Genomic DNA, 72,089 nt, shown 5'->3' with positions numbered 1-72,089 from the left:
TCCTTGGACAGTTCATTTCCGAATGTTAGACAAGAGCCCACTTTCGTGCCCTGGAAGGGATCCCCCTTCCTGCAACAGTTAAACATAAGCATTGAATAAATATTTAGGGATTTAAAATTCAACAAAACTAATTGTTCTTTATGCAAAGGAAATGTGTGGGTATAGAGAAAAATAATTATGTTAATAATATGGAAGTCCTGTAGCTAATTGTCAAATTTGGAAAGAGCCCCCTAAAATATTGTGCTTAAATTCAGAATAATTCACATGCTTGATGTCTAGGGGTAAAATATTTGTAACATGGTTCACTTCAACTTTTTGTTTTTTATTGACTATTTTCACCAAATGCCATTTCTATTCTAGTCTAACCTACTTAAATATTGATATTAATTTTACATTTTAATGCACATCTGAATGCATAATAATTTTGAAGATTAAATGTACCTTTAATTTTCATAAATGAGAAAATTGCTACATTTAACATTATTTCTAATAATTTAGTATCTCATTTAATCATTCTTTCACTGGTTTTGGTTTTCTTAACCTATTTAAAATGAGGATCAATAGTTTCCCTTGTGATTACTCCTACGTTCATGATTCCCTGAAGATTATCTTTTTAAAATCATTTCAAAAACTAAGGCTTAACATATTTCAGACAATGCTGAATATGCATTGAAAAGCAGACATTTTATTTAAGAAATTATTTATAATGAGAAATATTAAGAATACCAAGAATATATAGTATGAATCTGCACTATAGTGAGAGGTCTAAGAACCAGGCTCACCTCGTTTATCAGCATTTTTCACCTCATTTTCTAGTTTTAAAAATTCTAATTGTTATCCTTAAAAGAATGTTGCATAGACTGGTGGAATGGGATGTACTTTTAAAAATATCCTTTTTAAGAATTCATTTTTAATAGAAAAAAAAAGTAGCAGCAGGAGATTAACAAGCTGTTTTAAATTACAATAGGTTATATTAGAAAAAGGCCACATGGGCTTAGTAAGATGCTCCTGAGCCAAACTCGAACAAATAATCTCTATTTGTAGTAACACGATTTAATTTTATAATAAAATGCAATTTAACATATATCTTTACTTAAAATGAGTAAAAATGTTTTCTGACTTGTCCTTTTATTGGTGGTAGGTAGGTAAGGAAAGTACTATTTTTAGACATGATCTTAAGGTCCACAATGTCTTATTCATAATTTGAAATTCTAAAAGTACTGAAAGCCTTTTTTTTTTAAGGGAGACTCATTTAATGGCAAACACTAATAATATGACCTGAATTGATTTGACAACAAAACCTAACCTGAAGTAACATAGCTAAGTCTAAATATTTAATATATGTTATTGCAAAATAGGGGATGATAATTTTGCAAAATATGGGATAATATGACAAACCTCTCTGGGATGTTTCCATAGTATACAGTAAAAATTTCATATACCATATTATTTTCTTTTAAAAGAGAGAGAAAGAGAAGGAAAGGAGTCTGAATTTTAGAATATACTTGGCTCCAAAGGTTTCTCTCTGATAAAGGATTATGGGCTTGTGTTCTGAATAACACTCTTAAACTAGTATTTTGAGTTGGTGGTGAACATTAAAATTTTACTGGTAAAACTAAAATTGAGAGACAATATCGTATGTAGTACTTTATTGTTAAATTCTATAGATAGAGCTTAATTACCAAATATGTAGGAAGACTGTGAAAAGTAGAAGAGCTCACTGATTACTTTGTAGATACCAACTGTAAATAAATGTTACTTAAAATTAGATACTGGAGGATTGAGATAGGAGGAAGAAGACACTAGCAATTTCAGTATTGCTTATAGTAGGGAGACAGTGGATAGTAGCCAAAAGAGAGGGAATTTAGGGTATTATATAAAAATATTATTAAAGTTACCTGTGGGATAGGGAGAGACTAGGTTAAAGTAGACAGGAAGAGTATATCTTTGAGTATATCTTTTCTTATGGTTTTGACTTTAGATTCATCTAAACATTTTGTAGACATATATAACAACATTAATTAAAAATATAGTGCCTAAAAGTCAAAAGTGAAATAAAAGTGTACTTCCAGTTAGTGATGTAATCACCCAAAGCAGACTGTTCTAAGTGACTTACGTACACTGTAATGTATAGGTATCTTGAGTTGGGTAATTCTGAGGGTAAAATAGAATTGCCCCTCAGAAAGATTTTTGTTTATTATATTGTTGGTGATGGTGTTGACATTTTAAATCTCGGCTATTGTGTGTATATTGTGAGATAAAATAAAAGAACAGTTATGAAGGCAGCTTTGAAAATAGGGTTTTGGCATGCGAGAAAGGAGAAACAGATGTACAGCTAATGAGATGTAAGTTAAAACTCTCTAAACCTGAGTTTGGATTATAATTCTCAGTATATACTCATGTATGTATGTGTATGTAGATACACATGTATATGACATTTTCTAGCTCTGTGTACTAAAAAGGCAGTCAGCACCCCTTAGCACCCAGATTGTGGTTTCTAAATACCATTTCCCACTGAAAGGAAGGGAATTAGGGCTCCTTTAAATAGATGGCTGATTACAGGTCTAAGACAAGAAAAAGATAAGATATGCCTAGAGTTAGGTATAACCCTAGAAAGCGAAGAAGCTCTCTGAGACAACTAGCGATGGTTACAAAGTCTTGGGAGCCAATTTGAATAAGCTTCCACTGTCCAAATATGGTACAATTTGAGTGTCAGTAGGGATAACTACAAATAATTGAAACCCATCAAATATGTCTAAATCTGTGAACACAATTGTTTTTAACTTGCTGATCATCTTTAGAGAAATGCTGGGATGTTAATTGTTTTGAAAATTAGTTGTTCAGTTGCTAAGTCATGTCTGATACTTTGCCACCCCATGGACTGCAGCACTCCTAGGCGCCCCTCTCCTTCACTGTCTCCCAGAGTTTGCTCAAATTCATGTCTGTCGAGTTGGTGATGCTGTCTAACCATCTCTGCTGCCCCCTTTTTCTTTTGCCTTCAGTCTTCCCCAGCATCAAGATCTTTTCCAGTGAGTTGACACTTCGTGTCAGGTGGCCGAAGTATGCTTCAGCAGTGGTCCTTCCAATGAATATTCAGGGTTGATTTCCTTTAGGATTGACGGGTTTGATCTCCTTGCTTTCCAAGGGACTCTGCAGAGTCTTCTCCAGCACCACATTTCAAAAGCATCAATTCTTTAGCGCTCAACCTTCTTTATGGTCCGACTCTCACATCTGTACATGACTACAGGACTTCCCTGGTGGCTCAGACGGTAAAGCGTCTGTCTACGATCAGGAGACCCAGGTTCAATCCCTGGGTTGGGAAGATCCCCTGGAGACGGAAATGGCAATCCACTCGAATACTGTTGCCTGGAAAATCCCATGGACAGAGGATCCTGCTAGGATATAGTCCATGGGGTCGCAAAGAGTCGGACACGACTGAGCGACTTCACTTTTACTGGAAAAACTATAACTTTGACTATGCAGACCTTTGTTGGAAAAGTGATATCTTTGCTTTTTAATTTGCTGTTTAGGTTTGTCATAGCTTTCCTTGAAAGAAGCAAGAGTCTTTGTATTTCATGGTTGCAGTCACTGTAGTGATTTTGAAGCTAAAGAAAATTAATAAATAAAGGTAAAGAATAATTTATTCTGACTTTTCTGTGCAAACAACGGAATTGTTGATGGATGAGTTTCTCTTACAAAAGTGTTTTAGCCAAAGAATAAAGAAGGAATGGTAGAATATTACCATGTTGCAACCCCTAGTGAATTAATAGTTCTAGTTCGTGATTATTGATAGTGAGAACTAGACATTTAATACCTGTGTTGGAAATATACATCACCACCTGTGAAGCAATCTTGACAAACTTTAAAAGTACCAAAATGACCCTATATCTGATTAAGTCACTAGATCTGTCAATTACTGTAATTACAAGGATTAGAAAAACATGTTAAGGTACACCATAGTGATACATTTGGCAAATTCAGACTGGGGAACAACCAGATAACCTGATTTCTTCAATGATAAAAAAAAAAACTGCAAGGGGGAAAGGGCTGGGGAGGGACCTTTTAAAGAAAATTTAAGAGACATAGTCATTCAGTCACAATGCATGGGCCTTATTTGGATCCTGATTCAAACAAACTAAGAAAAAATAAACCAGTGATGAAAATGTCAGCACTGTCCTAGGAAGTTTGTGCTAAGGAATTATTATTCATAATTTTAGATGTGATCATGGTACTATAGCCGCTCTCTGCTATCCTTTCTTTTAGAGATTCATGAGGAAGTATTTACAAATGAAATAATATGCTGTCTGGGATTTGCTTCTAAATAATCCAGAGAGATTAGACAGAAAGTGGGTTGGGATATAGTGATACAAGACTGCTGCTGCTGCTACTGCTAAGTCGCTTCAGTCGTGTCCGACTCTCTGCGACCCCATGGACTGCAGCCTACCAGGCTCCTCCGTCCTCGGGATTTTCCAGGCAAGAGTACTGGAGTAGGTTGCCATTGCCTTCTCCAAGACTGCTACAAATTGGTAATTGTTGAGCTTTGTCTTCCTAGTCTCTCTACTTTTGTTATGTTTTTCTTTCCTTTATTACAGAAACTACAAAAGTAACTGCTGCGCAGGAGGAAAAAACAAGTGATAGGAAGAAGTGAAAATAGAAAGCCATAGTTGTAATTGTCTTTGGTGTTTGCATGCTAAGGAGTTTGATATTTATGGAGTGGAATCTACAATCAGGAAACTTTTTTATTGTTCACCCACAATGCGAAGCACTAGAGATTAATTTAAGATCTGTCCTTTAACCGTAGTTGGGTGATAAAGTAGGAAGTTAAACAGTTTAAGAACCGTATCAAAATCAGCAGTGCAGTTAGATGTAAAGAAGCATAAGGAAGACACGGCTATTCCCGTCAGAAAGGTTGATACAGGACTGAGGACTTTTGAGATGCTTCCTTGTTGAGGGGAAAAACACTAGATTAGGGATCAGAATGACTGGTATCTAGTTTTGGCTTTGCCATTTTACTATATGGATAAAATTTTGGGGCCAACCCAATATTTTACTTTAGATAAGTCGCTTTGTGTTTCTACCTTAACTGCCTCATTCAGAGATGAGAGGATGAAACCTGTCCTCTCTACATTGAAGACTTGATATAAGAATAAAATGACTTCATGTGTGGAAAAGTGTTTTGTAAACTATTTATCCCTATTAGAAGATACTTCTGCTACAGTCATTAGAAGAATGTAAAAAGGGGGAACTCATGTCATTGCTTTCCTGTCTTAGTGGGTCTTTTTTCCATTTACTTTTCAAAAATTATGATTAAAGATACAGGTAACATGGCATTTACCGATTGAACCAGTTATGAGTGTACATTCACACTGCTGTGTAGGCACCGCCACCATCCATCTCCAGACCTTTTCGTTTTCGCCAGTGGCACCCCAGCCCCTGGCAACCCCCATTATTCTTTCTGTCTCTGTGACTTTAACTACTCTACGTGCCTCATATAAGTAGCATCACATAATATTAGTCCTTCTGTCGTTCTGAGACTCTTTGTTATCTTTTGCAAACATTGACAGGACATTTATAAATGATACCTTCCATCAGAAGTAGATGAATTACCATATTGAGATAATGCTGTATTATATGTTCAAGTGTTAAGCCTCTAGAGCAGTGAAAATATCATAGTCATCCCTCAGCATCCAAGGGGGGTGGATTACAGGATCCTCACACATACAAAAATCTGTGGATGCTTAAGTCCCGTACGTAAAGTAGCATAGGACTTGGATATAACATGTACATATCCCCCATATACTTGAGATCATCTCTGGATTACTTATAATAACTAATACAGTATAAATGCCATGTAAATAGTTGAGAACATGTGTACAATTCAAGTTTTGCATTTTGGAACCTTTTGGAATTTTTTTCTGAACAGTTTGTGTCTACAGTTGGGTCAGTCTGCAGATGCAGAACCTGTGGATACAGAAGGTCAACTATGTTAGGAAAGTCTTGTTTGTAGATTTCTCCTTTAATGTATTCTCTGTTTGCATTATGTCTTCCTTGGTGTGTCTTTCTGGCACCTTAAGCCCATTATCCTTATTACTCCCAGTTCACCCACAAATTGCTTGTCCTGTGTTTCTTCTTGGTTCACAGCATTGCCAACCACATTGCAAAGTCGACTTTATCGTCTTCCCACTTCTTCCTTTCCACCGCCTCCCTCACCAATTAGGTAAGCGTTTACTATGTGTTCTGTGATAAAGACTTCATCTGGGTCATCTTAGTGTTTTGTTATAGATGCCCTAAACAAATGCAAAATAGTGTTTTAAGATGTAGACTTGCATTACATAAACAGGACCTAGAATTTGTGTTCTGGTCTGATTTGTTTGGACTGTAATATTCTCGTCTAGCATTTCAGCTACAAGTAAGTGGCACAGGATAAGCAGTGGGGTTGAGGAAAGAAAGGAGAAAATATTTTATCATTTATCCAAGAAAGGCCTCATAAAATCCTTAGGAGGGGAAGAGTTTTGTCTGACTTTCTGCTTCTCACTTTACCTAAGAGGTGGTGTTGTCTCTGTAAGAGGGGTCTTTCATAATGGAGGTTTCTTAAAATTTGTTCATCCTCAGACCTACAGTGTGAGAAGTCCCTGCTTCTTTACCAGGACATGTCTGCAAGATTCTTTCTAACTGTGAACTTCAGGAGACTTTTAGGAGGAGAAATACCTCTTCATTTGACATCCTAACAAAGAGTCTGTGAGTATCAGAGGTATTCTGATGGGCAGAAGCCTGTCAGAATGAAATGAGTGACCATTATTAAGGTGAGGGCCATATTGTACTTCTTACTCTTGGCTGAAAATATAAACTAGTGGGTTTTCCCTTATATCTGTTCGGACTCTTTTACTCTGGGCGATGGGAGGAAAAATAGAATTTTAGTACAAAATTAACTCCAGCCCCTAAACCATTATTATCTTCCTATTTATGAGAACTTGAATAATTCCTAGGACCATTCACATGCTGATTCTCCTGACGATCAGAAGTTACAGTTGTCCTTATGGAGACTGCCCCGGATGAGGGGCCTTTGAAGGCTGCGTTCCTGTTTCTGTTTTGCTCTTGTTCTTTCCTTCTCCGTCTGCAACCATAGCGTCAGGCTCACTGTCAGCTTCACCAGGACGTTTCCTTTCTTCTCCAGGTTTTCTAGGGGAGCCCACAGAAACTCATCAACAAGAAATATGCCCTTGTATTTTGTTTTTTAACATTCACTGAGTTGGTGTCAGAAAATCTAAACTTTGTCTTTGAGTTAAGTTTATGAGAAATTCCATGTTTTTCCTTCAAATTCAGTTGCTTTGAACATGTTTTCTGATTTCAGCTATAGTTCTCTCTACTGATCCTCTGTAGGTTCCTATCTAGACTCAGATTTGTCATTGCCTTCTCCATATCATCCAGAGCTGCTTTTCTATACAGCACTAAGTGTTAGTTGCTCGGTCGTGTCCGATTTCGTGCGACCCCATGGACTGGAGCTGCCAGGCTCCTCTGTCCATGGGATTCTCCAGGCGAGAATACTGGAGTGGGTTGCCATTTCCTTCTCCAGGGGATCTTCCCAATCCAGGGATCGAACTCAGATCTCCTGCCTTGCAGGCAGATTCTTCACCGTCTGAGCCACCAGGAAAGCCCACTAAACCAGCAGTGAAAACGGTTGTCCCCAGTTAGAAAAGTGATTTCATTTATTCACTCAAGTAATGTGTGCCTGGCTCAAAACTAGTCTTCCTACTGTGAACACAAAAGTTCCAAACAGCACCGTTCACCGTAAAAGTTGATTGAGCTTGGAGGGCTTCATAATCATTTTCCACCCTCTGTTTGTACGCCCTTAGTACTACCTGCTAGCGAAAATTTATCCTGCTGCTTCTAGAGCTGCCTTAGTTAGGGGGAGTACAGTTTATTGCTAAGAAGAAGACAACAGAAGCTTTGGTGTTGGGGATAGCTGAGCCAAGCTGCTCTGATCCAGCTTGCCCCACTGGGTGTCACTTAACCTCTGCTAGAGACCCAGACAAGGGTCTAAACCCCCTTGCACTTTGATCTTATCTATTTAAAGATGCCTTCAAAAGGCAAAGGTCTTGCTGACTGCTTCTGACTTACTATTCACACTTTTTGCTTTGTTGTTCTTATGTGTCCGAGGATAGAACTGAAGGTTCTATCTGAGAGGTGTTTGGAGAATCAAGTGGGTTTAACACATAAAAAGGCTCTAAGCAGAGTTTGGTATATAAATGATAGCTATTATTTTGGGTAAAACATGCTTGGGAATGAAAATGGACATAGGGAATCATATTGTTTTAACTTTTAGGTTTGTTTTTTTTCTTTTTAAACTTTTTTTCTAGCTCTACAAATGTGAGATTTGACTATAGAAGCTATCATTCATCCTGCTTTGCCTCATTAGGCCTGGGTGGTACCCTTTTTCACTCTCATGTATCCTGATTTGAATGATGTAGTCCTCTTAGATTTGACAGAGATGAAATATTACTATAGTTTTGCATTTCTTTTTAATTATGAATTGTTTTTCATAGTCACATGTGTCCCACATTCCTGTTCTTCTATAATTATACCTAATAATCGGACTAAGTGGAAAACATACTTAAAATTTAAAATTCAGTTGCCCATTTTTTTCATTGAAACAATAACGTTTATTATAGAAATAACTCCCTTCCTCATCCTCATTTAACAAATCAGTAAGTCTTACACTTCAGTGAATTTTAGGAACCCTGTTTTGACTTATTTTATACATGTGGCCCATACATCTGAACTTTGGTTTATAAAAACTGAGATTCATAGAAGTTAAATGTACTTATCCCGTGTGAGTGATAAATTAGTTATGAGAGAGAACTATCTCAGATGCAGTAAAAGCACATTTGTAAGTCCAGTTTGTTCATTAAGTCCAACAAAGTTAACCTAGGTACCCAACTAACACAAACAGCTATATAGTACTGTACTGGAATATGGAATAGGTTTATAATACTTTTCACACAGATACTACACAGAAAACAAACACAAAAATAAAGCATTTTAAGTCTTAAAGTACAGTACCTTGAAAAGCACAATGGTACAGTACAACAGCTGGCATACAGAGGCTGGCATCAAGTGAACAGGCAAGAAGAGTCCTGACTGGTGGAGGGACAGGAGGCGGGAGATGGTAGAGCTGAAGGATAGATGGCAATAGGAAATGGAAGGCAAGGCGCAGTTTCACTCATGCCTAGTGGTGGTGGAACACACATTCGCATCTTTGAAAGTTCACAAACTTGAAGGCTTTCATGTATGGGACTTACTGTACCTGACACTCATTGTTCTGTCTGCAGCCTAAAAGGTAAAAACATTTTTATGCCAAAGGTCAGAGTTTTCCAGGTGTGTTATGCAAGTCTGTTTTACTGCTCTGTGGGGCAAAAGGACTCCTTTAGATTAAACTGAATACTTCCTTTTGGAGGTTCACAATGCACCTTAGCACGAAAGGTGCTAAAAAAAGTTCTGAAGTAAGGAAAAGTGTAGCTTTGTTTAATTCTGCATTTTCTAAAACATTCGGAAAACTCTTTGGAAATGCTGGCCCTCTCCAGGGATTTTGGGGGGAGGGGGGGTTTTAGGGGAGAGATTGATTTTCGTTCTCAATTCTTTTTCATTGGGTTGTAAATTTTCTGTTGCATTCAGCATGACTTTTTTTCTCCCATAGTTGGATATGCTACAATCACTGAAGCTTATTTTAAGCCAGTTGGATCCTCTGATTGAGATTGGTCATGTCAACTATTAGCAGGAGCTCTCCCAGAAAGGTGATTCCGGAAAAATGATTTATCAGCTTTCTAGGACCATTTGCATCCTGTGGGCCTCTCCCAGTCCCTGAGGCCCTCCCTTTCCCTTTCCTGTCTATCATCCAAAGGTTATATTTCATCCTGTTTTATGTAGGAGACAGTCAAAGCTGGCCCAGAATGAAAATATCCCTGAAGAGTTTTAAGACTATGATTAACTCTCACTTCTAGCGTCTAAAGGCAGCAGATTCAATTAAGAAATAAATAACAAGATTCTGTGTTCCGTTTGGCATGAGTTTTTGGTTACCTAAGAAATAAATTGCTTCCTGAGAATTTCGAGAAATATGGCTTTAGTAACTTTAGTGACTCCTAGGATTTGGGATTGGGGACACAGGAGGGATTTAAGGATTATATCTGATCCAGAAAGTCTCTCCCATCGAGTCTTTCCAAGGCCTAGGTACTTTAGTTTCAGAGCTCTAATAGGAGATATGAATGTCACCCAAAGCAGTTCATCTTCAAGGGGATTTCCATTGACTAGGAGCTGCCAGGAAGAGACACTGTCCCTAAGTCCTTTAGACTTTTTTGTCTCAAATCACTTCATCAGAGACCCCAGCTGTCCTTCTGGTGCTAATTATAGTGGCAAATGGCCAAGCATCAGTATCTCAGCTGTGACTTCTCTCGTGTTTGCTGGGTGTTCTTGTGTCTTCACTGGGGCTGGTGAGGTTTTCTAACCTTTCTTGGATACCTTATAGAGTATCTAATTGTGCTAATCATAAAATTGAGCTTTTTTTTTTTTTTATCATTTTTGGCCTGGTTTAAGTCTTAAACAGACCAGTGTAAAAATGTTTTCTGTCCCTGCAAACTTTGCAGAATTCTCTGATGAAGGTAATTCTCGTGTGTGTGCACACGTGTGTGCATGCACATGCACGCACAGATGAGAGGATAGCTAACTTCATCTTATTTATGTGATGGAATGAGAACAGGTTAACTTTGTCCATTTCTGTAGACACTCTGGCTTTTCTTCGTCTGGACGCAAGTCTCCGTTCTTGGTTTGCTTCCTCAGCATACTTTGTGCTGTGTTAGTGAACTTACTCTGCAGTCATTAGAAATCAAAAAGCAAAACTACAGAACGAAGCAACATGAAACTTCAAGAATGCGTAAAGAAGGGAGAAGAAGGCTACCATAGGAGTGACACTTTACCAGCACTTTCCATCGTCCACCATTACGTCCATATTCAGAGCTCGTCTTTTTAATCTTTTTTTTTCTCATTTTGATAAAGGCTTTTATTTTGCATATTTTTACCCTGGACTTTTTTCTTAGTATATTTCAGACTTCTTTGTTCGCATAGGATTGCTTATGCTGTTTCTATGTTTTAAATACAAATTTTTAGTGACTGAGAATAGGACTTGACTTGAAAATAAGACCACAAACCTGGCTTCCAGAATCTGTTTTTTCTTTCTTTTTTGTTGTAATATTTATAGTTGATTGACAGCATTGTGCTAGTTCCAGGTGCACACCTTCAGATTCCTTTCCATTATAGGTTACTACAAGATACTGAATATAGTTCCCTGTGCTATAGAATAAATCCTTGTTGTTTATCTATTTTGTATATAGTAGTGTGTATCTGTTAATCCTTTATCCCTCCCCTTCCCCTTTGATAACCATAATTTGTTTTCTATGTCTGTGAATCTTTGTTTTGTAAATAAGTTGATTTGTATTTTTTTTAAGAAAGCCTGTTTTCTCTTAAGGAACCAGTAAAAATGCAATAGAATCTTGAAGCTTTTAAGGAATTCAAAAACTAAGATTTATTAATTAGACTTTGGTAGTGGTGGTAGTTTAGTTGCTAAGTCGTTTCTGACTCTTGCGACCACATGGACTGTAGCCCACAAGGCTCCTTTCTCCATGGTATTTCCCAGGCAGAAATACTGGAGTGACTTGCCATTTCCTTCCCCAAGGGAACTTCCTGACCCAGCGATTGAAGCCTGGTCTTCTGCATTACAGGTGATCTCCTGCATTGCAGATGGATTCTTTACTGACTGAGCCATGAGGGAAGCCCGTTATTTAAACTTACTGTTTTTTGAAGTTTGAACTGAAATTAACACAAGCAGATTTAGTTTCTATTTTATAAAAATTGACAGCATTCAAAATGAATCACAAAAAATTGCCTTTTCTGCATTATATATATAATATATATATTACATATATACATGTATATTTCATATATATATATAATGTATATATACAAAAAGTGTAATGTGCTGTGTTCTATGGTAGGTAAATTTCAAATAGGAAATTAAATTTACTTATGAGCATATGATTTGATTGAAGTTACTGCTACTTTGCATAGTATCTAGTTAGCAGAGTTTCCCAGTCTCCTCTTGAACACTGTAGGCAGGTAATTCTATGCTTATTAGATAAACAAACTTACATATGATCATAGTGGGAAAAGATTGAAGGAAAGCACAGATGTTAAGTGATTTTCTTAAATTTGATTTCATAAGGTTACACTATGTGAGTGAGTGAGTGAGTGAGTGAGTGAAGTCACTGTCGTGTCCGACTCTTTGTGACCCCATGAACTGTAGCCTATCAGGCTCCTCCGTCCGTGGGATTTTCCAGGCAAGAGTGCTCGAGTGGATTGCCATTGCCTTCAAGAGATCTTCCCGACCTAGGGATCGAACCCGGGTCTCCCGCATTGCTGGCAGACGCTTTACCGTCTGAGCCACCAGGGAAGCCCCTACGCTGTGTAGCAGAAATGAAAATAAATGCCGAGAATCTTGACATAATTCTGTTTTCCAGCAGGGTTTTTGTGATGTGTGTGTTTAACTCTTAACTGTTAAACAATTTCATCCTTCATTATGAGGCCATATTAACTGCCTACTGACTGGTTTCCCAACAGTTCCAATAATAGATTTTAAATTGTGTTTTCTTTTAAACCATTATTGCTTTTGGTCAAATAAATTTTATATATCTGGATGGTATAAAGATTTAGAAGTATCCTATTAACACTCTTCTCTCTTATAATTTCTTCTCTTTGTGCTTGTATCTTCAGCTTGCAGCTCTGAGAGTTAAGGTTCTGTAATGTGGAATTCATTCTATAACTGTTAAAATTATCTCTTACTGGTACTGCCCTATCCTTCCTAAGCCATAATATCAGGTAAAAGAAAGTAGTGTTTTTATTTCAGGACTTTATGGGGAGGAAAGATGAAAGTTTTTGTTTTTCCTTGTGTCTCCTCACTGTATGTATTATAATTTCCTCAAAATTGTTACAGAACAAGTAGCCTAAAGATAATTTAGTTTGAACTATCTTTCCTTCCCCCTCTTTCAGCAAAATGCCTGAATAAATCTGATGTGGTACTTTTTGCTTTCTTAGAATGTATATAATTGGTACATTTTCTGGCGCAAAATTGCAGGTAGCACGGATTCATAAGTCAAATTTAGCTGTTTAATTACATTTTCTGAAATTTTTGCATGTGAATTTGACAGTATGTTATTACTTGCAAATAAAAGTCATTTTCAATAACTTTTTCTTTTTTAGCTGTGCAATTTGAGATACATTTGAAACAATAAAATTATTTTTGTTTCATATCAAGAAATGGATGAAAAGAGGCTACTGGATCCAGGGTTGAAAGTTCGTAAAGGCCTCTGGGATCATACTCTGAAGAACCAGCAGATGGAATGCCTGAGTGACTGAAGAAAATGGGTGCTAATGCATCTAGCTATCCTCATTCATGTTCCCCGAGGGTAGGGGGAAATTCTCAAGCCCAGCAGACTTTTATAGGTAACCATTTCAGTTTTTCTAGCCTCATTTTCTTTTGTGGATATAAATAGGATTGTGTTTTCAGTGGTCTTTTTGGATGAAAAGAGGGTTGAGCTGTGGAAAAAGTTAATATATATAATAATTCTGCAGCATCCATGTTTTTTTCCTACCAGGTGTAAATCTGGCTTATATGATTCTTATCCTAACCAAGCTGCTGTAGCACAGTTGATCTTTGATTGTTTCTTGTGTCTTGTTTCATTTGTTGTGCCCATAGAAATTTAGCATTTTTTTACAATGAATAATCTGCTCTGTTTTTCCTTATTCCTTATTTAATATAAAAATGAGTTATTTGAACTTTTTAATGTTCCTTTATAAAAACAAAAATCAGCTTTACTTGAATGGTTCAGAAATGTCTGTAAAAATTTTAGCACAATGTGTTAAACTGAATGTTGAAAATGACTGTTAAGAAAAAACAACTAAATTTTCACTTGTTTAATTTCCTTCTTAGGGACATCATCCTATTCTCAGCAAGGCTATGGTTGTGAATCAAAATTATATAGTCTTGACCATGGCCATGAGAAACCACAAGATAAAAAAAAGAGAACCTCTGGCCTTGCCACCCTCAAAAAGAAGTTCATCAAGCGTCGGAAATCTAATCGGTCTGCTGATCACGCCAAGCAGATGCGAGAACTCCTCTCTGGTTGGGATGTTCGAGATGTCAATGCGTTAGTGGAGGAATATGAGGGAACTTCAGCCTTAAAGGAGCTTTCTTTACAAGCCAGTGTGGCTCGACCAGAAGCCCGGACATTGCAGAAAGATATGGCCGATCTTTATGAGTACAAGTATTGTACTGATGTAGACTTAATATTTCAAGAAACTTGCTTTCCTGTTCATCGTGCCATTTTGGCGGCAAGATGTCCATTTTTTAAAACACTACTTTCTTCCTCACCTGAGTATGGGGCAGAGATCATCATGGACATCAATACAGCTGGTATAGATATGCCCATGTTTTCTGCTTTGCTCCACTACCTTTACACGGGAGAGTTTGGAATGGAGGACTCAAGGTTTCAAAATGTTGATATCCTCGTTCAGCTTAGGGAAGAATTTGGAACACCAAATTCCCTTGATGTAGATATGCGTGGACTCTTTGATTACATGTGCTATTATGATGTCGTCCTTAGTTTTTCTTCAGACTCTGAACTGGTTGAAGCTTTTGGTGGAAATCAGAACTGTTTAGATGAAGAGCTCAAAGCTCACAAGGCTATTATTTCAGCACGGTCCCCATTTTTTCGAAATTTATTACAAAGAAGGATACGGACTGGTGAAGAAATCACAGACCGAACTTTGAGGACTCCCACAAGAATTATATTAGATGAGTCCATTATACCAAAAAAATATGCAAAAGTGATATTACACTGTATGTATACTGACATGGTGGACCTGGCCGTTTTGCACTGCAGCCCCTCTGTGGGGAGTCTCAGTGAAGTTCAGGCTCTCGTCGCAGGGAAGCCAAACATGACCAGGGCGGAAGAAGCCATGGAGCTTTACCACATAGCACTGTTCTTGGAATTTAACATGCTTGCACAAGGTAACGAAATTCTGATTTTTAATTTTAATCTTGATCTCTGGAATTGCACATTTGTCTGCCAGATTGAAAGCACAACTATCATGTTCCATGATTTCAGTGTTTGGGATGTGACAGTCAGTTTTTTCAAATCTATAGTTACGACATCTGAGACAGAGTGAGGGTTAGTGTTAATGTGGCTCTTCATTTGGTATTAAAACCAAGCATTCAAAACTAATGATTAAGAATAGATGAGACTTGAGGCTCTTTCTTCCCTAATGTAAGATGATAGGTGTGAAAATATGTAATTACCCAGCTACTGCCCTGTCTGCTCTTGAGCTTTGAGCTAGTCCTGTTTCCCAGATTTCAAGGTTATTCTTGGTCTGAGACTCCTTGGGTAATTTAGATTCTCGTATATATACTCAGTGCCTTATTGATACTTAAATATTTAGAATATGAATGAAAGTTCATTACAAAAATGAAGATAGTCTCATTTAGATACAGATGTATTTGAATCAAAAAGTTGGGTAAGGTTTCTGACTTATTTTTTTAAAATATTCTCTATCTTTTCAAGTTCAGCTGTGCATCAAGCAACAGCTTATGGAGTATAAAGCAGTTTGTTCTTAAACTCATGTGCCTTCTTCATTTAATTTAAAGTAAATTTACTAAGTTGGAATGACACATTTTTTGTGTTATAGGCAAATAATTGCACTACAGCTACACTAGAAGAATATATCTTTTAGTGTATATCTGTGGTAAACATTAGAATCATAACATTTCAGAGCTGGAAAGAGACCTGTGGGAGAGAAAGGGAATTTGCTGTCTTGACAGAATGTACTCTTAGCTTTCTATGATTGTATATTAAAAGAAAACAAGCTATATGACATGAAGGTACTTCAGAAATGTAGCTGATGCATGTTTGCTGAAAAAACACTAGAAGTTTCAAATTAGCAGAGAATGTTAATGATTTGGGTAAAAGATATATATTTAAATAAGGAAAACTAAGCACATTTTTTAGTTTGGAAAAAAATCTGTATTGTGTGGCTAAATCAACAAGTCAGTAGAACTTCGAAAAAAATAAAAGCCCCAGTTAAATAACAGTGTCAGTAATAAAATGGGAGAGATTATTGAAAGACATAGATAAGCACAAATGAAAAAAGTTGAGATTTCTATTACATAAAGAATCTTTTAAAAAATCTTATTTTACCATTTCCTGTGTAGTAATAGTACTAGTTTTGTTTTATTGCCAAATCAAAGTGTCATTAAAATATTTTCTTGCTATGAGTAACAGTAGACCATTAGATATCAGACTATAGGAAAATATGTTATCAAAAATAACCTAGCAGCTGGCCCTACCATTCTTTCATTCTGTAAAACCAAATTTGTCAGAAAATGCCTCTACAGAAAAACAGTTTGCAGCACTACCATAAAGGTGTAGTAATCTCTCTTTTCTCAAAATGGTTTTATTTTTGAGACATTGAAATAATAAGAAACCAAAGTGTATTGTGTATACTGTTTTTAAAACTGGGACAGCGTCCCTTGGTATAGTTTTTTTGTTTTGTTGTTAAGTTTTTAACAGAAAATAAAATGGTGAACTGGCTCTTGGGATCTTGGATAATATTTGATCTAGAGTGGTTTTTTCTTTTTTATGTTGAGTTAAATTTTTATATGTATAATTTATCAGTAGCTAGAAATTTTATTTTTTGGAGCACATTTAGAGCTATAAAACCACTCCTTGCAGAACTTTAATTTTGGTTACTTAAAACAAGCAAGCAAATATTCCCTTAAATTTGAGTATACATGACTCCCTATTATTCAAATTCAAATTTTTCATTATTGAAACTACAGAGTTTGAGTTACTTGATGTTTTGTTTTTTTTGCACACTGTGTAGGCATTACCTTTCTCCCATACTCATTAGACTGTTCATGCTAGGGTTTATATATAGCCAATCATAACCAGCACAGTTTTACCTCATTCCCATGGGAAGGAGACTATTTAGTCACTTGAAGAGGGATTTTATACCATAAAGCTTAAGATCTCAGACTCTGAAACCAGACAAACTGGATTTGAATTCTTTACTATCATGTTTTAACTTGTTTAACCTTAAAGTAAGTCATCTCTAAGCCCCTGTTTTCCCATTTGTGAAATAAGAATAGTAACACTATGAGGTAGGATTATGAGGATTAAAGGAAGTAATACATATCAGGCGATCTGAACAGTCCTCAGGACACAGTAAGCATTCAATAAATGTTAACCGCTAAATGAAAATCATCACAGCATGTATTATTCACTACCACAGTCTCTTCTAAAACTAACTTTTTAAGTTTTAAAAAATAACTTTTTAAATTATATTGACTAAACCCCGTATTGAGACTAGTTTGCAAAATTTTTTAAAGTAATTATTGTTTTTAAGACTTGACTGTAATTTTATCCCTAGCAAACTGGTGCATACCATTTATCAGACTGTTGTATCTGGCCATTTGTCACTCAAGTTTCAGCTAGAGTTCTGCAAGCATGCTGAACCTATAATGCTCTGAGGCATCTGTTATGTGTAGGGAATTAGCATCTCTCCACTGCATTTAGTGTGGTACTAGTTACATACCATTGTGGAGAGAATTAAGAAAATAGTCCCCAAAATAATTTTCTGTCTTCTATGATTCATTTGAAGACTCCTGGTTAAGAAAGCCTGTGAGACTAGCCTGGCAGCTTGAGTATAGGATCATATTGTTCTCATCCTTGTATCCCCAGTGCCTGGGGCATAATAGGCAGTGAGTAAATGTTTATGAACTAATGACTGTTAACCTTCTTATTCCAAATTAGGTTTGACTTTAAAAATTAAAGCCCAGTTTTAAAAGGAGGCAAATTCTATCAAGGGAAGCTAGGACCTCGAGAGAACATATGCTCTTCAAGGTGGAGAGGTGATTTAATAGTTTTAAGAACATCATAAAAAGAGGCAGTATAGGCAGACAGCCAGAGTAATTTGGCAAGTAGATAAAAGGGAGGATTCTTGGCTTACATTGAGCATGTGTTTTATTCAGAGAAGTAGGCAATCACTGTTAGGGAGGTGAATTAACAGGTAATGAGGCTTCAGCTTACTCATGTGTGCTACCCTTTATTAAGCTCCCACGAATACACGGTTTAGCACTTTTTCATTGTACTTCAGTGATCCACCTGTCTGTTCTTGCATTGACGTCGTTTGCAGCTAGGTGGCAAATCCTGACCTGCCTCCTCAATTCCCTTCTAAACACAAGAGTCCTGAGGTTTATTTTCAAAGAAAGGAAAATAGATTTCGCATCTGGAAATAGCTATAAAGAAGGGTGGGGATAAGACACAGGATTGAGATCTGGAATTATGTGAAAGCCTACACACTCTACCTTTCCCTGCTCTGGTCCAAACTGGACAGATACCAGACGATAAACTGGTGCCCCAGAAGTGGTCTATATGAAGAGCATATAGACCTGCTTTGGGGCTTCACGATGAAATGATGCTCAGTAGTTATACAATGAAAAAGCCGGTTTGCCTTCCAGATGTCCTACAGGGAAGACAGCAGTCAGCAAGCCTCCTTGTGCAACAGACCTTCCAAATAGCTGTTAAACTGCCTTTAGTCTTCCATATAAAAACCCATCCAGGGTGTACTGGATGTTTGAGAAAAGCTTGCAGATTGAGACAGAAATAAGGACCCATGCTAGAGGAAACACACAATGAAGGGAGAGAAGAAAATGTCAATAGAATCAAAACATCCTTACATAAAAGAATAGATTATTGAATAACGAGACATACGTAAGACACTATAAAAGTGAAAAGAGGAGCCTTTAGAAATGAAAATTATAGGAGGATTGGAAGGGAAAGTTGAAGGACTCTGGAAAGTAGAACAGATTAGCAAAGAGCTGGACAACAGTAAGAAACGAGTGTTCATCCAGAAACTGTAGCATCATAAATAACGGCTGTAGAATATATACTAGGGAAAAGGGAAGAGAAGACAGTATCTAAGGAGTAATGTAATAAATACTGCCAAAGCTAAAGGGATTTCTATATTTCAAAAATTTCATCCCTGTCACTACAAGATACCAGAGAAAAAGAGAAGATTCTAAACTCACTGGGAGGTGAAAGGGTGAGTTCCATACAAGAAATAGGAAACAATGATAGTGAACTTTCCAGTAGCAACAACTGAATGTACCTTTAAAAAGATGATGGAAAATTGTTTTAAACACAAAGCCAAACAGTCAATCAAATGTCAGGCTAAATAAATGCATTTTCCAGTCATGCCTCAAAAAATTTTAACCCTACTCAGGAAGCTACTAAGGATGTATTCCAGTAAATGATGAAGTAAACGAAGAACCAGAAAGCATGGGATCCAAAAAACGGGGTCTAACACCAGAAAGAAGAAAAGGAAATCCTAGATACTAGCTGTGTATTAGATGTAGTGGGTATCTAGTCTAGACTGGTTGAGGAGGAGGAGAGTCTCCAAGAAGTAGATATCTTGGAAGAGACCAATTGCCTGAATGTTTGAAAATTAAGTGACAAGTGACATTGAAAGAAGTATTACAGATCTTTTGGTACACTTGTGAAAAATTAGCTGTTGCTAATTTATTAAAAGTGAAGCAAGTGAGAAAAGAGGAAATTAATAATAATTTCCAAGAAAAATTTAAAGTTAAGTATGGAAGAAAATATAATTCTAGTACACAGCTTGGTTCAGCAGTAAATAGTATTTAAGTAGTCACTATGATTTGAACACTGAGTATTGGTTTAATAAAATTTATAAAATTATAAAGAGATAATATCAGAAGATAGATACTAAAGAGCATAGTTGCCTCTGGGAAGCAAGACTGAGTGAAGGAGAGATAAGGGCAGAAGGTTTTGCTTTTAGGGTACACTTTTTATTGCTACTAAGTATAAGACTTTCTAAATTATGAGCCTATATTGCTTTGATTACAAATTTAATTTTTTATAATAGAGATGTGACATCAGTACCCAGAAGAACCAGCAAGATCTGGATTGGCCATGGTCCTAAAGAACTAGGGAATTTATCATACCTATCAGGGCTGTTAACTAATGAGATCATGCTTATAATTTTGGTCTACATGGAGCCTTTACTTTCCTCTCATTTGGTTATCTTGACAACCTATGAGTATGGTACAGCTCAGAAATTAATAACTAGCATTTTCCCAGTCTTGTAAGTGATGAAGCTGTGAGTCACACCAGCTCTTCCAACCTGAAGCCCAGGAATCTGGGCATGGTGAGACAGGGGAGCAGTGTGAAAAACAATTTCTCATGATGGTGAGAGGCCACTGTGGCCTAGTTGTAGGAGCCAACCAAACTGGTGTAGGAACAACTCAGAGCCATCTCAGCTGTGAGCATGTTGGGACTGAACTGCTTGGGGGTGGGGTAAGCACGTATGTGGGGCATTGTGGGCTAGCTGGGTAGGTCACCACTCAGCTTCCGAGCACTTAGCCAGAGAACAGAGGGCTTTGTGCTGAGCAGGCCATTCTTTCCTGGATAGACAAGTATTCCCAGGTCAGTTATTTGACTTTTTCAGCAGCCCCGAGTGAGGAACTCCTCCTTTGTGTTGGGCAATTCTTGCCACGTAGGTCTTGATAGAAGACCGAGCCCACCTCCCAGTGTTTTCTCAGTCTTCTCTGTGGTCAGGGCTCCCCCACTTGACCTAGACTTTCTGAATCTAGAGTGTTGCTGGCACCGAGATTTGGGGACTGTGGAGAATTCCTTCTGGAAGCACGGTGGGAACAGCAACACCTAGTGGAAAAGCAGAGAAATCAGTGTCAGTGGTGCCAGTGATGGCATTCACTGTCCGGGAGCAGCCTTGGCCCGGGCCCCGAGGCCACACAAGGTCCTCACTGGGCTGCTCTGTGCTGCAGTACTCAACTCGCAGTCTTCCTTTGTTGATTGTACTCTGAGCCTGCTCTCCAACTTTCCCAGCAACTCTGGGCTCACAGTCTCCTTTCAGATAAATTCCTTTTCTGTTTAAGCCAACTGAAGTTGTTTTCTGTGGTTGCAGCTTAGAAGCCTAGTTCATAACAGTAACTATATTGAAAGACCAGTGTATAAAATTCCAAAATAAATGACTAGATTGGAAGAGCTTCAGATGAAGGACCAGGTGTTTAATCACTGACTTTATACAATGACCTTAGAATACACTGCATAAACAGCTCTGAAAATGTGAGAACAGTGAGAATATATTATTTATTGATTTGTAATTCTTTTAGTAAATACCGACTCTTTAGAGGAACTATAGATTTTCTCATGAACTTTTTAACAACCCACAGGCCGATAGAACTTCTGTTTCCTTTTCATAAATACTGTTGAGTTAGCACCAGTATCTGCATGTATATTCCAGTCAGGGACATCTTACAGTTGTGCGCTCTAAAATACAGATTTGTTTTTTTCATATTGATCAAAAATGTATTTTTCAATCTTTGGAATATGAAATTTATTTATAGCTTTAGTTCCAAAATAGCTTCCGAAATACATTGCCCCTGTTTTTAGTTGTAATGCATGTGATTATACTTTATTGAATTAAAACTCTTAACAGAGAAACAACTGAAAGCAATGACCTAATTTTTTCTCTTAGCAACTTGGTCCGATTCCAGGAGTATGTGACTTGAAACAAATACAGAATAACAAAAACTGCCCCCACTCTGATCCATTCCTCCCTCTTCCCGTCCTCTCCATTGTCCCCAGGTTAACACGCTCCCTTCTGTCTCCGTTTGGTTGCTCTGATAGTTCATTTTGCTTCTCCCTCTAATTGTTTGCTCTTCGGCAGCTTAGTCTGGATATACTTGCTAGAGAACAGTGGAGCTAAGTTAAATACCATCATCAGTAAATCAAAGTAGTAAATACAGGTTTCAGTTAAACATGGGATATGGTTGAAGAGTCGGACACCACTGAGCAACTGAACTGAACTGAACTGATGGTTGAAGAATTAATCTGTTTCAGGAATGGCAGTTCAAATGACTCAAGTTACACATCTTTCATCATAATGAAATTTAGCACTTAACTCAAAATTGTGAATAAGGTTCCAATGTGTAATATTTAAAATATTTAATTCCACATTTTATTTTATAACTTAAACTTTTTCATATAGACTGTAAACTCTTTACCTCTGACCCTCTGCGCACACTGTTCTTTGGTTTTGTAATATCATTGACTTTGTTCACTAAATGTCCAAATTCTACCCTTGCCTTTAAGACCAAACTCATATGCGACTTCCCATGTTTTGTCTTAGGCATTTCAAATTAAGTGTTCCTGCTTCTTGCAAACTTCAAAAACACTTCTTTTATCATTCTTTTAGGTTTTTACATCTTCTGACTTGTTTTGAAATTAACCTGTGTAACTTTGCTGTACCAACTTGTATCAACTATATTCTCTAAAGACAAGTTCCAAATCTGAGTCATCTTTGAATCACCCAAAGAACCTAACACAGGCCTTTGCTTTTGATAGACTCTCAGTTATATATTTTGAATTATCTTTAGTACCCATGCAGACTGCATAACTTTTTCTTTTAAAAAAGGGGAGAGTGTAATCAATGTTTACCCCTAGTTGTAAAAAAAAGAGAACAGTGAGCCTAAATCGAGGGGATAAATATGAAGTATTATTATAAAAATAAATTTAGATGTGGTCTAAGTGATGTATAATTCTATACTGTTAAACTCAATTTTAAGTTGAATTTCTAATAAAATTGCCTCATCAGCTCTTTACTTTCTTGGTCCATGCTGCTGCTGCTGCTGCTGCTGCTAAGTCGCAGCAGTCGTGTCCGACCCTGTGCGAGCTTTCCAGGGACTGAAGAGCAATCCCAAAGGTCGATGCCGAAGAACATTAGAACTACCACACAACTGTACTTATTTCACATTCAGTTCAGTCAGTCCCTGGAAAGCCTTTAATCAAATCCCTCTGGCTCTGAAGGCCAGATTCCTTTGGGATTCCCAATCCCTTTCTTGGATCCTCAGGGTGGGAATCCTAACTTGGGGTTCAGAAAGTAACCTTCAGCAATAGTGTGACAACTTCCTTGGTATTATTGTTCTCTAGTCTGTAGGTCACCCACCTGGTGAGTATGGGATTTGATTTTATCATGATTGCCCCTCTCCTACCATCTCACTGCAGCTCCTCCTTTGTCTTTGGATGTGGGGTATCTTTATTAGTGGGTTCCAGCATCCTGTGGATGGTTGTCCAACAGCTAGTTGCAATTTTGGTGCTCTTGCAAGAGGAGATAAGCATAGGTCCTTGAGCTCCACCATCTTGAACTGCAAGGATATGCTGTTTAATGTCATTTTTACAGCAGCCCCATGAAGCTTGCAGAATGGGTCTTCCATTTGCCCGGAGAGATTCAGAGATACATAACAATGCCCAAATTTAATGTTATTAATATTTTATAAATATGAAGTCTGGAGTTAGATCTGTGTTCTCATACTGCTTCTGCCACATACTAACCATATAAATTCTGTCTAGGTTCCTCAGCCTGAGCTCGTTTATTCCTCTTAATAGAAGTGCAGGCACCAAACACTGTGCCTGGCTCACAGTTGGGCTTTAACATATGGTTTTTAAATTTATTTACATTAACTGTTAGTAGACAATTTCTGAAGATAAGCATTGAGTTATTTTCCTTACACATCAATTGACAGCACAGTTTCAAGTTTCCAAAGTCTAAAAAGTTTACCAGATTAATTAAGACTTTTAAAAACACAGTGATACAGTTGCAAGAAATATCCGATGTTAGATGGCAAAACAGAGCCATTAAAAAAAACGGCTCATACAGTGCTCCCGGTGGGGGCTTTTTGGCGTAAGCTCCCATTTTGCTTTGATTCAGTTATAGTCCCTTTTTCTCTTAGAAACACTGAGAAAATGGCCTGAATGGGCCATTTCCTAAAGCCCCAAGTTATTTTTATTTTTCTAACTCTGCCATTGTCAGATTTTTACTACTCCTCTTATGCCTTCTGTTGCCAAGAAGTGCAGAAACTAATGCTGTCTACGATGCATCTTAGACTGATACATGGAAAACAGGATTTGGAGAGGGTATTAGTGAGTGAGGAAGGAAAATGACAGAAGGAAAAACCTCTGTATTGAACAAGTCTCCTGCCTTTTCAAACTCAGTTTTGAAATACAGAGTTGCCATTTCTGCCTTAAAACCAAATATTGCACTTAACTCCTAAAAAATCCCAAGTAGAAGAACTCTGACCAGATACAACCATTCTGCCCAGTTCTGGTTTTGGAAGTGGCTGGAGAAAACTGTTCTAGAAATTCAGATAGATTAGCATATTTAGCTGTTACTCTGTCCAAAACATTGGGCTAAGCTTGTTATGTGTAAGACCTCCCTTAAGCTTTACAGTAGCTTGTGTGGTAACTGCTATCATCCTGCTTGTTTTAGGGATGAGGAAAGTAACTTGCTACTTCTCGAAGGCCGCGTCTACTGATCAAAAAATGGACTGCAAAACAAACATTTACTGAGCACCAACTCTGTGTGAAGTAGTGAAGCTTCTATTATATATATATTTTTTTGGTGGGGGGCGTGGAGGACGGGATCTTAGTTCCACAACCAGGGATCAGATCTGTGCTGCCTGCAGTGGAAAGACAAGAGTCCTAACCACTGGAGCACCGGGGAAGTCCCTTTACTTTACACTTTAAGAAACTTTAGACAGTGTGTTCAGTAACTCATCGATAAACCGTATTTTCATCTACTACCACTCCTTTCCCCAAATGCGTATTGATGACAGACTTTGAACAGTTTTGAGTGTTCTTACAAACCTCTGATGTTTGAATGTGTGTGTATATTTCAGTGCATCTCTTGTTCTGTTGCAACCAGTCCATTCTGAAGGAGATCAGCCCTGGGATTTCTTTGGAAGGAATGATGCTAAAGCTGAAACTCCAGTACTTTGGCCACCTCATGTGAAGAGTTGACTCATTGCAAAAGACCCTGATGCTGGGAGGGATTGGGGACAGGAGGAAAGGGGGATGGCAGAGGGTGAGATGGCTGGATGGCATCACCAACTCAATGGACGTGAGTCTGAGTGAACTCCAGGAGTTGGTGATGGACAGGGAGGCCTGGCGTGCTGCAATTCATGGGGTTGCAAAGAGTCAGACACGACTGAGCGACTGAACTGAACTGAATACATGTTATCCTGTGTCTTGCTTTTTACATACTTAATAAACTTTGGGAAAATGAAGTCAGTAAAGAATAGCTACCTGGGCTTCCCTAGTGGCTCAGAGGGTAAAGAATCTGCCTGCAGTGTGGGAGACCCAGGTTCAATCCCTGAGTTGGGAAGATAACTTGGAGAAGGAGATGGCAATCCACTCCAGTACTCTTGCATGGAGAATTCCATGGAGAGAGGAGCCTGGTGGGCTGTCGTCTATGGGGTCGCAAAGAGTTGGACACGATTGAGTGACTAACACTTTATTTTAATAACTATATTTTTGTTTCTAAAAATAAAAAGGATGCCCTGATTGGATATTCAGATAATTCAAATAATAAAAAAGTGGTTTTAAAAACCCTTTAGTCTCACTCCCCAGTGAAAAACACTGTTGACGAATAGTACCTTTTTATAAATATCTCATGAAGACTGAATCTTAGAGTGTTAATTTATGGACCTGCTAAAATATTCAGTGAATATAAGCTGACTAGAAAGTTCTTGCCGCAAAACTATTTTTTCTCATATTTAGATGAAAAGGAGTATCAATTTCTATTATAAGTTAACATGAGCTGGCCTCACTAAATATGTCTCCAGGAAGGGGGTAGCTTTGATATATTACAAGGCTTTGAGCTCTGTTTTTGTTCTTGTCACTAAAACATTTTTATGTTTCATGCTTAGCGTGGACATGTCCATAAGATTTCCAGTAAATGTTTTTACATGTCAAGGCACTTGAAGGTGAAACATCCACACATCTGAAAGTTGTGCCAGAAAACTGAAAACACTGTTTGCACACTTACATGTCTTTGTTTTTAACCAAGTTCCTCTTCAACCGTAATAGGCCCCTGAAGTGGGTTTATTTTAATACTGTTTTCACTGTCAGAGTTACGTCCTATTAAAGTTTCCATTGAAGAACAATGCTGGTACTTCCACGGCAGTCCAGTGGTTAAGACTCTGTGATTCCACTGCACGGTGGAGCTGGTTCTTTCCCTGATCAAGATCCCACATGCCACATGGCTCAGCCCCCAAAAAAAGACGGTACTGAATTTTGGAACCTGATTCACTGAACTATTGTAGAAAATATGTGGGCCTCATATTGGTTTTCTAAACCTTGATATCTTTCTGAGCTTATATCTAATGAGCTTGTATCTAATTGTGAAAGGTTCAGAAATGTATGATTAATTGCTTTTTTTTATGCCTCATCTCAAATTCTGGATTGATAGTTTTTGTTTGTAAGTGTAAGTAAAAGTATTAAATATCTGAAGTCTTCAGTGGTGTGAACCCCCTCTTAACCTACGTTTTAATTATCAAATTTTTAGAAGTACTAAGTGAAATAGAAGTAGATAGAATGTTGTAAACCTGGTCATTACAATAGGTCTGTAAACCCAAGAGAATAATAGCAGCCTGAGTTTTCAAAGGTAAAAATCGAACATTGTGGAGGGAGAGAGGAATATAACCTTTAGATTCCAGTGGATCTTTCTATAGAATTAGCACTGTGATTCCTAGACTTATCTATTTAGCAAACACTGAGCTCTTACTGTGTGCCAGTCTCTGAGAGTAAAAGTAATGAATGAGATAGTCTAGTGGTGGGTGCCCATAGGCAGTTCCAGTGTGTAAATGCCCTAATAGAGTAAAGCCCTGAACGGTAGGGAGCACATAGGAAGAGAGAAGCCCTAACTTCAATATATGGAGTTAGGGAAGGAGGGACGGTATCTAGAAGAACTTTACAGAGAAGCTGTGACCTGGAGAATGAATAGGAGTTAAGTAAATAAAGAAGCCCATATCAGGCAGAAGGAACTTCAGGTGGCAAGGTCTAGAGATAAGTGAGAGCAGGGCACTTCTGGTTTTGTGGGGGAGGTTGTAGGGGTTGCAGAGATGAGAGAGAGGTATGATGTAGCAAGAAATGAGGCTGTAGCAACCAGCACAGCTAGGTAATAAAGAACTTGGTATACCACGCTAAGACGTTTGATTTTATCCTGAGCATGTGACCTGATTAAATTTACATTTTCTGAAAGATGTCTTCGGTTGCAGCATGCAGGTGGAGACCATAAGAACTGTTCCAGAAATAGTGTTTTTATTTTAAATGTATACTTTCTTTAAGCAGATAAAATCTGTGTAAATTACACATCAAAAATTACTATTCTTTTTAAAAGTTCCATACTGTATTTATGTGTTTATTCAGTAGAAGTTTTTTGAACACCTATTTTTTTTTGCCAGGTATTGTGTATGCTTTCAGTTCACGATGTCCTCTGTGGTAGGTATTATCTCTATTTTACAGATAAACTGAGGCTTGAAAATACTGTCACTGGAGGTTACAACTAGAAAGTGTTAAGGCCAAGATTTGAATCCTGGGTTTTCAACTCTAGACCTACTCTTTTCTATTTGAAGGGGAAAGGGAATAAGATTTCTGTAAGTGGAAGTCATCTGTGAGGTGCATTGTTGCAAATGGAGCATACGATTATACTGAGGAGATAACTAAACCAGTAGATATCAAAAACTTTTCTGAAAATCGTTTATTACATGGCTCTCCCTCAAATGCTTTGGATCTTTCCCTTACTATGATGATGGAATTAAAGATACTAACTTAATATTTTGTTACTAGTGGGAAAATGGTCTAAGAATAATAAACAAGTTCAGTTCATTCCTTCAGCCCTGTCCGATTCTTTGCAACCCCGTGGACTGCAGCACGCCAGGCTTCCCTTTTCATTACCAGCTCCCAGAGCTTACGCAAACTCATGTCCATCGAGTCGGTGATGCCATCCAAACATCTTATCCTCTGTCGTCCCCTTCTCCTGCCTTCAATCTTACCCTGCATCAGGATCTTTTCCAAGGAGTCAGTTCTTCGCATCAGGTGGCCAAAGTATGGGAGTTTCAGCTTCGGCATGAGTCCTTCCAGTGAATATTCAGGACTGATTTCCTTTAGGATGGACTGGCTGGATCTCCTTGCTGTCCAAGGGACTCTCGAGTCTTCTCCAATACTAGTTCTTCAGTGCTCAGCTTTCTTTATAGTCCCAACTCTCGCATCCGTACATGACTACTGGAAAAACCGTAGCTTTGACTAGATGGACCTTTGTTGGTAAAATAATGTCTCTGCTTTTTAATATGCTGTCTGTTGGTCATAGCTTTTCTCGCAAGGAATAAGCATCTTTTAATTTCATGGCTGCAGTCACCATCTGCAGTGATTTTGGAGCCCACTGTTTCCATCGTTTCCCCATCCATTTGCTGTTAAATGATGGGTAATAAACAAGGTATGGGTATAAAGGGGTAATTTTTGTTTTTAGATAAAAAGGCATGAACCTCTGAGTTTTTCACATACTGAGTACTAGGGTTGATTTTATGTAGCATTTTAACAAGTGATCTGTAAGAGACACCAATACATTTAGGTTGTCACTGGCCATTTCTGTTCCCTTTATGATCTTTGCTTTGCTCTCTTAAGATTGTGCTCATTTCCTACCCTCTCTCACCCCTACCCCTACAGATCCCTGTACTTGCTTTTGAATTAGAATACCCCAGTACAGTGAATGCCCTCTTCAAGAAAACCTAATTACAGTAACTGTTGGTCAGTTGTTAAGTCGTGTCCAACTCTTTGCGAACCATGGACTGCAACACACCAGTTACAGTAATAGCTGGTACTTATTTAATGTTTATCATAAGTTAATGCGCTGAGTGCTCTGTGTATATTATTTAATCCTCAGAATAACCTGATGAGGTAGGATTAGGAAACATTTTTTCAGATGAGGAAACAGGCAGAATTTCACACATCACACAGCTATAGGGAGTTGGGATTGGGTCTCAGATCATGGTGTTGGGTCTCGGATCAGTCTGACTCTAGTGGTGTATCTTGACATCTCTCTTCCAGATAGATGCCTGAACAAAAGAGCATGTGTCAATTTCGAGGAATTCAGGCATCCTGTAGATCCCAGAATTAGATCTCCTTGCATTTTAATTTAGCAGAGGCTTATATAAAGTATCTGTGTCCAGAGAATGGACATCCCCATGACTGCTTTCCCTTTCAATATGCTATTTTCACCCCCCAAAATACTAAAGAATAAATAATTTAAAATGTCATATTAGAATTAATAGCATAAACATTAGAGAAATACCAATCTGTGTTTAACTACATATCTTAGAGATTTTGTTTGTTTCCTTTCATGGTAAAAAGAGAACCCTTCAGTCTTTTATCACTTGTTGTCTGTGTGCTTTAGCCTCCTCCTCTAGTTACCAAAGTTGTTGTGTAGATATTTTCAGCTTCTTTCACATCTTTGTCTGTTTTTCCCTCTCACATGGCTTGGCAGAGCTGTAAGAGTGAAGAGTACCAGCACTATTTGTATATTTTCACACACAAGCGACATGAATCTCAGTGATTTGTGTCTTCCATATCAAAAGGGAGTCATGTTCTCAGAGCAGAGAACCTTCTGATTTCCCTCCCACTATCTGCTTGCATTTTGTGGACAGTGATTGATCTTATGTTGAGCACTGAGGGAAGGAACTCCTGGCACCTTCCCTAGCCTGGTGGTGTGTTTTTTTTTTGTTTTTTTTTTTTTTGAATAGATGATACATTCAAATGGAGCAGAATTCAAAAGGGGACTCATCAGAAGGTCTCCTGCCCTCTCAACTTTCTGTTCCCCAGAGACTAGAGACTTTTTATCCTGCCAGCTTTGAAGAAGTCAGCTTTTGTGTTACATGATGGCCTGTTGAGTGGACCGCATGGAAAGAACTGCAGGCAGCCTCTTGGAGGAGATTGTGAACCCTCAGCTAATAGCCAGCAAGAAGCTGGCCTTTAGTTATACAGCGGCAAGGAAATGATTTTTGCCAGCAACCTGAATGAACTTGGAAGCAAATTATTCCCTAATTGAGAATGTGAACCTAGTTGACACCTTGACTGCATCCTTAGGAAACCCTGAGGACCCAGGTGACCTCTGCCCAGACTCCTGACCCACAGAAAATATGAGGTTTGATTTAACCCACTATGTTTGTGATCATTTGTTGTATAGCAACAGAAAACAAATACATTATTTAATCTTCTGACTTTCATAGGGTAGAATGGTTTAATATCAACAATTTCATGTGATTTAACTTAATTAGAGGAGAGCAGTAATTTAAATCCAATTTACCACAGAGTCTTCAAGGTGCTAACCAGCAGCACTTCTATAAAAGACTCAGTTCAGGAAAGATGATACAATTAGCCACAACCCCAGCTGCTGCAGTTGGGTGGAGGCTTTAATTGATAATTCTCGTCATAACTGTATCACTTGGGTTTCAGCCAGGGAAGCTGAGCAACACTGACTTTAGGGGTAAGAGAATCATTTTAGGAATTGGTCCTGATACAGTTGTGGGAGAAGCCGGGAAAGTGAAAGTCTGCTGTGGTGGAGGGGGTTGAACCCAAAGGAGTTAACAACCAGTCAACCTGGGAAGCCAAGGATGTCGAGGCAGTTGGGTGGGGCTCCACAGGGGAAAGTGGCCTGTCTGTGGGTGCAGCCAAGCATCTGGTGGTGGCCTGGGGCCAGTGGTGTCACCAGAGCTGCAGCTGGGAGGGAGAGCTGGATGCGGAGTGCAGAGAGCAGGGAACAGCTAGGATCCAGGGCCATCTCCGGGTCTGCCCTTCACCACATCTAGCTTCAGGGATTTTTAGAGAGTGATGGCTGCTGCTGCTTCCTTTCACATCATGCATTTCTGTTTTGGCCAACTTTGGGGATGATTGTGGAAAAGAGTTTTAGCTTAGAGAAGTTTAAACAGTACAGATCAGCACAGTCTCCGTCTTTCATCACTGCACCTAGATTTTCTTCCTGCTTTGCCAGCATTTCAGCAGGTCTAGATAGCCTACCAGGTGAGAGGACCCAGACCTTCATCCCAGAAGTATCTGCAATTGCCCAGGTTCCGTTATCACTGAGCAGAGAAGCACCAAAAGATGCTGCAGTTGAGTCCCTTGGATTCTGGAAGAGCACCTTCCTGCTCCTGTGGTCCTGTCCCACACCTCGCACCCTGGCCCAGGACTCTCAGTAACCACTCCCACAGTATTTACATCCAGGTCATGCAGTTCTTTGGGTGTATATGCTCTTTCTTCCCAGAACAGGGACTGTACTTTCTCCCTCAGACTGTGATTATGCTCGAACAGATCCTGATTATTGGTTTGGAGCTAGTGAGAGGAGGCCAGGGCAGATACTGAAGAGGGCAGCATTGTCTTTTCAGGCACCTTCAGGGTCTTCTGGCAAGAGAAGGGTGCTGTCCTCTAGCAGGGAGTTGGGAGCAGGGTGCTGCTTCTCCCAGCCTGGAAAGTTCAAGTGAATCTTGGGGCTTAGCATTCCTCATCCACCAAATAGCCCCTTTCAAGGTTTCTGTGTCCAGCTCTTCCTCTCAGGATCCACATTTTGTCATAGATTTGTCAGGATTTTGTTCAGATCTTCTTCATAGATCTGATACAATTAAATCTTGAGCCTAAGTTTTAGCAGTCTTTTCTGCAGCTCTAGGAAATAAGGGTATCTTTGAACACCAATCTAGAAGTTCCCTTGTTTTGACAGAATTCTTAGGCTTAAAGAGTGACTGTCATTTTCTTTTTTCATGACTTCTAAGCCAGCCAGCCAGCACCAGGTCCTTAGAATCAATCATGTTTCCATTCAAGTGCAGCCACAACCACTACTACTAAACTAACACTTCCCTTAGTGAAAAATCTTAGTATTGTCACACTGCAACAGGCAGGGGTTGCCACCATCTCACTTGCCATTAGGAGTGGGGTCCTCTGTGCCATTTTACCAGGGAATGATCTAGTTCCAGAATTGTTCTCAAGAATCTTATTTTCTGGAGCCACTTGTCTTACTATCATAGTGTGGGTGTCCCCTCCCATTCCCCCATAGCCTGTGCTGAAACAGCCTAAAACAAAGGCTTGTTTGCAGGAAGTTAATTTGGTAAGGAATCCCGTGAACAGGGGAGAACTGGGGGGAATGAAACCAGGGAGGAGGAAAAGCAGCAGAAGAGTGGCCCATAGTGTTGGTTACCAGTGGAGGTTATGGGGCTTCAAGCCTGCCAGGAGCCTTGAGGAATTTTGTACAGTCTTCTTTAGAATGGTCCTCCTGAAAGATGGCATAGAGGAACATTTATCTAACCAGCTGTCAGGTGTTGCAGAGTCCTGGGACTAGCAGTGAAAAGCACTAAGGCATAGATCGACTTGTCTTCTCACCCACATGTCTGATGCTCATTTCTGCCTTGGATCTGGAATTCTGGTTGCCTTTTTAAAACAGATGTACAGGGATGATGTGTTGATAATGGTGTCTTAGAAAGCAAACCTTTCAACGGTGTGATCATTGTGGATTAGAATACTGAAGGCATGGAGACAGTCGGAAGCTTTTCTATAATTAAGGTGTGAAGTACGGAGTATTTGAACCAAGGTGGTGTCGAGAGAAAACAAAACGAATCAAATTGTGTTTTTGAAGGAAGAATCAGAAACGTTCGTTAACTAGTTCGTTTCATGTGTGTATATGAGGGAGAGAGAGAAAGGAGGGTGAATTGGCCCAGCGGATTGAAGATTTCTTGCCTAGGAGAAGCAGAGTGCTCATGGACAGGTTGAAAGTGAAAGTGTTGGTTCCTCAGAGTCATGCTAGACTGTTTGCAACCCCACAGACTGTAGCCCACTAGGCTTCTCTGTCCATGAAATTCTCCAGGAAAGAATGCTGGAGTGGGTTGCCATTTCCTACTCCAGGGGATCTTCCCAACCCAAGGATTGAACCCAGGTCTCCTGCATTGCAGGCAGATTCTTTATTGACTGAGCCACCAGGGAAGCCCCATGAACAAATGGGCTCCTGAGTACTTTTAACATGATCCTCAGAACTCTGATGGCATTATTTCATCCTGGGTGTAAGGAAATGAGGCTAACAGAGCGTGGGGTGCTTTGATCCAGGACTTATCACTGGATGGTAAGTGAGAGCCAAGAGTGAGTGATATAATTACTTGAATTCAGAACCTTCAGTGCTCTATCTACTACTTCATGCTTCTGTCACTTATCACTTGTTTCATAATTCCTTCCCTTAGGATTTGGAATCAGTCCCGTACAGTTTAGCAGGAAAGAATTGAAGCAGCTTTTTTCTTGAGCCTGTTTGCTCTTGAAGTCTTAATTCTAACTAAGGTGCCACTGAAGAGTTGCCACTGAAGTGCCTGCTCTAAGGCCAGCCTTCCTCTAACCTTACCCTATTGCTTTATGCTGTGGGGCAAGCCATAATCTCCACCATAATTCCTCTTCTTTCTTCCCCCTTGTCTATTTCTTTCTTCCCCTTTCCAGCTCAAACCCAATATGAAATTCTAAATCTGGAAGCCACTTGTATATTTTCTGATGGCTATAAGCCAATGAAAAGGCTTCCCACTGATACTGGAGAAACATAAATGACGATGTACCTGGGAGTAATGAAGAGTATGAGAGCAGCAGTAGAGACAGATCCTGACAGCGTATTCCGAAAATCTGTCAACGTCAAAGTATATTTTGGTTATCAGAGGTACATGGAGAGGAGAAAAACAAAAATTTTCGTAATAAAAACAGAAAATGGCCCTATTTAACATTCAGAGTAGCACTCATTGGTATCACTAAATGTCTAATTTGTTTTACTTCTTTGTATTTCTGCCTTGATCATTCATGTTATGTAGGTCAAATTTTTGAAAAGAAGCATTTCTATCATCATTAAGGATTAGAAAGAAAATATTCTGGCGAAAGAGAGTAGAAGAAAAGGATTAAAAAAGTAGGAGATGGATCTGTAAAATGGAGTTATCACAGAAGCACGAAAGAACTGTAAAGTGTTTACTTCATACTCTCTGCCAGCCTCACAGCAACATCATTGACGATCTCCTACCTGAGCAGAATACATGGGCATCGTTGAGATGTTAAATGTCTAGGCTCCAGATGAGTTTTTCCGTTATGAGGAAATCGTTAAAAGCTTTTGATTCATCCAAAAAGTTCTCTGGTTTGTTAGTCAGCCATTGCTATATAACAACAACCAGAGAATTTCAGTGGCATTTAACAAAAAACATGTTTCTCACAAATTTCCAGGTGAGCTTAAACCCGAGCTTTAGGTTTGCAGCAGCTGGGGCCACTCTGACGGCCCCCGTGGTTGGGTAGGACTGGCAGTTCTGTTCCCGCTGCTGCTCACTTTCCTCCTGGGACCAACAGACTAGCTCTGTGTGTTCTTACCATGGCAGTGGCAGAGGCAAGTGGGCAAGCCCAGTTCCCAGAAGTACTTTTGAAGCCTTTGGTCATATCACATTCACTAACATTTAATTGGGCTTCCATGATAGCTCAGTTGGTAAAGAATCTGCCTGCAACGCAGGAGACCCTGGTTCAATTCCTGGGTCAGAAAGATCCGCTGGGGAAGGGACAGGCTATACTAGAGTACGCCAGTATTCTTGGGCTTCCCCTGTGGCTCAACTGGTAAAGAATCCGCCTGCAGTGTGGGAGACCAGGGTTTGATCCCTGGGTTGGGAAGATTTCCCTGGAGAAAGGAAAGGCTGCCCACCCCAGTATTCTGGCCTGGAGAATTCTAAATATTTAATTGGTCAAAGCAGATCTCACAGCCAATTGCAAAGTCTTGTTGCAGGGAAGTAACACTGCCCATTGAGGGGTGGTGGGGATCAGAAGGCTAGTAGTAGGGACTATGTCTAAACAGTAATCTAGCATATGTGGACAGTAGTCTCATAAGCTCTAAACTTCTAGTTTAAAAAGATGAAGTAGTCATTCTGTGTTATTTAGTTTTATTTAAAGAAATATGTGTAATATTTTGTCTGTAGTGAGGAAATGTAGTCGGTGAGTTTTATAGGGAAGAAGAGCGAACATGCCCTCTGGAAGTTAATTAGGACCAAATGGGAGGAAACAGTCTGACTTCCATATATCCTGAAACTGACAGAGGGGAAAGGATTTTAGATAGAATGGTGCTACTCACTGTTCAGCACTGTTCTAAGTGGTGTGTGGCTCACAACAAACTGGAAAACTCTTCAAGAGATGGGAATACTAGACTACCTGACCTGCCTCTTGAGAAATCTGTATGCAGGTCAAGAAGCAACAGTTAGAACCGGACATGGAACCATGGACTGGTTCCAAATTGGGAAAGGAGCATGTCAAGGCTGTATAAGTTATTTAACTTATATAAAGAATACATCATATGAAGTGCCAGACTGTATGAAGCACAAGCTGGAATCAGGATTGCTGGGAGAAGTATCAATAACCTCAGATATGAAGATGACACCAAGAACTAAAGAGCCTCTTGATGAAGGTGAAAGAGGAGAGTGAAAAAGCTGGCTTAAAACTCAACATTCAGAAAACTAAGATCATGGCATTCAATCCCATCACTTCATGGGAAATAGATGGGGAAACAGTGAGAGACTTTTTTTGGTGGGGGAAAGGGGGCTCCAAAATCACTGCAGATGGTGACTGCAGTTCAAAGACGCTTCCTCCTTGGAAGAAAAACTATGACCAACCTAGACAGCATATTGAAAAGCAGAGACATTGCTTTGCCAACAAAGGTCCATCTAGTCAAAGCTCGGAGAAGGCAATGGCACCCCACTCCAGTACTCTTGCCTGGAAAATCCCATGGACAGAGGAGCCTGGCAGGCTACAGTTCATGGGGTTGTGAAGAGTCAGACACGACTGAGGAACTTCACTTTCACTTTTCACTTTCATTCATTGGAGAAGGAAATGGCAACCCACTCCAGTGTTCTTGCCTGGAGAATCCCAGGGACAGAGGAGCCTGGTGGGCTGCCGTCTATGGGGTCACACAGAGTCGGACACGACTGAAGTGACTTAGCAGCAGCAGCAGTCAAAGCTGTGGTTTTTCCAGTAATCATGTATGGATGTGAGAGTTGGACTGTAAAGAAAGCTGAGCATCGAAAAATTGATGCTTTTGAACTGTGGTGCTGGAGAATAGTCTTGAGTGTCCCTTGGACTGCAAGGAGATCCAACCAGTCTATCCTAAAGGAAATCAGTCCTGAATATTCATTGGAAGAACAGATGCTAAAGCTGAAACTCCAATACTTTGGCCACCTAATGCGAAGAACTGACTCATTGGAAAAGACCCCAATGCTGGGAAAGATTGAAGGCGGGAGGAGAAGGGGACGGCAGAGGATGAGATGTTTGTTTGGATGGCATCACCGACTCTATGGACTTGAGTTTGAGCAAGCTCCTGGAGTTGATGATGGACAGGCAGACCTGGCGTGCTGCAGTCCATGGGGTTGCAAAGAGTCGGACACAACTAAGCAACTGAACTGATTCAAAGTGGATCTACAATGAGAGCAGATTGGTGAGAGTATGCATTTTAAAACTTTTGTAGCAATTTGACATTGCCACAGTATTCAAGCAGTGTTTCTACTGAATTTTACTAACATATTGGTTCATGTTAGGTTGGAAACTTAAAAAGAACCAAACTTAAAAATCTGTTCCTTGATGCAAGATAGTTTGAGAAGAGCTCAGATAGACTTTCCACTGACTGGAAATGAATACTTCCACTGCACATAAATGGACCTTCTGATTTATCCATTAGTCTTTGGGATTTGGGTTATCAACACTTCATCACCAAGAATCTGACCATCTTTGAGTGTGCAGTAGTGTTTTACAAGACTGGTCCAGATTTTTCCAAGGAAATTTCTTTGTATGAAGCCTCTTTGTATCTCATTTCCTAGCCTTTCCCTGCCAGCATCCATTTGACCTTGCTGCTGTAGTATTTACATTTTCATTCCATTATTGACAAACTTGGTGAAAGATAAGTTACCACTAACTGAAATTGTTTATTATAACATGAAAATACTAATTTTGACAATACTAGATAAATCTCTTTAAAATGTCCCTTCCACCTTTTTTTAAATTTTAGCCCAATTTTCTTTTACATTTCTGAGTTAACATCACCATGTTTGGTGAATTTATAAGGTGCTTTTCTGTTCATGAGAGAGGCAGTTCTAAGTGAAGAAGTTATTGTGAGCGTTATTAGAAGACCTAAGTTAAGAAGCATGACAAGGAAAGAGATTTTTAGGAGGGAAGGAAAGGATGTTTCATTAAGTATGACTTTCTTCCTGGCTGTATGACCTTGGGCAAGTTAATTCGTCTTTGTGAGTCTTAAGTTTTCTCATCTGTAAAGTGGGAATTATAATATTACCTTCTTCAAGAATATTATCAAAATTAAGCACGGAAGTGTTAGCATTATGTTTTGTTTTTAATTATCTACCAGATGTCAGGTGCTATAGCATCAGAGATAAAGGGGGGTCACTACCCCAGAAGAGTGCTCAGTCTGACAGAGGAGTCAGACAAATATGTCAGAAATGTAAACTAAACTAGTATGAGAATTTAATGCTATTACAGAGAGAAACACAGGACATTGTGGAAGATTTTAGGTAGGAGGAACACCTAACTTTTGACTTAGGCTTTGGGGAATGGGCTCAAGGTAGGCTTTTGAAAGAGGCAATATCTCAGCTGGCTCTAAAAGAATGTGGAGGAGTTATGAAGGAAAAATTAAGAGACTCAGGGTGGTTGAGTGGTTTGCCCAAAGTGACTTTTCTGCTTAATGCCCAAGTTGGGGTTTCAAGCCGATCTGATTTCAAAGTCCGTTTTTCATATCATGTCTTACTTCTTTGTAAACCTGAAAAGTTTAAACATATGATGTTATCTTTCTCTTTCTTTCCTCTGCCAATATCCTGGTTTTAGTAGGACTGTGACACATTCTTTTAAATAACCACTTTTTCTCTTTTAATTTGCCCTGTTTTGCCCCCAAGCACATCTACCAGATTGCCTTCGCCGTCATGGTGATTCATACTGCTCAACTCTACTCTGCTGCCTGCTTTAAAACGGCAGAAGTCCTCCATTGGCTGCTGGGCGAGGCCTGTCCTCCTCAGCTTGGCATTCAAGACTTACTGTAAAACCATGAGGACTGTCCAGGACTTCCATATTTCCCACTTTTCATGAGCACATATTCATGCCTCTGGTGTCATTTACATGCGGATATCACTTTATAAGGATGCCCTTTTAAGGTTTAGATTAAATAAATTAATCTTCAGTCTTTAGATTTAATTACTCTCTTAAAACTGAGTGCTCATGCGTGCACACACACACTTACTCTGTTATTTCTAAAAATCATTTTATCATTATGACCAAAAGAGCTTGGATGTCATCCTTCTTTAGTTCCATACCCAGCATAACGGTTCTTGGTTATTGCTGTTGTTTAGCTGCTAAGTTATGTCTGACTCTTTTCTGACCCCATGAACTGTTGCCCACCAGGCTCCTCTGTCCATAAGATTTCCCAAGCAAGAACACTGGAATAGGTTGCCATTTCCTTCTCCAGGGGATCTTCCTGACCCAGGGATCAAACCTGTGTCTCCTGCATTGGCAGGTAGAGTCTTTGCCACTGAGCCACCAGGGAAGTCCAAGGGTTCTTGGTACTCTACCCATAATGTGAGGAGCTAAGCTCTGCTCCTACATTTTTCTGGAGGGATCTTTCTTCTAGAGGGATCCTTTTTTTGAGGAGAGGTAAGGAGAACAGTTCTGATTGTTAGCTACTACTACTACGTCGCTTCAGTCGTGTCCGACTCTGTGCGACCCCATAGACGGCAGCCCACCAGGCTCCCTGATCCCTGGGATTCTCCAGGCAAGAACACTGGAGTGGGTTGCCATTTCCTTCTCCAAAGCAGAAAAGTGAAAAGTGAAAGTGAAGTTGCTCAGTTGTGTCCGACTCTTCAAGATCCCATGGACTACAGCCTACCAGGCTCCTCTGTCCACGGGATTTTCTAGGCAAGAGTACTGGAGTGGGTCGCCATTGCCTTCTCCTCTGATTGTTAGAAATTTCTTTTTAATAATGAGTCAGAATCTCCTCTTTTACCATCCATTTGTTTCCCAGGACTTGACCTTGGAACCATAGATAATTGGTCTTTTTTTTTTTTCTGACTCATGAGGTTCCATCAGACATTGAAAGATAGCTCTTACATCTCTCCTTGGGTTTCTCTTACATAAATCATTAATAATATTGTTTGTTCAGAGCTTTTTTCATTAACAGGCCTCAAACTCTTCACTGTACTTTTGCCCTCCTCTGAGAATTCTAGGGTTTTGTCATTGCTGGTCTAAAACCACAGGGCTTAGAACAGAACACAGCATCCAGTAGGACAGCAATGCAACATTATTCCTTTGATTATGACTCTATGCTTGTATCTTAAAAGCCTGTGATTGTTTTAGCTTTATAATAATCATTTCACCTTTGGCATTCATTCAGTTAATATACCCAGATACTATCTTTACATAATGGTTGTAGTTAAGCTAGCTCTTCTTGTCATCTACTCTGCAGTTGACTCTCTTTAAATACAGAACTTAAGATTTTTTAAGTTAGATTCCACCTTCATTTTGATCCATCTTTTTAGCTAATTTTGACCATTTTATCCAGTGTATTTTTAACTGTGTTTCCCAGCTTGAGGTTATCTCAAGACTTTGAAGCCTACTTTCCAACTTGATGAACATCAGAAAAGTAGAGACTCTCCACTCCATCTCAGGAGTTGACCAGTGCTTCTTACACATGATTCTGTTAGCCAGTGTTCTGTCACCCCTCCACATCTTTTTGTCTTACCTTCAAAGATCTCATTTGTACATTCAGCAAATTTTTATTCAGTGCCTACCATGTGGAAGAAGATACCAGTGATATAGTGAAGACAGCGGTCCCCATCTTCTCAGCTAACAATCTAGAGAAATCATGAAGTGTTCTGTTAAATGCTTTACAGAAATTAGGTTACACAGTTCTCTATGATATTCAGTTTCTCTGTTGTCATATCAAAAGGGGAAGATGCATTACTTTTTACAAACTCTATATTGGCTCCTAATGATCATACATCACCTGAAAATGGGAATCGTTATCATTCTCTTTTCATGGGTTCACAAGAACTTTGAGCTTGGAAAGTCTCCAGAGTTTATTCCTGACCTTTCTACCTTTTATTGTATCTTTTAAACCTCCAAGCTCATTAGAGAGCAGCCTGTTTAGCTACATTTGAGGCGGTGGCAGTGGCATCTAATCCCCCCATTATTGGGATTCGTTTTGTATTTTATGATAAACTTAGTTGTGAAGAATGTCTGTCCAACTTTAGCCATTTTCCCTTACACAGTCTTTGTCACTCCAATTCTATTTGTGTTTTATCTTTGTATTTTGAAATTATTTTTCCTAAGGAAAATAGCTGACTATCCTCAGATGTTTTTCTTCTCTTCTTAAAGCACTTAAAGTGTCATAGTCACTTTCTCCAGGATCCTGGTCCTTTTCACTTAAACCTTGTATTTCTTTTTAGTTCAACCAATGAACAAAAAAACTGCAGTACTCTAAGGGATGAAACTATCAACAATGGAAAGTGTTGGTTTTTTACTAGAATAATACCAAAAACAGATATCCTCGTAGTTCCTAGAAGATAGCCCACCCATATCCCTAAGTGTGGGTTCACTTACCTGTCAGGTGTCATCCAAACCTCAACTTGCCAGTTCCCACAGCTGTGACATTCCTACCTGTTCTTCCTTCTTTCCCCATTGGTCTGGTGCTCTCTGCTCTGTCTTGTACAGATTTTCAGTTGCACATAGATGTTTATTTTCTTAAACAATTATGAGAATTCCCGCCTTTTTCTGTAGATCTTTGTGGAACAGCAGATTCCCTGTAGTTGTCAAAATCTGTTATGGTTACCAGTTGCTACCCCATCCCATCAAGTCTTGGTGACTTCCATGAGATATTATTATCTCTGTGTTCTTTTTTCCTATTGCTACTTTTACGATTGGTGTCTAACACACTAATGTTCAAAATATTTATGATTAATCTCAAGAAGTATTTGCCTTCTCTTTTAGGCTGTGAGGATATCATTGCTGAAAGCATCTCATTAGATACCTTAATTGCCATCCTCAAGTGGAGCTCTCATCCATATGGCTCTAAGTGGGTGCACCGACAAGCTTTACATTTCCTCTGTGAGGAATTTTCCCAGGTCATGACTTCGGATGTTTTTTATGAACTCAGCAAAGACCATCTGCTTACTGCTGTCCAGTCTGACTACCTACAGGTAATCATTTATACACCTCTCAAATTCATTGTCATTCATCTGTGCACCAGGAAGCCCATCTGTACCCAGTTATTCTCCCACCCGGGAGATCAGCCCACCCAGGAATGCCCTCTTCATGTTGGTGCAGCCGAAGGTTTCTAGGTCTCTGGCCCTTTGCAGTGTGAAGCAGCCCAGGTCCTAACCAGCGATTCCCCAAAGGGGTTCTGGCAGTAGGCAAGGTCGGAAGCATATCCCAGTGGTGATTCTCTTGGCTTCTGTTAATAGTAGATTCACTATAACAGCTTCTTTTATTTTTGGTAAAGTATCAGAAGATACTTAGACTTAAGCAGCACAAAGCAAAAATAACATTCAATTTCAGACCTATTTGGACATTTCTTAAAATTCAGTGTATGAGTCCTGCTGAAGTATAATAATGTTTTCAACTACTTATTTTTAGTCAGAAGTACATTTAAACAAATTCTTGTATTCTTATATATCATTTATAATTAAGTAATTTAAACTAACAGTATATTTTTTTTAAAGTTAAATACTTTGAGGTAGAGTTTATTCAAGGTTTTTTTTTTTCTTTTTTGCATTCGCTGTATGACTTTTATGCTGGTAACTGTACAGCAGTTTTAACGTTATGAAGTTATAAACTCATTAAGCCATATCCTATTTCTTCGTATTTGTACCAGAAAAATTATGAAATGCTTTCACTCAGTCAGCAGTGCAGTGAAGAGTTAAATAATCCACTTAGCATCTGTATTTTTCCTTTATACACTGCTTTGATTGTAGTACATATGTTGTCATAATTGGTTTTGATCTGTTTAGGATCTGTTTTCATTAACCTTATTGTTTCACTGTCCTGATGCAGACATTATAGGAGTTAGGATTTGTCAGTTCAGTTTCCCCCTCAGTCTGCCTCTGCCATCACAAAGCTTCCATAAGCCTCTTATCCTTATCCATCAGAGGGCAGACAGAATGAAAACCACAATCACAGAAAACTAACCAATCTGATCACATGGACCACAGGCTTGTCTAACTCAGTGAAACTGATCCATGCCGTGTAAGGCCACCCAAGATGGGCAGGTCATGGTGGAGAGTTCTGACAAAACATGGTCCCCTAGAGAAGGGAATGGCAAACCACTTCAGTATTCTTGCCTTGAGAACCCCATGAACAGTATGAAAAGGCAAAGATAGGATACTGAAAGATGAACTCTCCTGCTTGGTAGATACCCAATATGCTACTGGAGATCAGTGGAGAAATAACACAGAGAGAATGAAGAGATGGAGCCAAAGAGAAAACAACATCCAGTTGTGGATATGACGGGCAATAGAAGTAAAGTCCAATGCTGTAAAGAGCAATATTGCATAGGAACCTGGAATGTTAGGTCCATCAATCAAGGCAAATTGGAAGTGGTCAAACAGGAGATGGCAAGAGTGAACATCAACATTTTAGGAATCAGCGAACTAAGATGGACTGGAATGGGTGAACTTAACTCAGAATACCATTGTATCTACTGCTGTGGGCAAGAATCCCTTAGAAGAAATGGAGTAGCCATCATAGTCAACAAAAGAGTCTGAAATGCAGTGTTTCAGTGCAGTCTCAAAAATGACAGAATGATCTCTGTTCGTTTTCAAGGCAAACCATTCAATATCATAGTAATCCAAGTCTATGCCCCAACCAGTAATGCTGAAGAAGCTGAAGTTGAATGGTTCTATGAAGACCTACAAGACCTTCTAGAACTAACACCCAAAAAAGATGTCCTTTTCAGGAAGTCAAAAAACACCTGGAGTAACAGGCAAATTTGGCCTTGGAGTACAAAACGAAGCAGGTCAAAGGCTAACAGTTTTGCTGAGAGAATGCACTGGTCATAGAAAACACCTTCTTCCGGCAACACAAGAAAAGACTGTACACATGGACATCACCAGATGGTCAACACCAAAATCAGATTGATTATATTCTTTGTAGCCAAAGATAGAGAAGCTCTATACAGTCAGCAAAAACAAGACCAGGAGCTGACTGTGGCTCAGATCATGAACTGCTTATTGCCAAATTCAGACTTAAATTGAAGACAGTAGGGAAAACCACTAGACCATTCAGGTATGACCTAAATCAAATCCCTTACAATTATATGGTGGAAGTAACAAATAGATTCAAGGGATTAGACCTGATAGAGTGCCTGAAGAAGTATGGATGGAGATTCATGACGTTGTACAGGAGGCAGTGATCAAGACCATCCCCAAGAAATGCAAAAAGGCAAAGTGGTTGTCTGAGGAGGCCTTACAAATAGCTGAGAAAAGAAAAGATACAAAAGGCAAAGGAGAAAAGGAAAGATACAAGCATCTGAATGCAGAGTTCCAAAGAATAGCAAGGAGAGATAAGAAAGCCTTCTTCAGTGATCAGTGCAAAGAAATAGAGGAAAACAATAGAATGGGAAAGACCAGAGATCTCTTCAAAAAAATTAGAAATACCAAGGGAATATTTCATGCAAAGATGGGCACAATAAAGGACAGAAAAGGTATGGACCTAACAGAGGCAGAGGATACTAAGAAGAGGTGACAAGAATACACAGAAGAACTACACAAAAAAGATCTTCATGACCCAGATAACCATGATGGTGTAATCACTCACCTTGAGCCAGACATCCTGGAATGCGAAGTCAAGGGGGCCTTAGGAAGCATCACTAGTGGAGGTGATGGAATTCCAGTTGAGCTATTTTAAATCCTAAAAGATGATGCTGTGAAAGTGCTTCACTCAATATGCCAGCAAATTTGGAAAAGTCAGCAGTGGCCACAGGACTGGAAAAGGTCTGTTTTATTCCAATCCCAAAGAAATGCAGTGCCAAAGAATGCTCAAACTACCACACAATTGCACTCATCTCACACGCTAGCAAGTAATGCTCAAAATTCTCCAAGCCAGGCTTCAACAGTATGTGAACTGTGAACTTCCAGATGTTCAAGCTGGATTTAGAAAAGGCAGAGGAACCAGGGATCAGATTGCCAACATCTGCTGGATCATCAGAAAAGTAAGAGTTCCAGAAAAGATCTATTTCTTCTTTATTGACTATGCCAAAGCTTTTGACTATGTGGATCACAACAAACTGTGGAAAATTCTTCAAGAGATGGGGATACCAGACCACCTTACCTGCCTCCTGAGAAATCTGTATGCAGGTCAAGAAGCAACGGTTACAACTGGACATGGAACAACGGACTGATCCCAAATTGGGTAAGGAGTACGTCAAGGCTGTATGTTGTCATTCTGCTTATTTAACTTGTATGCAGAGTACATCATGAGAAATGTCGGGCTGGATGAAGCACAAGCTGGAATCAAGACTGCCGGGAGAAATATCAGTAACCTCAGATATGCAGATAATACCACCCTTATGGCAGAAAGCAAAGAAAAACTAAAGAGCTTTTTGATTAAGCTGAAAGACAAGAATGAAAAAGCTGGCTTAAAACTCAACATTCAGAAAACTAAGATCATGGCATCCAGGCCCATCACTTTATGGCAAATAGATCGGGAAACAGTGAGAGACTTTATTTTTTGGGGGGAAGGGGGCTCCAAAATCACTGCAGATGGTGACTGCAGCCATGAAATTAAAAGACGCTTGCTCCTTGGAAGAGAAGTTATGACCAACCTAGACAGCATATTAATAAGCAGAGACATTACTTTGCCAACAAAGGTCCATCTAGTCAAAGCTATGGTTTTTCCATTAGTCATGTATGGATGTGAGAGTTGGACTATGAAGAAAGCTTAGTGCCAAAGAATTGATGCTTTTGAACTGTGGTGGTGGGGAGTAGACTCTTGAGAGTCCTTTGGACTGCAAGGAGATCCAGCCAGTCCATCCTAAAGGAAATCAGTCCTGAATATTTGTTGGAGGGACTGATGCTGAAGCTGGGAGATATTGAAGGTGGAAAAAGGGGACAACAAAGGATGAGATGGCCCATGGGGTCACAAAGAGTCAGACACGACTGAGGGACTGAACTGAACTGAACTTGATGATTGTTTAGAATCTTTGCATTTCTTCTTGGAATGTAAAAAACTTGGAGAGCAACCTGGATTATGCCCGAAGATTTTAAATGCAGTACAAAGAAATGAGAAGCACATTGCCATTTCACAGACTGTTCCTGAGGGGTCCTTCACCAATCAGTGGCATACTTCGTGGAGATCATAGTGTCTTCTGCCAAGACAAGTTGCCATACTTGTTTTTTCCTGCTCTTGAAGGAGACAGCAGTCACACAGTGTCTTTACGCTTTTACTTTCATGTATTTATCTCCATCTTGTCCACAAAAGAATTTAAGGCAGCTGTATAGAAACCATATAGTAAGATAAATTTAAAACAGGGAAAGAAAACAGTTTAAAAAACAAAGATGGAAATAAGAGTAAAAATTTAATTTGAGCCAAGAGCGAGGTTACTGGACCAAATGTATATAATTGGGTCTGTGTATTTGCTTCCTGGTATACCACAGGTTTAGGTCAGACATTTGAAACTGCCAGAGTAATGAGTGAAACGTGGCATGTTGCCCATTGTATGTACTTTATGACATAAGAAGAGTCTTTAATGAGATTAATGTCTATCTGTTTGCACTAAAATAAATATAAACTTTTTTTATTATAGGCAAGTGAACAAGATATCCTTAAATATCTGATTAAATGGGGTGAGCATCAGTTAATGAAGAGAATAGCAGACAGAGGTAAGCTCAGAAAACTAGCTTACAACTGTAAGTTTTTCCCAAAAGTTACTAAAGTGTATGCTGCACATTAGTCTTGACAGTTACCGCTGTTGCCTGGTGAAAATAGAAATATTTACAATCAGTAAAATCCTTTAGCGGACAGGGTATGCTTGGTTAGAAATAAATATCAGAAAGTTTACTTTTGCACTTTAAACTGTAACTCTTAATATTCTCTTTCTATGTGTTTAATAATGTATGTTGAATGATTTATAAAAGTATTAGAGTGTAATTTTTCAATTAATGAGTAAATTGTTACAAAGGCATGTTGTTGATGAAAATATTTTAGAATTAGATGGTAGTGATAAGTGCATAGCATTCTAAATGTACTGAAAGCCACAACATTGTATACTCTCAAATGGTTAAAATGGTAAATTTTACATTATGTGAATGTTGCTCGAGGAAAAATATATATATATGGCTACCAAAGGGAAGCATGTTTGTTGTTTATTTGAAGTTTTTGTGAAAGGTAAAGGAGAAATGATACTTTTGCATGGCCTCCAACCAGGGGACACTGCAGAGGAGACGCAAGCACCACCTGTCGCTCATGATCTTAACTGTGGGAGCTTGTGCTTACGTAGCAGTCTTACATCTATATCTAGGGTGAGCCCACCCACCTATGTGACTTCCTTCATATAATGTTGTGTTTGTCTATATAGTGAACCCAAATAAAAATATTTTAATTTGAAAAATTAAATGCAGGTTTCCCTTTCCTTTCACTTTTGACAGCTTTATACAGATAAATTTGCATACCATAAAGTTTATGTTTGAAGTGTTCAAGTCAGTGTTTTTTAGTATACTTAGAGTTGTTCTTCTCACATTTTAAAATATTTTTAAAAAGTAAAGCTGAACCTGCCTTCAAATCATTTCATAGTGTTCCTTTAATATACTGCTACCAAGCTCTAGGAAACAAAAGCAGTCCTCCTATCTTAATTCTCCTAATTTAATCTGTGGCCTGCAGAAGCCTTTCGCAGTTTCAGATTTGAAATTTTTCAAATATAAAAACCACTGCTGTTGATTTGGGACATTTTTGAAATGCCAGTATACAGTCTATGCTGCTGCTTTAAAGATTCTAAATTTGCAAATTCACCTACTTGCTAAAATTTATTTGTGATCCCCAAATGAGTACTCATGACACTTTTAGTCATTTGCAGAAATGCACGGAATAACAGAAGATTTGAATGACATACGTTTCCAGCCTATGGTAGAGCAAAGTGATACTCTGCCGTCTTAACTTCAGTTCTCAAACAAGTGTCCTTTTCATAGTCTTTTTAGTGCTGGGGTTTTTACATCTTAGTAGGATTTTCTGGTAAGCCCACTGTCTAAGATAGCCTCCAAGTGTAACACTATTAATACTGTCTAGTGTTCCTAAGTCCAGGAGGGCTATGATGTGCCTTATGGAGAAAATATGTGTTAAATAAACATTCTTCAGGTGCATGAGTTACAGTGCTCTTGGCTGTGAGCTCATTGTTAATGAATCAACAATATATACTAACAAGGTGTCCTTAAACAGAAACATACATAAAACAAGGCTTTGTCTTCATGGGCTGACAAAAATATTGTGACCAGAGGCTCAAAGGAACCTAACTGTGTGTTTCCCTTAGGAGCAATGGTTCAGTATTCACTAATTGTTGTGGTGGCTTTATAGAACAGTACCACCCCAAGTAACAAGAACCGATTATATATAGTGCTCCATAATCATCAAAGGCTTGTTTATTGATGTAAAGCTGGTAATGGTATGTCATATTTATTTGGGGCAGATAATGAACATCCTTGATAAAATTTCCATTGTTTAATGGTTTTCTGGCTGGGTTAGAATGGGAGGCTCTTCCAGAGAGGAGAAGGACGCTGCACGAACCAGACTGCACCTTTGCCTCAGTCACTTTCATGTATAAGGTTCTGCCCTTACCTGGTGCATATCTGGGGATTTCATGGAATATTTCATTTGAAAACAGAACACCACTACTTTGAGAAAAAATTTCTTTTGAAAAGCAGTGCCTTATATACATATTGAATCCAAAGCATAACAAGGCAAGAACAAAAACCCTTTTCCACACACTGGCAACAATTTTAATAAGCCTCTTAAAAAACAATATCTCTTTATCACAGTATTTAAAGGAAAATACCAGTTTACCTGTAGTGTTTGTGGAAAAAATCCAGCCTTTATATCGTGAATGATAAAGATCTTATTTATAAGCAAAAAATAATAATAATGATATATATAGCCCCGAGTTTAAAGATATGATTAAAAATTCCTCAAATATGTTGTTTTCCTTCCCACCTCACTATCAAAAACCATATATATACTTCAAATCTTCCTCTTTCACTAATACCCCATGAAAAAAACATTTATTCTCTGCTCTGGACAGTGGAATATATTACACATGAACTTTTATGCCTTAACATTTCTGTGGAAATTTAGGAGACTCATAAAATTCTTAGAGTGTACATTAGGTTTTGCTCCTTTAAGGTATCAGGTAATATAATTTTAGATACTCATTAAATTCCTATTAAATCTGTATAATAGCCTAATGAGCATACTCATAACTTACAGTTACCAGAAATAACGTTTGTCCTGTATTACCCTTATTATAAGTTGTATTAAAAAAAGAAAAAAACTGGCCCCAAAAGTGAGGAACATTAAGAAAAAGCCCTTGATCAAACTAGATTTTAATAGATTGTTGTTTTTTCGCCTATGAGTTAGTATGCAGAAAAGAATTCTGTCTTTAATGCAGAAAATTATAAAGAATGTTACCGTACTATTGACACCATGCTTTTTCTTTGTCCAAGAATATCTCTATTAAGGAAACTTCTTCAGCCATAAAAGTAATTTATTTATAGCACTTTTTAAAGCAGGTACATTTAATATAGAGGATTACTGAAAGTATACTTAGAGAAGAAAGAGAGCCTTTCTCTGGAAATTTGAATTTGGGTGGAGACTTCTCATTTTCCATTTCTGTCATAGAGCCAAACTTACTGAGTGGCACTGCTCATAGTGTGAACAAGAGAGGTGTGAAAAGACGGGACCTGGACATCGAAGAGCTTAGAGAGATCCTTTCCTCTCTCTTACCTTTTGTACGAATTGAACACATCTTGCCTATAAACAGTGAAGTCCTAAGTGATGCAGTAAGTATCTTTCTTCATTTATCCCTTTCATGAAAATAATATGTCTTTTTTTTAAATCATTGTAAATAACTTCTCCTAGTGGAGTATCGTGAGACTAAACTCCACGAAGACAGAGACGGATGTCTGTTTGGTACTGTGTTATGTCCCCAGTATCTGGCACATGGCACAGATACATGTTTGGTGGATGAGACTTGAGTTGGATGTATCAGTCTTACTTTTGCAGAAACATAGTCTCTAAATGGAGTTAATCCAGCAATTTATCTGTACAGATCAAGTAGTCCTCATTTTAAATGGAAAGAGTAGAAGTTACCTTTGGAGACTCTCTTAAGAATAGCAGTAAATCAGAGAGCAAGAGAGGAAGAGATTGGTGCAGTGTAAAAGGGGTAAATGAATCCTGTAATTATGTTTCAGGTAAAAATTAATGGAGCTGACTGATATGTTACTTTCACAATTTTTATGTGAGTTTTTTTAGACTATAAGAATTGCTCCAATTAATGGTTGACCAGCCTAGATAGCATATTGAAAAGCAGAGACATTACTTTGCCAACAAAGGTCCATCTAGTCAAGGCTATGATTTTTCCAGTGGTCATGTATGGATGTGAGAGTTGGACTGTGAAGAAAGCTGAGAGCCGAAGAATTGATGCTTTTGAACTGTGGTGTTGGAGAAGACTATTGAGAGTCCCTTGGACTGCCAGGAGATCCAACCAGTCCATCCTAAAGGAGATCAGCCCTGGGTGTTCTTTGGAAGGAATGATGCTAAAGCTGAAACTCCAGTACTTTGGCCACCTGATGTGAAGAGTTGACTCATTGGAAAAGACCCTGAGGCTGGGAGGGATTGGGGGCAGGAGGAGAAGGGGACGACAGAGGATGAGATGGCTGGATGGCATCACCGACTCGATGGACATGAGTTTAAGTGAACTCCGGGAGTTGGTGATGGACAGGGAGGCCTGATGTGCTGCAATTCATTGGGTCACAAAGAGTTGGACACAACTCAGTGACTGAACTAAACTGAACTGAACTGAATGGTTGACAGCCTGGAGGAGGAAATGGCAGCCCACTCCAGTATTCTTGCTTGGAGAATTCCATGGATGGTGAAGCCTGGTGGGCTACAGTCCGTGGGGTCTCAAAGAGTCAAACACGACTGAGCAACTTACTACTAATATGGTTGGCAAAAATACTCTTCACAGATTGGTTTATAATTTTAATAAAATACTGTAAATGTAATAGTTTTTTCCAACTGCACAGAAACATTGTAAAAAGTCATCTGGAAAAAAACTGATAAGGATTTTTTAAGTTCTAAAAGAAAAAAAAGGAGGGATAAAACTAAAGCTTAAAACTAACTATTAAAAAAACTAAGATCATGGCGTCCGCCCCCATTACTTCATGGCAAATAGAGGGGGAAAAGGTGGAAGTAGTGACAGATTTCCTCTTCTTGGGCTCCAGAATCTCTGCATATGGTGACTGCAGCCATGAAATCAGAAGATAGTTGCTTCTTGGCAGTAAAACTATGAAAAACTAGACAGTGTGTTGAAAAGCAGAGACGTTATTGTGCTGAGAAAGGTCTGTATAGTCAAGGCTATGATCTTCCCAGTGGTCACAGACACTTGTGAAAGCTGGACAGTAAAGAAGGCTGAGTGCCAAAGAATTGATGCCTTTGAACTGTGGTGCTGGAGAAGACTCCTGAGAGTCCCTTGGATAGCAAGCAAATCAGACCAATCAATCTTAAGGGAAATCAACCCTGAAGACTCATGCGAAGGACTGATGCTGAAGCTGAAGCTCCAGTATTTTGGTCATCTGATGTGAACAGCTGACTCATTGGAAAAGTCCCTGATGCTGGGAAAGATTGTGGGGAGAAGAAGAAGAGGGTGTCAGAGGATGAGATGGCTGGATAGCATCACCAATGCAATGAAGATGAACTTGGGCAAACTTCAGGAGATGGTGAGGAACAGGGAAGCCTGGCGTGCTGCAGTCGATGGGGGTCACAGAAACATCAGACATGATTGGGTAACCAAACAACAACTCTTCCATAATACAAAATATATTTTAAAACTCTTAAGAGTCAGTCTGTGATGCTAGCATAATAGAGAAGACAAAACAGCCTAGAAGAAGATCCTAATTAATATAAGAATTAAACATATAATAAGCAAGCTATCACAAACCTTGCTACAGTAACCCATCAGTTGGGGAGGGAAGAAATGTACTTTAAGTTAAATCCTCATTTCACTTGCACACAAAATTAATCCCTGTTAGATCGAAGAATTAAATATTAAGTCGAAATATGGAAAAACTAGAAGGAAACAAATGTTTATGGAACCTCTGATTAAAAGGATGTTCAGTCTTGATAGTAAGCACACATACAGTAAAGAAAGCAAAATAAGACAATAAGTTATCAATTTTTTTACCCATTAGGTCACTAATTTTTGAAATAATATTACTGTCTGATAGGGAAGTGTAGCTGGTACATTGGTAGCATCATCATTAAGTATATTTGGAAATAACCTAAATGTCTAATAACAGGGGAAGTAAGTTATAGCATAACCACTTGACAGAGTATTTTGCTGTCCTAAAAAAATAATGTACTTTTATATATTCTAAAATTTAAATTTAGTTAGGTAAAAATTGATCTAAAAAACATTGGAAGGAAATATATCAACATTACTACACTTATAACAGATTAGAGTTATAGGATTTTTTTGCCTGTTTTCAAAATATGTGTAATGCTATATTTTATTAGTTAAACATAATTTTAATGCAGCAATGAGATGTTTATTATATTTAACAAGAATAATATTAGAAACAATATTTGGTTTCATTTAAAATCTGGGACTAAAACCAGGTTCAATTTGGTTTAGAAAAATACTTTAGAACTTTTGTTTAATAGATTTAGAAAATATATAGCTCTGTTGTTAATATCCCATGCTTAGCACATAATAAGTAAAGTGAAAGTTGCTCAGTCATGTCCGACTCTTTGCAACCCCATTGACTGTACAGTCCATGAAATTCTCCAGCCAAGAATACTGGAGTGGGTAGCCTTTCCCTTCTCCAGGGGATCTTCCCAACTCAGGAACTGAAGCCAGGTCTCCCACATTGCAGGCAGATTCTTTACCAGCTGAGCCAAAGGGAAGCCCAAGAATACTGGAGTGGGTAACCTATCCCTTATCCAGGGGATCTTCCCGATCCAGGAATCGAACTGGGGTCTCCTGCATTGCTGGCAGATTCTTTACCAACTGAGTTATCAGGGAATCCCAACGCATAATAAGTCCCCAGTAAAAGTTTACTAATATTGATCGTTAGTCATAGTGCTCGTATAGTGTGTTAAGTACTGTGCCAAGTGCCTTTTATCTTCCTTACCTTCATTTCCCCCTCACAGCCACCTCATGGGCTAAAGTGCTTGATTTATATTCTCCTAGCATAGATGTGGAAACAACAAGACTACCACATTTAGTTAGTCCTGCAGTGTCCCATTTCCAGGGCTAATTCAGGGTCCTTAAGGTGAGGCCCAGGTAAGAGGAGATGTCCATGGCCACATGGCTGTCCAAAGGAGAGTTAAGGTTTGAGCCAAGTCCTTCCCTTAGAGCCCCTGCCCCATCACTGTGCAGACTGGCTATCTTCGTACTGTAGATACAGGCCCAAGAATGTGCTTGTTTTGTCTTGTGGAGTATAGATTGGGGGAGGAATCAATTCCTAGATGAGTAAGGAAAAGAATCAGTTCTATTTTAGAGTTCTGAAAGTTAGTCTGACTCGTATTTTTAATTAATGTAACTCTTGTTTTTAAAATAACATTCCTCTATTTAAAGAAAAATGGAAAGTTGTACCTTTTTATGGTTTTCTGAATCCTTTAAATACTTTTAAACATTCAAAGTGTGTTTAAGTTTCATGTGCATTCCTAAGTTCATGTTTAATAGTAAAGTTTGAACATGCTGACTTACAGGTATAATTATTTTTATCTTAGTAATATTGTGCTACACAAATGTCTGTTTCTCTAAAAAATAATTTATTTTTCAAGATGAAAAGAGGCTTGATTAGTACTCCTCCATCAGATATGCTTCCTACAACAGAAGGTGGAAAGTCAAATGCCTGGTTACGGCAAAAAAATGCTGGAATCTATGTTCGTCCTCGGCTGTTCTCTCCCTACGTAGAAGAAGCGAAGGTAATAAACCACTTTGAGATATTAAACTACTTTATTACGAACTATAAACACAAAGATAGCTATTATAGTATCACTTAAATGTTTGGAAATAGCCTAATAAGGAAAGTGAAAGTAAATTTTGCTTTGACTTCTCACCAGAGTAGTTTAATTATGTTTAATGTTTAATTATCAAGCATGTTTTTATATTTATAACTTAAATCATATTAAGTTGTACATTTTTCTCATCTTAGTTTTTCTTGCAAACTGTTAGCTTGGAAAAAACTTACTCATTTTACTGAAATGGTCATCAGTATGTTATCTTCAGGGTGGGAGAAATGTTTGAAAGAAGACTGCAAACATATTTTCTTCCTTTTGTAAACTAAAGAAATGCCATGACTTCCTATAACATATTTCTGTAGTAGCTGACTGTTGGAAATTGTATTTAGCGCTCAAAAAAGTGTACAAACTAAAAGAAAATTTCAGGCCTGTTAAATAAAAAGTTGGCATTATATTGTATTGCCATTTATGTTATAACATAACTCTCCAAGAAATATGATAAATACTGCAGATTGAAATACTGCAGTTTTATTAGCCATGCTCAGCTGAGGCGCTTCGGGGTGACCTTCTGAGGAACTGACAGTCTTGCTTAATGAAATGAATTAACAGGCAAAATAATGTGTTTCGATAAAGAAACATAGTTACCTTAAAATTTTTCTCCCTTTTATTTGTTGGAGGATCCCTAGTTTAAAATACATATATGAAAGGATTTGTGAGAGATTTATTGATGAGGTTGATAATCTACCCTTTATTGAGTAATTGACACTTTGAAAGTGAAAGTTGTTCAGACTTGTCCGACTCTTTGCGACCCCATGAACGGTAGCTTGCCTGACTTCTCTGTCCATGAAATTCTCCAGGCAAGAATACTGGAGTGGGTGATGAGGATCTTCCTGACCCAGGAATCAACTGGGGTCTCCTGCATTGCAGGCAGATTCTTTACCACCTGGGAAGCAGTTGACACTTTAAATAGTTGTAAAACGGTGAGGTGGGCAGGGGAGGCAGAATGGTTGGGTCAGGTCTTTCTGAAGTAAGTCCAGTGCCTAAAGTCACTCAAGCAGCTGAGGCCTCTGTGGAAGGTTGAGTCTAGTGCTGAAAGGTCCATAATAAACTAGACCTACCTTTCTTTCTGCTGTCTCAAAGTAGAGCGGCCGCAAGCTGATCAGACAGCCCTCCTGTACCCGTGCATACGCAGATAGATGTCCACAGTAAATGTGGAGAATGGTTTTACTTTATGCCATTTTGACCGTTCTGCAGTTTGCTGAAGTGGATTCATCTGAAGCTTATTTAACAATTTTTATGTATAGGTCTGTTGAATTTAATATCAGCCTTTAATATTTTATATTTTGAGCATTTCTTATTAGCTAGGAGATTTAGTCCATACATTGTTTTCTTTATAGTGACTTTATGTATAATTTTACTTTTGATTAATTTTATATCCCTTCTTCAAATTTCAAATACTTCTGTTAAAAGCAGACTTTTCAGAAAATGATTATTTCTTCTCAAAGATGCTCCAAAAAGCTCCTTTAAACATTGAAGAGGTAGGAAAAAAATTGAAGAGGTTCGAGTACTGTCTCCTTTTACCACTAATTTTAGGCTTTATACACTGGAAGCGGTAAATAATTCCCTTTTTATGTGATGATGGCAGTAATCTTTCTCTAAATGTGATTTAACAAAGGTGTAAGGTTGACTAATTCTGTTAATACGGAATTGTTTTCAGTCAGTGCTAGATGAGATGATGGTGGAACAAACAGACCTTGTGCGTTTGCGAATGGTTAGAATGTCCAACGTGCCAGACACACTGTACATGGTCAGCAACGCCGTGCCTCAGTGCTGCCACATGATCAGCCACCAGCAGATCAGCAGCAGCCAGTCAAGCCCTCCTTCGGTGGTAGCAAACGAAATCCCAGGTAAGGCGGTTAACCATGTGAATAGTCTGATCATATTTTGTAACCCCTCTATACATGCTGATTCTTTCCACTTTCCAGTACCCTTTATGCATTGTTCTCATTAAAGAATAAATTCTTATAAGCTAAGTTTTTTGTTTTGTATTTTATTTTATAGTAACAATTGTATGCAGTTTTTCAGTTTAGCTCAGGGTTTCTCAGCCTTGGCCCTCTTGCCCGTCGGGGTTGGATAGTTGTCTGCTGTGGAGGCTGTCCTTGCATTGTAGGGTGCTCAGCAGCACCCCTGGCCTGTACTCACTGCATGCCAGTTGCACGTGTGTTTACATGTGCGTGCACCCACACACACCTTGTGACAGCCTCATGAAAGCATTTTTATGTTTCTGCACATGGCCACGTGTGCCTGTGGGGCAATATTACCACCTGTTGAGAACCACTGGCTTAGAGGAATTCAGATTTTTCATCGCCATAGGGTGTTTCTCACATTATAAGACTCTTTGGGGAGAGTACTATCAACTTAGATCTTCGAGTCTATATATGTCCTCTCAAAATGTGATTGCCATTGGTTTCTGGGAGATCCAGTTTCCCAAGATCTGCTTTGTGAATGTTATATGCATTGTAATTCAGGCTTCCATCTTATTGTCTATTGATCGAGGTATAATTGTCATGTCCAAAAACATCTGAGCATCAGTCAGTGCTGACGTTAACCAAAAGGCTGTCATGTCAGTTTCTAAAACAAGAAAATAGATAGCGGGTCAGAAATGTATAGCTCTTGCCAGTTACCGTTGCAAGAGTCCAAAAATCAGCAAACTATAGCATTACTGGAAATGATGCTATGCATTTTTTGCTGAGACGTCTCCGTTTCAGTTAAGGAAAAATAAAAGACATAACGATGGAACTTTTAATTGAACACATTTGTTTTATTCCAGAACTAATCTCTGATCGGTTGTTGCCTTATCAGATTTGACCACTGTGTATTTATTTAATAAAGTGTACATTGGATAAACAGTATGAAGAGAAGTATTTCTGTAGCTGGTTTGTGCAGCTTTTGGTAATTATCATAGACTTTATCAACTTCAGTTAATACAATTGAGTAGCAGTATAATTTAACCTTAGAACTCACTCTCAAAAGCCCAAAGAGATCTACAATTAAGTATGCTCAGAAAAATAGGACTTGTCTTTCTGTTGTTTAATGAGACATGGCCCTATGCTTGTACCATCAAAATTCTCCCTCTCTTGCTTACCATGCTAATGTAAGGTATCTAGCTTTTGGAGAAGACTCCTGCGCACATGTTCTGGCTCTGCCACTTTGTGTGACTTTGGACAAGACATTTACTTCCCTGAGCATTAATTTCCTCATCTGTGAAATGAGGATATCTCCTTTCTAGAGTTCTTGTGAAGATTTAAGGAAGCTCTGTGAGTAATATGGAGTTTGCATGGCACAAAGCAAGCACTCAATAAACAGTAGCTCCCTTTTCCCAGAATTAATAATCAGTGACCACTCAAGTCAGTTTGTCTCATAGATACTTACAGACGGTCCCCTCTTCCCCAGCCCTCTGCTGGATCCTTAGTCCAGGTTCCTAACCTGTGAACCTGTCTCTAACCTTACTCCCACTCTGGCCTTTATATCAGAGCATGGCAGACATCTTCTGTGAAGGGCTAGGTAGTCAATATTTTGGGCTTTGTGGGATATGCAGTCTCTATTGCACTATGCTCAGCTCTGCAGTCATAGGCCAAAGGCAGCCATACGCAATACCTAAACAGATGAGTGTGGCTGTGAGCCAATAAAACTTTATTTACAAAAACAGGCGGCAGAGTGGTTTTAGCCTACAGGCGATAGTTTGCCAACCCCTGCTTTCCACTTCTCTCAGAATGCACTTACACTTCTCTCAGAATGCACTTACACATCACAACTCAGATCCTCTCATTCCCCCACCCAAGCAACTGCCTGTTGTTCCCCAGATACAAATTAAATTCCTTATCATGACATACAGGGTCATTACGGTCTGCCCCCACCCTCCTTTCTAGCCTTCTCTCCTGTTACCTTCCTGCTTGTACCGTCTACTGGCTGTGCCATCCGATTGTACCTTGCTGTCTCTCACTTGCAGGTTTTACACATGCCTGGTCCTTCTGCAGAAGAGGACCAGAAAACCTTGGCTCCACTTTATTTGCCAGCCTGGTTTTCTCTCATTCTTCAAGACTCCATTCAGAGCTCACCTTGTCCGGGAAGCCTTCGCTGCGTGCTTCCAGTCTGGATTGGGGGCCCCTTCCTCCAATTCCTTCAGTGTCCTTCGCACATCTTTCTCTACGGTCATTGACAGCCCTCTGCTCTGCTGGTTTACTTTGTTTGCTTCATTAAAACCAGAGCTCTGTGAGGACAGGGATCACGTCTTTTGTTCTGTGCACCCTAATACCTGAGTCGAAGCCCTGGTGCATAGTCAGGACTCAAAAGATGATGTGAATAAAAGAGTGAATATATTTAAAAGACTTTTGAAATATCCTGAGATTCAGCAGAGAATACATGCAAGTAAAATTTTATTTAGGCTGTGAACTCATAATGCAGTTCAGGGGCTCTTTGGTATGATAAACAGCCTTCGGGGCACTGTGAAATTTTAAAACCCTAAAAAATAATTAGATGCATATAAATTACTATCTTTCCTGGGAATTAAAATACTATCAAAAATTTGAGATGATTCTGATGCAAAGCACATGCTTTTTTTTTCCTTGCGCTCAGCAGGTGGTCTTTTGTGTAGCTCAGGCATCGTGCCTACAGACTGTTTCTCTTCTTCCAGTTCCTTGTCTCCTCATTATGAAGGACATGGTCAGACGTCTGCAGGAGCTACGGCACACTGAGCAGGTGCAGAGGGCCTACGCGCTCAACTGTGGGGAAGGCGCCACAGTCAGCTATGAAATTCAGATTCGCGTGTTGAGAGAGTTCGGGCTTGCCGATGCTGCAGCAGAACTCTTGCAGGTGGGAAGCAGTCCTCCACTACCTAGAACAGGGAACCTTGTCTTAAGAGTGTCAGCTGTTATTAATAATGAAAATGTTGTGGTATTCTTTTGGATTTCGTGATGTTTGTGTTATTTGTCATATTTTGAAATTTGCAATTTGTGATTTCTAAGTCTAGATAGCAGCTTTGTACCTGAAAAAAAAAAATACAAGAAGCCTTGACTGTAACTCAGACAGTATTCTCAGGCATCCCAAGAAGCCCTCATAGCATGTCCTTTTCTTTTGTACGTGCTTTTTCAACTGTCCCTGGTGTCTTGGATGACCTAAAAGCCCCCAGTGAGAGGCAGTGTGGTAGAGTGGATGGGGCACAGGCTCTGGAGTGAGAACTGGTTTTATATCCTGCAGTGCTGCTTACCAGTTAGTTAACTTAGAGCAAGTTATATAACCTCTCTGAGCATCAGTTTCTTTACGTGTAAAATGAATTGTGAAGATAAGAGTGGCTGTATGTAAAGCAGCTGTGTCTCTTGCACAGAATAAGCACATAAATGGTGACCCCTAAAAGCTCATGGTGTGTACACCCAACAGAGGTGGAAGAGAAAGCAGAACATTCTGACCCTCTGCTGCTTTTCTCTCCCTGGTTTGGTCACTAGATTTCAGGCTGTGACCTACTACATCCTTAACAGACCTTCCAGATGCCCTCCTTTCCTCCTCTCTCCTCCCTTTTACAATTTTGCACAATAGTTCAAACCATATAAGCATGAGAATCAAGGAATGAGTAGAGTGCCTTTTTTTTTTTTACTAGCAGGAAGAAACCCATTTCTAGTAATTATTTAGTACAAAAAACAGTAGTATTTTTGTATAAAATGTGTAACCTTCACAGCAACTAAAGCAGAGACTAAAATAAAATTTAATTTCATCTGGTCAAGTGATTTGCATTGTTTTCATGCCACTGACTGCAAACCATTTTAGCCTGAGTTTTCAAAGGGGAACATGGTATGGTAGCCCTAGGCAAGGAGCAGACCATTTGTAGGTTCTTGATTTTCAATTTTTACTGTAGTTTCCATCCCTAAAATAGTCTTGTTTTCTGTTCATTTCTGTTCTCTGTGCCATTCTAAATTGTATCTTAATTTGGTCTCTTAAATGTGTAAGTTGTATAAATATCCCCATATGTTTATCAAAATATTAATCAAACTTATATAATAGTATTTTGTAGTTTTTATTTCAGACTGAATGCATACAGATGTTTTATCAGAAAGTTCTAGGAGGATCTTCCCTTGTATGCCTTTTCTTCCTTTGGTATTTAATGGTAATCTTATTTTCATAGGAAAGACCTATTTGAATTAGGTTTTATTTCCTGTTTTTTATCATCACATAATCTTGCAAGAGATTACTGACCTGCTTTCTGGGGCATTCAGTTAAGCAGCTCTCCTTGATAGCTGTACTTCAAGCTATGGAGGCTGCACTCTACTGTTTTACACTGTTTTTAAGGTAATTTTTCCTTGAGCTTCAAGCCTAGAAAAATACGTTGTGCCTTTTACTGAATGTGGTTTTCTTAGATACTCACTTAACACTCTCAGCCTGTAAATTTCTGTCCAGGAAATCTGCTAACAAATATCTTAACTTTTTCCCCCTCCATTCTTTCTTAGAATCCTCACAAATTCTTTCCTGATGAACGTTTTGGAGATGAAAGTCCACTCTTGACAATGAGACAGTCTGGGAGATGTCGAGTTAACAGCACCCCCACTGCAGAAACCATGTTTACAGATCTGGAATCTTTCGTGGCCTTCCATCCACCCTTACCCCCTCCACCGCCTCCCTACCACCCACCAGCGACCCCAATCCACAACCAGCTCAAAGCAGGCTGGAAGCAAAGACCTCCCAATCAGCATCCTTCACGTTCATTTTCTTATCCCTGTAATCACTCACTGTTTCACTCCAGAACAGCCCCTAAAGCTGGCCCCCCTCCAGTCTACTTGCCAGGTGTGAAAGCAGCGGCCCCTGATTGTACCAACACCACAGGGCTGGGGAGACAGACGGTGGCTGCCGCCGCCGCCGCCACCGCCTCAGCAACAACAGCATCTGAGAAACAAGTGGTAAGTTCGCACTTCAGTGACTTAGCTAAAGTTCAAAGTTTCTGAAATGTTAAAAGCAATTTCCCAGGCCCCAGGAGCCCTACCTGGGACTCAGCAGTGCACAGAGTGTAAGTGACAAGCTGGAAGCATAGACTTAAGGAGTGTGGAAATTGGAGAGAAAAAGAGAGTGTAGGTGGATGAGAAAGTCCAGAGAAAAGAGACAAGATGTGTATGGTGGGAAGAAGCGAGAGCCTTCCCTTATGTTCATGTGCAGGTGTCTGGACGGGGTGGAGTTACTGGGCAACACAGGTAATGTTGTTCCTGGTTTCATAGTGGTGATGTTACTGGTTTCATAGAGCACTCTTCAAGCACATGTCTAGAGTCTGTTCTTGGCCTCTATTCTGTAGAGTCTGCTGTTCTCCCAAAGGCTTGGGTGGGGCCGGAAGGGGAAGCTGCTTGTAGCCGAGCATGCCATCAGGGACAGTGTGGCAGGAGACTCCCCATTCATAAAATGGGCAGAAAATTAACCCTCATGAGTGTGTCTGCCTCTAGCGAGCTGTTTGATCAGAGCACTCATTTAATTGGAAATCACAGTTGCCAGCGCTAGTCACTAGAAGATTAAGCAAGACTTCCTGGCTTGATCTTGCATTGCATTGAAGGTTGAATTTCTGTTGTATATAATACATTTGAAAAACAATATTGATTTTTAAGTCTTCCTGCTTAGTCACACATTGTCAGTAGCATTCAACATAAGAGATAAACAAAAGATACATGTATTAGTTCAGGGAGTCCTCATTGAAAGATGACTGGACTAGTGTACAGCTTGAGTCAAGTTATGGTCCTTCCTCACCTTTTACCCTTCTGCCTGTTCTCCCTGCTGTCCACTCCAACCCCTCAAAAAACAAGAAATAACAAAGATTAATAGTGTGGGATAAACCCAATTTCCATCTTATTGGCCTGGCCCTCAGTGCCACAGTTACAAAAGTTCTACTACTTTATAATTAAATAAAACTCCCTTTGAAGGTAATTTATCTGTATGTTCCTTGCAGTCTTGATTATAATAATAAAAAATTGGAAACTGCCTTAAGGTCTCACAGTGGAAGAATAGCTAAGCAGTCATGCTTCATCAATACAGTGGAATAGTATCCAGTAATTTAAATAGAAATCTCAAAATTTAGTGACAGTATTATATATGCACTAGATTTTATGAAAATTAATATATGTGCAAAATAAAAAAGGTGAGAGAACTGCTTCAAAATGTTAATAACAGTGGTTATCTCAGTAGGGAAGGTTTGGGGTTTTGTGGGGGGGTTTTGCCTTATTGTTTTCTATACTTTTATTATTCTTAAAATTAAGCATATATTTTTATAATGCAGAAACAAAATCAGTGAACATCATTTGAAAAAGAAGGAGTCACAGGCCTTTTTCTTTTTAACCTTCCCTGTGTTTCATTTCTGTTTGCAGTGCACACAACCTGTGCTAAACGATCTAATGCCAGATATTGCCATGGGTGTATCCACGCTGTCACTCAAGGACAGGAGGCTTCCAGAACTTGCTGTGGACACAGAATTAAGCCAGGCAGTTTCTGAAGTAGGACCAGGGCCTCCCCAACATGTATCGTGTATTCCACAGAGGCATACATATACATCTCGAAAGAAACACACACTAGAGCAAAAAACAGATGCTCGAGAAAATCAGCAGGAATATCCGGATTTCTATGACTTCTCAAATGCTGCTTGCAGACCATCCACTCCTGCCCCGGGCAGACGTACCCCCTCCCCTTCACACGGTGGATATTTTGGTCCCGATTTGTATAGCCACAATAAGGCATCACCAAGTGGCTTAAAGTCAGCCTACCTACCAGGCCAGACCTCGCCTAAAAAGCAGGAAGAAACTAGGAAAGAATATCCACTTCCCCCCGATGGGCATCCGCACAGACAAAAGAGTGAGCCGATACACCTCGACGTTGTTGAGCAGCCCCCCCAGCGGCCAGGTTTTCCCTTGGCAGCCCCAGAAAATGCCGGCAGTGGTTCAGCCCATGTCAGGGGGCGAGCAGCAGGGGAAACTGACTTGACTTTTGGGCTGACTCCTAACAGACCTTCACATTCTGCATGTAGCTCTGAAGCTCCAGAAGAGAGATCCGGCAGAAGACTGGCAGATGAGTCCCTGGGCCATGGAGCTCAGCGAAATACAGATTTGGAAAGGGAAGATTCAGTCAGCAGAGGAAGGAGGTCCCCGAGCAAGCCAGACTTCCTCTACAAAAAGTCTGCCCTTTGAGAGTAACCTCCAAGTCGTCCGTGCCTGAGATGTGAAACATCCCATTTTATGATGTAACCCAACAACTTAGAGACCAGTTTATTGATGCCAGCTGATAACTCAGTTTCACGTTATTTTATTCTAGTTTTTGTATATACACGTTTATTAGACATGGCATGCTAAGAGGGTTATTTTGAATGCTGCATCTGCTGTCTGTTTTGTGTTTGAACAGTTGTGTGGGGAAGCATTTTTAAGAACAAACAAGCTGGCACTTTTTTTTTCCCCCTCTCTTTACAAACAATGGAATTTTTTTGCACTTGTACCTTTGTTTTATCTGTATTGGTTTTATATCAGTATGTTAAACTTTATTGCCACATTTAAAGGACTGTATTTTCATACTTTTTTGCATTTTAGCTTTCATCTACCTATTTCCACGTGCATTGGATTGCACACTAAGATGTATTTTCTTATGAAATAGTTCTGTGTTTATTTTTTAATTATAGAAATTCCAAAGAACAGCACATCAAAATGCTCCTCTCTTTTCCGTAGTTGTTTCAGTTCAGAAACCTTCCTGCTCAGTCTTCATAAATCTTACGTCATCCTGTTTAAATAAGTCCTGGGAGCTGGTCTTCATTCCTCCAGCAGGAGTCCAGTCAGGAATCCTGAAGTTTTCCTGGTTCAGGAAAGAACAAGAAGGAGAAAAGCCTTCTGCGTCCAGGCAAAAGCTTGTTGTTTTATCCACAGGGCAGACTCTGTTAGAATCACTGCAGGTTCTGGTCATGTGGATTAGAGTTTCACTAGATGAGGTTTGAAAGAGATCAGCTTTCTTAGAATCCTAAAGCAGTGGAATTAGGAACTTCAGCTTGCACTACGGGATCGCTGCTTCTGAGCATCGACTCAGCAGCTGAGGGGGGAGTGACTGCTTGCTGCCTTCAGTTGTCCTGCTCTCTTGTGGGGGAAAAAAAAACAAAAGGGCTTCAGTCTTACAGATGTCATTTGGTGTTTGTAAGTAGTTGTTTTAAGTGTTTTTCAAAGTGTGTCAGAATTTTGGTGTCCTTTAAAAAGTTATTGTATAATGCATAATGCTTTGTCACCAAAAAAGAAAAACCTTTTTTTTTTTCCAGTGAAACACTACATGTCCTACTTGAACTCCACTGGGGACGCTGGTTTGGGATTTTACTGAACCACTGAGCACATGGGATCTTTTAAGATCCTTTCCCTTAGAAGGGCAATGTGTGAGCTAAGGACTGTTTTTTTTTCTTACTCTCCAATGTAAATATATTAGCATTTTAAATCACTTCAACATTATTTGAGCATTCACTTTATATTTTTACACATAACATACACACAGCCGTAGCACTTAGATTAAAAGAGACTTTCTGAGCACTCCCTCACTTGATGGATGTTCGGGAGCCTCCTCTCTGTGTATGTATATATACATATATACAACTCTGAATCACTCACACTCACTCTAAAACTATGCAGGGCTAGGGAGCCTTTACAAGCTACCGTATAAATGAATTACATGCACTTTTAAGTAAATAGGTTTCTATTGGATGTCAACAGCTCTGATTTTTCCCGAAACTGTAGTTTCTCTTACAGTCTCTTCCTACTTTACCCTGTGGATATACACTCAGGAATAATCTGACATTTTAAAAAATCCTAACAGCAGATAGTCTCAAAGATGGGAACATGTCAGTTGATCTGTCTACACCGGCAAGCCGCTGCCACTCGCTCTGCTGCCTGGCTAGTTAGCTGCTGCCCATGCATCCGTTGATGTCGGCCACGCTGCACACCAAGCCCTGGGTCTCCCAGAGTCGGCACCAGGCTGCTACGAGGTTGGCTGCGTATCATCGCCTCTAAGGCTCCTTTTTTTTACGGACTCTGTTCTCATTTTTAGGAAGTTTCACCTTTTGTAATAAGATGACAGTGTCTTTTGAAACTAATCTCGGTCTGTCTCTCCTCAGAAACAAAAAATATTCATTCCATCACATTCCTTAAGGTGTATTTATGTACATGTGTTGACATGAATTCTTTTGATACAGTTTTAAATTTCTTTTTGAATTCAGACTGTGCTGTGCTGGTACTGCAATTAAGAGTGAATAGATATAGTTGGTGGGGAAGTCTTTCTGATCTCTGACCTGTTTTTTTTTGTTTTTTGTTTTGTTTTTTAAGACATAAGAGCTATTGATGCCCCACATGGCATAGTTCTGAAAATTTACTAAGTATTCTTTCATGTCCCCAAAATATAAAAGAAGTGACCCACTGTCTGTAGTTTTGTTTAACTTATGAAGTTTGTCTTTAATAATTTGGCAGCATACCTGGCTGAACTGTGTATAGAGAGAAATGTGCTGTGGGACTGTGGACTGCTGTGACTTGCGGAAGGTGAACAGACGTGGGTTTTGTGTGAGGGTAGGGTTAATGGACTTTTAATGTGTCTCGTGAAGTGTGGTCAGTAGGGTAGGTTGAATAGCTATGTGCCTCTGGCTTTTGACCCCATCTCTTCAATCTTTTTTAATGCTTCGTAAGCATTAAAACCTTTCAGTGCTGTACTAAGATAAATGTGAAGTCTGAGTAAGATTGCTCTGAGAAATTAACGTGTATAATATGAAACTTAGGCTGTACGACCTAGTGTTTTACTCAGTGTAGAAACTTCCTGAGAACCAAATCTCAACACACCAGATCTCCTCTTGAGGCCGTGGACAATCAGGCCGTTAGACAATCGCCACTTTTGGTGCCCGCCATGTTGAGGTTGGCGAATGCCGGTTAGATCCTGGAGCGGAAGCAGAGGATCCACGTTACTTCAAGATGCTGTTGGTCTTGTTCTTATATTTTTGTTTTAATTCTGTGATCTTGATTAATAATTTCAGTTCCAAGTCATAGGTATGACTCCTAAGGGGAAAAGATAGCAAGAAAGGCAAAACTTACTCCTGAAAAAATAATCATTTGAATTGTCCACGTACCATGCATAACCTTTCTCAGTGCCCCTGTAGCTTTTTCTAGGCAAATCCCTAGACCTAAGCTCTCCTGACATTTCGGTAACCAGGTAGATTTTAAGGATTTTAAATGACTTCTTTTTATTTGAGGTTTTTTGTTGTTATTGTTGAACTCTCTGTGAAACTTAACCTAATTCTTGTTTATGCTTCCTTAAAAAAAAAAAATCTGTTCTTCACTGGGTTTTCTTTGGATTTGTTCTTCAAACTTGAGTCACAGTGGACAATGCTTGTCCATTGATGGAGGGAAAACAGCCCATGCAGCCTCCGCAGGGGCCACAGAGCTGACCCCTCCCTGTGTGTCGGTCTCTAGAAGTCTCAGTAACGACTTGGCAGAATATGTATTTTCATGTTTCAATCTTGCCTTTTAGGGAAAATAAGTTTCATGACACACTTGTAAGATACTTGTTTGCAATTCTAAAGCATTTATGTTTTTATCTTAGGACTGAACTCAAAGGGAAATGTTTGACTTTATAATTATTTGGTTGACCTTTAACTTACTGTTGAAAGTTACTATTAAAGCAGCAATGATGGGTGCTACTCCCCGTTCTGCAATGGTTTACTTTGTCTACTAAGGAGTTTACTTTCAAACCTCATTACAGATAACCTTACTAAAAGAGTGACCGTCACACACTAAAGGGTATCGTGCTATTTTTCCATTAACACTATTGTATAAACAATGTTCTGTGAAATGTTAAGTTGTCTCTTTGTCCTATTGATTGCAGTAGCTATTATGTAATTGTATTGGCAAGTCTTGATTTTTTTTTTTTTCCTCTAGAAAACCCTCAGACCATGAATCAATCTTCCATATTCTGAATATTATAATGCTGTGGCCATTTCTGTAGAAAGATGACTCACAAGTGTGTATCTTGAAAATAACCTCTTGTGTTTGCGTGTTTACGTGGGTTCTGTCTTAAGAGCTGAGAGGAGCTCTGGAAGCTTCATGGTGTACCTGCACGTGACTGTGTGGGTGGGTCCCACGGGCAGGTGGGACGGAACCTTGCTCTTAGGTGGGGCGGCTGAGAGAGAGATTCCGGAACTCCACTTGCTGTTTATGCACCACGTCTGCACTTGAGAGAGGTGGTGTCTTCTACAACACTGCATTTCTTGTGGTTGTGCTGTTACTGGTATAAAGTCAAGTGCCTTCAATGCTAAAGGCTCAGAAATTTTTCTTAAAACTGATTTCATGTCCTATGCAAGTGTTTTCTACAACCTGCATAACCAGTACTTTGTAAAACTTGTTTACGCTTCGACTGTACATAGTGTTTTTTAAAGAAATACATAGTATTTTTATTTAGGTACCTCCGAACTTGAACTCGTCTGTGGGAAGCATTGTAAAACGATCGACCCATTTCTCTTTTGAGTACCGTTACGGTTGTACAGAGGTTTTCACTGGTTCTATTTTTCTACTGTTACTGACAAGCATGTAACACTGACTTTATCCTACATATAGTTGGCGTTTCAAATAAATGGCTTGGATAGAACCCGCTGAGTTGGATACAGTCTGTTTTAGCAGGTAGCACACAGTCCTCAGTTACAGAAGTGATTTTGTCCCCACCACTAGGGTAGAAAGTGGGAGGTTTTCCAGACGGACTTCTTCTCTGTCTCTTGGCCTTCAGGTATTCAGAGACTTGTTAAGTATTAACGGATTTCTTGGAAATAACCACCTTCTCATTTGATTCAAGTTCAAAATTTCCTGTGATGTCATTGGGAGCATTCCTGAGAGATTTCATTTTACATTTTGAACAAAAGTAACTTGCACAGGGGCCTCCAGAGGAATTTCAGCATTCAAAACACATGAACCCAACACCTGGAATGAGTCAGCACCTGGAAAGGCTGTGGTGAGAGACACAGAGATACCCGAAGATTCACAGGCCTCCAAGTGTCAGACACCTGGCTTAGATTCAAACTCCGAGCATTAATTAGTATTTTTCAGTTTGAAAGGGAAATGATGTCATGATCTAGAGCCTAGTTTTCTGGAGAAAAAAAAAAAAACATGTAAAATAGCTTTCCAATTTGCATTTTGTTAAATCACTACTTAAAACTTTTATTTATCTCACTAATAAGTTCCATCCTAGCATTTCACCCTTTGTTCCTCACTATGGCAATTCTCACAATGTTTTATTACCATCTTAGGTTTAACTGTGGGGTATCAAGATAAAGCCTAAAGTTTCTGGAGGTGAGCTGCTTCAAATTCTAAAACAGGAAATCAAATAAGTCAGCTTTCACTTCTGTTCTTGTGATTCCCCTGGAAAAGTGAGTCCAGACCAGCTTCCCTAGCCACTTTTAGCCTTAACCTCTGTTCAGTGCAGTAAGTGTTGAGTCCACTTTTCCCGGGGGACTGTGGAGCAGCGGACAGCAGACAGGATACCTAATCTCAGAAGCCTTCAAGTAGCTAGAGAGACAGCCAGAGCAGTACATAGTGACTGAGGGGAAAGCTGGCTTACCACAGGCCAGGAATGAAAGGGAGGAGAAACACTGGATTCAGTGCAAAGCACTTGACTATTTTTTTCCTGTAATCAATGATTTAGGTATTGATTATGATTTATTTAATCCTCTGTGAATCACATACTATTGTTAGTGCCCAGGAGAAGAGGGCAAGAGAGGATGAGATGGTTGAATAGCATCACCGACTCAATGGACATGAATTTGAGCAAACTCTAGGAGATAGTGAAGGACAGGGAAGCCTGGTGTGCTGCAGTCCATGGGGTCGCAGAGAGGCGGACACAACTTGGCGACTGAACAACACAAATGAGAAAACCAAAGCACAGAGATACTGAATGGTTTATCCAAGGTCACACAGCTAGTTAGTTGACAGAACCTGAGTTCAAACCCCAGGCATTGTGGCTCCAGAGCCCAAGTTCTCAACCACGGTGGTGTACTGCACACCAGAAAGCATGGTGCCCAGGTAAAAGGGCCACAGTGTGCAGTGGGTGGAGATAGGCAGTGCGTGGCATTTGTGTCTTCAAACATTCACCCAGTGAGCATCTTCTACCTGCCAGGCTCTGCTAGGCCCTGAGGACAGTCCCAGTCCCAGCCATGAGAATGCTAGGGTCTCAAGAGGAAAAAAGACGCAGGATTACAGAGGTAAGGCTGGAGTTCTGACTGGTGCCAGGACTGGGAAGCCTTCCAGGTGGAATCAAAGTGCAGGTGAAGGAAGAGTCCTGGGGCGAGGAGGAGCCGGTTTCCAGCAGTTTCCAGGGCTGAGCACTGGGGAAGCTACGGTTGGCAGAGAGATGGGTTGGCCCATCTTGCCAGCTTCCAGGACAGGCTGAGGATTTTGAAATTGATCCTCAAAGCAACAGGAAGTGCTGCAGAGTTTTCAACGGGGACATAAATATAAGCGGATTTATACAGCACATCACAGGACTGAGGAGCAGGTATGGATCAGGAAGCGAGGCAGGAGGCTGGCGCAGCCTCCAGGGGAGAGCTTGGATAGCCAACAGAGCAGAGAGGAGTTTGGTTAGGGAGTAGTATCTCCAGGACTTGGGAGTGCTTAGGCATGGGGAGAGGGTGGGAGGAGTCAGGTCAAGGGGGAAAACCATGAGTTTAATGTTGATCGTGTTCACTTGGTGATTCCATGTGAGCTGGGAACTCATAAGCAAGGGCCAAGCTGGAGGTGCCAGTGAGAATTGTCCACATACATGCACGCATGCACGTGTGCCAAGCCGCTTCAGTCTCTGTGACCCTATAGACCGTAGTCACATATTGGGTGGCAGTGAAAGCCTCGGGAGTAGATGGGGTGATGTAGGGAGACGGCTTAAATGAGAAGAAGACCAAGAATGAACTTTGAAGAACTCCCACCTTTACAGGTCAGCTTGAGGGAGTTGCTGACCAAGGGCTGCCTACCAGGTAGAGAAAAAACCAGTGTGGTTCTCAGAAGGGCATGAGGGACTGTTCACAACGGGTGAAATATGATCTTCGGAATGAATGAAGTGAAAAGCCAAATACAAAACAGGGCATATGGACACCCCCATTTGTGGAGAAGATGAGAAAAAGGAGCTACATGATAAATTTTATATTCATAGAAACGTCTGCAAAAACCTATGAGAACATTTGCAAGAGCTAGCCTCTGGAGAGAGGCACTGTAATAAGTCGGGGGAACTTAATTGTATACTTTCTGTACTGGTTGAATTTTTAAATTGCCTGCCTGTGTTTTTTCAAGTTAAAAGTTAAGAGATGAAGGATGAATTCCACCCCTCTCCCAAAGTTAACTTGGTGGCTGCTGCTCAGAGATGTTTGGAAAATCAGGCTCAAAAGATGCTTGGGGTCAGCACCATGGAGAAGGTGAGTGAGCTTGGCAAGAACAGTTTGGTGGCAGGATAGAGAAGCCAGGTGGGATGGGTGGGAGTCCACGTGGGATACCTGGAGATGGCCTTGGGGAGGAGCTGGGGCAGAGATGGGTGCAGAGAGGTCAGAGGCTGTGGCAGTGGTGAGGTGTCAGGGGCCACAGCCAACCCACACGTGTCCGTCATGAGAGGCAGTACACTCAGATGCAGCCCAATGAGGGTCTATCCCTCATGGAAGAGGAGGAGGCCAGCTCAGCATCGTGTGTGTTCTTAAAAGACTCTTAGTTCTGGGACTTTCCTGGTGGTCCAGTGGTTAGGATTCTGCAGTCTCACTGCCAAAGGCTGGGGTTCAAGCCCTGGTCAGGGAACTAATCCCACAAGCTGCATAGCCAAAAAAAAAAGACCTATTAGTTTCTAATCAAAGCTGCCTTCTCCAAGTATCAGCAATCATTCAGAAGTAGCATAAGTTCATTTTCAAATCCCCTAGAGAACCCTGTGAAAGTCCCTGTCCTTAGTTACCAGAACCTGCCATCCCCCACGTAACAGGACCAAAGCAGATGAGTTGAGACCTTTGGTCATTTCTAGTACTGGTCTAGTACTGATGCTGAAGCTTAAGCTCCAATACTTTGGCTACCTGATTTGAACAGCCAGCTCATTGGAAAAGACCGTAATGCTGGGAAAGATTGAGGTCAAGAGAAGAGGGCGGCAGAGGATGAGATGGTTGGATAGCTTCACCAACTCACTGGACATGAACTTGGGCAAACTCCGGGAGATAGTGAGGGACAGGGAGGCCTAGCGTGCTGTAGTCAATGGGGTTGCAAAGCGTCAGACACGACTTAACGACTGAACAACAAGTATTGGTCATCTTTCCTAATACCAGGAACATGAGAATTCCCCAGAAGGCACCGTCCTGCTCCGTAGACCCTCCCAGACCCTTGTCTCCACGTTTGCTCACCTGTCCGGGTTTGAGGGATGCTCCCTGCAAAGAAAGGATGGCAGTGACTTTGTGGGTCTGCTCTCCATCCCCCACTAAGCCTGCATGAAATGTCCCAGCTCCAAATGCAGCTTACACTTGACAGGGAGAACAACAACTGGCGTCAGGGGCCTCACCTCGGTCTTCGCCTCGATGACTCATTGATGTGTCCCTCATCTGCACAACTCTGGCCCCTTTTTATTTGGCCTCTAAAACCCCCGGAGCTCACCATGCTGAACAGCCCAGAGGCGGCCCTGAGGCTTTGTGTCGGCAGCAGGGTGAAGACATCCTCCTCTGAGGTCTGCCCCGGGGTGAGCCTCACGTCTTGCAGAGCCTCGGATTTGGGGGCATCACTTGTCTGTAACCTTGGGTGGACATCTGCAGCCACAAAGTGCGCTAATCCAAGCATGCTTGTGACCACCGCTGGCTGGTGGGAGAGTGAGGAAGCCAAGGCCAGAAATCCCGAGGGAGGAAGGGCTCATGTTCCAGAGGGGGGGTTGTCTGGTGGGGACCATCACCAGGGTGCCACCTCATCCACCTCAGCCTGTGAGGTTTTTGTTTGTTTGTTTGTTCAGGTTTTTAGTTCCCTGACCAGGGCTTGAACCCCATCTACCACCCCCCTGCAGGCCTGTGTCCTCATCCTTAAATGGGGCAACAGTAGTTCACTGAGCTCTTGTGTGGGCTTCTCACATTTTGCCTCTTAATCCTTGAGTCACGCTGCATTGTCTTCCCATTCTGGGGTGAAGAAGCTCCTCAATACCCCTGGCAGGCCTCCTCTGAGGGTCTGTGGGCAGCTCTTGCCTTTTGCACTCTCCTGCTGATATCCCTCACCTTAAACATCCTCCATTTCTGGAACCTTCCATCAGATGAACCAAATACCTCGCCACCCTCTGTGACTGAACTGCAACCATTTGTTGTTATTTCTCCACGTCTGGACAGATCCACCCACCTTCTGGTCAGTCCAGGTGTGGGGCACCCGGAGAGGCCCAAGGGCTCTGACTTCCCCCCTCCGCCCAGGGGTTTGCCAGTGCTGTGCTCTTTGCAGCGCTGGGGTCAGCTGTCCCCCTGGACCTGCTGTTTCCCCTCTCCCGAGTCACTTGCCCAGACCCCTGGACTCCTCCCATGATCCACCCCTGGATTCCCACGGCCATCCCCTAACCTCGTCCCCTGCCCTTCCTCTGCAACGGCCTCCTCACTCCTGCCATCTCCTCCTCACCAGCCTTTTCCTCAGCTGAGGCCCAGCCCTCCTCCCACCAGCCCTGCGGGCCTCTCCTGGGAACATTCCCACACCTAAGGGTCAGGGTTAGCGGTGTGTGGCCGCCCTCCTGTAGGGCACCCTGGTTTCCCTGCAGCTCCCCCACCTGCCTGTCCCACCCTCAGCCTTGTGA

The 72,089-nt window shown here is 40.0% G+C and overlaps 1 protein-coding gene across 1 annotated transcript; it reads left to right on the top strand.

The window, feature by feature from the left end:
* The first annotated feature begins 13,463 nt into the window (after positions 1 to 13,463).
* On the top strand, positions 13,464 to 62,467 carry BTBD7 (BTB domain containing 7). The gene is made up of 10 exons (XM_068991429.1): positions 13,464 to 13,545; positions 14,033 to 15,112; positions 41,034 to 41,242; positions 45,844 to 45,919; positions 48,921 to 49,081; positions 53,088 to 53,231; positions 54,985 to 55,174; positions 57,961 to 58,139; positions 59,765 to 60,211; positions 61,655 to 62,467. Exons 1-10 carry the CDS (start codon positions 13,464 to 13,466, stop codon positions 62,465 to 62,467), a joined length of 3,381 nt encoding a protein of 1,126 aa, XP_068847530.1.
* Positions 62,468 to 72,089: the final 9,622 nt, after the last annotated feature.

This window comes from Capricornis sumatraensis, chromosome 19, assembly GCF_032405125.1.
Source record: "Capricornis sumatraensis isolate serow.1 chromosome 19, serow.2, whole genome shotgun sequence".
Taxonomy (NCBI): domain Eukaryota; kingdom Metazoa; phylum Chordata; class Mammalia; order Artiodactyla; family Bovidae; genus Capricornis; species Capricornis sumatraensis.
The sequence above is the reverse complement of the archived record's forward strand: the minus strand, read 5'-3'. Positions and strand labels throughout refer to the sequence as shown.

Excerpts from the sequence above, each read along its gene's own strand:
- BTBD7 (XM_068991429.1), top strand. The coding sequence starts at position 13,464 with ATGGGTGCTAATGCATCTAGCTATCCTCATTCATGTTCCCCGAGGGTA. Across the intron at positions 13,546-14,032 it reads AGCCCAGCAGACTTTTATAG|GGACATCATCCTATTCTCAG; the intron begins GTAACCATTTCA and ends TTTCCTTCTTAG. Across the intron at positions 58,140-59,764 it reads CTGCAGCAGAACTCTTGCAG|AATCCTCACAAATTCTTTCC; the intron begins GTGGGAAGCAGT and ends ATTCTTTCTTAG.